This window comes from Sardina pilchardus, chromosome 10, assembly GCF_963854185.1.
Source record: "Sardina pilchardus chromosome 10, fSarPil1.1, whole genome shotgun sequence".
NCBI classification, from domain to species: Eukaryota; Metazoa; Chordata; class Actinopteri; order Clupeiformes; family Clupeidae; genus Sardina; species Sardina pilchardus.
In genome coordinates this window covers 14,164,665-14,235,503 of record NC_085003.1, presented here as the reverse complement: position 1 = coordinate 14,235,503, position 70,839 = coordinate 14,164,665, and the positions used below count along the sequence as shown (strand labels likewise).

The following is a 70,839-nucleotide window of genomic DNA, read 5'->3' as shown; positions in this document are numbered from 1 at the left end:
CTTTAATCTTTCTCTTTTCCCACACTTACACCCACTATAGGTATAAAAATCCACAGATGTTCGTTGAAGGGTACAAAAATAATTGTTATTTATTGAGAGTTCATACAATATTCAGCCATTACATAATGTTATGTGCTACAGAGACAGAGTTTAGCATGTAAACAGTGTTTCACGTTGTGCACAATACAACTATATGGGTTGGGATAATACAAGATACAAAGATAGTCTGTCACACAACAGATCATACATTTAACATTTTATTTACACTTTAAATATCACTGTTGATGTATGTGGAATAACTGAGTAGGAGAGACACTAAAACTGTGGTTTAGGAGAGTTGAGAGCACAGAACAATATTCACACAAATGACTGAAATCAGCATCACATTAAAGATGATGAATCATGTCTAGGTAAGCAAAAGATAAAGATTCAAACCAGAGGAAGAAGCCACAAATACAGTTTTCTCTCTCTAAAGAATCACATTACAAGAATATCATGTAACATAAAAGGCTTCCATATTTAATATGGACACCTTGCATAAATCCACCACCAACAAAACCACCAGTCAAAAAACAAACAACAGATATAGCTAGCAAATGAGTGCTCTCTAAGTTTGAAAAATATCTTGTCTCAGTGTTGAGTATTTGACATAAAATTCTTATATTTGGTATCAGTGGAATGTGAAAGAGGGACACCGCTATTTACTTAATTATGTCTATTTTTTCATATGAAGAAATAACACTGAAGCCGGTTTGTTCTGTTCCAGTAGAGTCAGAATATCTTACAGCTGTGTTCTCTGTCATGTGATAAGAGTGATCGGTGGGATGGATTAAGGGTGCCCTGGCTACAGCTGATCCCGATACAGATATTTGCCTCATCTGGCACAGAAATGCTGCATATATGACTGATCAGGCCAGTGTGGCCTACGTGGAGGATCCTATCCTTATTATACATAGGGTAATCACAGGAAGCTGGAGTAAGGGATGGAGATATCTGGGGCCAAAGGCATCCTGGCGGTCGGTCCAGTCACACGCCCAGCTGCTTGTTGAGTCGGCTGAGCGCGTCGCCCACGATGTCCAGCTCGTGCCGGAGCTCCTCCACCACGCTGTTGATGCTCATGGTGTCCTTCAGCACGTCCACGCTCTGGGTGTAGGGGTTGTAGCGCACCGTGAACGGCCGCTTGATGGTCTTAGCAAACTCCCTGTGGCGGCGCACGCAAAGGCACAGTGTCAATTATGCATCACACAAAGAAGTGAGATAAAGATAATAAGTCTGTTTAGAGGTGACAATGCATTGAAAGAGTGTCTGTTTGTATAGACTTCCTATGGAGTTGCTGTTCACCAGCTGTGGTGTTGCGTCATAATAACCATATCATTAATCATAAACATGCAATATACTATTAAAGTTTAAAAATGTAAAAATGTAAATGTAAAAAGTTCAGGCTGCCCCTCACAGTTATTCCAATATATTTCATTTTTCAAGCCTAATTAAACCTTACCTCATCTTCACCTTGGCCTCCTCAAAGCTGTCAGACACAAAGTAGACGTCCTGGAAGGTGGTGATTAAACACTCCTGGTTGCACGTCACATTGGGGTCAAAGGGTGTGATGCGGGCGTTTCCCGAGAGGGCATGCTGAGAAGGAAGAAACAGGAACTCAGTCAATGAAAGCATCAAACCAGTGATATTAATCTCAGCAAAGGGAACACATTACTGTAGTACATCCTGACTGTTCTAATGATGAATATGTACACATGTGCACAACTGACAAACAACTTGAGAACAACAAAAGCGGTGGATAATGTGATGGCAATACCCCTAATGTAGTTATAAAATTGATCGTCAATGTGACACTGATACACTGACACTGATACAGTGCACACTAACCTTGAGCTCACTGATCGAAGACAGGAGGCCAGCTCCGTAGGCTCTGAGCTTCCCCTCCTGTTTGCAAAGGCCAAACTCCACTGTGAAGAAATAGCACTGAAACGACAACACAGAGTGCACATCAGACGTGAATCTTTTTCCATTGCATTGTTCAGAAACACAACATAAGACTGATGGCTGTTCCGCTTCAAATTGGAATGTTGAAATTCAACTTTTTAATTTTCATTTGACATATTTGTAATTCATTCATTTGCATAAAAGCACTCACGGTGGCAAGCTTCTGCACAGAGTCGTCTGAGGCTCCCAGCGATGCCAGTCCGATCTCCTGAGAGAACTGGGCAAAGCTAGGCTCCGCCAGGAGGGGAACGTGGCCCAGCAGCTCGTGACACGTGTCCCTGGAAACATCCATTACAACTCACATTACTATATAAGACTCACAAGACATAAAAGACTATATATGTTTCAGTTTTCATGCTTATTGATTAACAAAATGTATATGTGTTAATCATGTATATGTGTAAATGTATATGTATGTGAGATATTTTTTCAGAGCCTTTTATGGGGTTTTTTTTCATGTTTTATCAGGAACTCAGTAGTACTGTATTAAATGACCGACCTATTGCTATTATGCCATTACAACTGATAGATGTGATAAGTGAGTTGATGCTGAATGTTCAGCGAAACAGGGTGACCCAGGAGTGAGAGTACTTACGGTTCTGGAGTATACAGCGGGTCGGAGCTGTGCCTGACGTACTGTGTACAGTGGAACACACGGAAGGCCAGGCCTGCCAGGAAGTCTCTGGGGGAGAGGTAGCCAGCCACAGGCCTAATGGTGAAGCCTGTGCGCTCTGTAAAGGGAGAGAGGTATAACAGGCCATTAGTCAAAGGCACACAATTGCAAATTATCATCAGGCAAACAGCCACACTTCTCATTACTAGCTGAGAGGCTGAGACCTTTCAGATTTAGAAGTCAAATACAGTGATTATTGATTATTTTTATTTTCTAGTTACACTTGAGTTTAGTAGATCTATTAACGAATGTTTATTGATCTTCGTAAAATACAAAATAATACAAATGCAAAATAATTGTACTTGTGTGGTTGTGTGGTTTTCTGTGCAGTTGTTTTATAGCCTTGCAGCACCCCCTGTCTCACCTCTTAGGAAGCGCGACACATCCTCCAACTGCGGAATGTTGTCCTCTCTGTATTGACAGTGTTTGGTGAGCAGTGGCAAGTTCTTCAGGTATTCGCGGCAGGCATGGGTGGGGTAGAGTTTATTCAGCTCCCGGAACACAACACTCCAGGTTCGCACCTCTTCCTCCGTGAACTCAATCCGAGGGATCGGATCCCCGCTAAATATTAGAGAGAATAATCAGTACTTTAGGGAGAATTAGCTTATCGTCCTTACATTTCACTAGCCTAGTGAATTTAAACATTTTAAATTGTGTTTTCAATGCCAATTTATGGTCTAATAACTTCAGTTGTATTGAACTGTTGCTATTTTACTTACTGTTTGTAGCCCATGGCCAGATCGGCAAAGTCCTTTCTTCTCTTCCTGTAGACATTGTCTTTGAAACCCTTTTGCATAAAAACAGTGAAAGTTAATCACCAGTTACAGCTGTCTAAAATAATTGAAAGACCAAGCTCGCTTTGAGAAATGGAAAATGTACTGTTGTGACAAGTACATTTCCCATGTGTTGGATTTAATAGTTATCTTATCTTATCTCATCTAGATGTGAAATACTACATACCGGATGGTCTGCATCCAGGTCTGATCCATACATCAGCACGCGATTGGCACACTTGTCCAGGTCAGATATCTTCTTGGGAAACCATGGCACATTTTCCATATCCACATCTGCATTGATATTAAATATGTGTGATCAGACGTCTGTGTTATTATATGTGTATTGCCTCTACAAGATTTTAATATAAGGTCTTTGGAGACTGTTCTTGAAAGTATTTCATTCATGAGTTCATTCACAATGTGCTGCCCGTGCCCGATGATGGCTTTTAATTAGACGGCAAGACGTATTTCAAATCATTTCAGTTATATACTGTATTGCGATTGTAAAAAAAAAAAAAAGCAATATCACACTTGATGCTGATATAATTACCTTCTTCGCGTAAAGTGGAGTTGTCCATGTCTACAACGTTCACGTGGCTCTTGAGAAGCTGAATGATCTCATTCAGCTGCTCGTGGTTGCTATCGCAGTCCACAAAGATCTCGAACTCAGAGTTGCGCCTTTTCGACTTCCGAGACTCGATATGTACAAGGTTGACGTGATTTTCCTGTCATGGTAAGGATACAGCTATTGATTTCACGTTGATATTTTCTTTAAGCAGTTAATCACAGACCTATGTTTACCGTTGGTGAGCGCTAACAAACTAAAATGCTGCGGAAATTAACTGTGAATAATTACCTGAAAAAGTTTTAGTGCTTTGACCAATCCTCCAACTTCATTCTTCAGAGAGAAAACTATCGCCGCTCGGCTTCTCTCTGTTGATGCAGTCTTGTTATCGGTCTTGTTATCGGTCTCGTTGTCGGTCTTGTTGTCTTTGTTCTCATCAATCTTCGGGAAAGCTACCTTGTTCATCTGCAGAAACGGTGAAAAGTTTCGTTATGTAAAGGTCGATTCGGAACACACACGGATAAATCGCTTAACAAATAAAAGCTGAAGCCAGTCAGTCTGGAGCACTTTTGGTTTAAAACAGATTATTTTCATTTTCAACACTTAACCACATAAAACCACAGACCTTATTAACAGTGGCACACATGAGCTAGTCAGACAGATACCCTTAACTTCAAACAGTAAAGAAAGTGTTCATCTTTAAATCACACCCTCCTCCTTTACTCTATCCAAAGTGTGTGTGTGTGTGTGTGTGTGTGTGTGTGTGTGTGTGTGTGTGTGTGTGTGTGTGTGTGTGTGTGTGTTTTATGAAGATTTGCTGCTTTGAAAGGTTTTTTTTTTGTTTTGAAATCTGAATATTTTAAATTAATAACATTTTCTTAATGTATTGCCCTTTTCTCTGCCACGTAGTCGCTGTATTAGTTGACCAAAATCGAAATGCATCAGAGTGAATATCCGATTACAAGACAATGTCCGGCGTGCCGCGCACATGCTCGCTCGAAGAGGAATAAAACCTTTAGCCTTATCATTTGGAACGTGCGTCAATTCAGCACCGAGAACAGTTACCGCGCAGTTCAGCACTGGACAGCTCCCGCAGCAAGCGACCCTGCGAAGGATTATGGTCGCTCTATGTACGCATGTATCTACGCATGTAGACGAGAAACCACACAGTATCATAGGTCCAGCAGCTTCAGAGAGTGAACGGTTTGTTCCAACCATTCACTCAATCATCTGATTCGAATTATCACAATTAGCCAGGTAGATCACAGCTAGTTAGTGTAATCGCCTGTGTTCAGTGCACAGGTAGAACACATAAATGATAGGACTTCTACTTTCTGAAGCCAGACTTCAGAGCTACGCTCTATGCATTGTCTTCAGACAACTAAAAACGTTTCCCCTAAAATATGCAAACCAAAATATCTGTCTAAAAGTTACTGTCAACTGACCATATTTCTTCGCGAGGGAGACACGGCATGGCACACCAGTTGCCGTTGTCCCTGTCTCCCTGCCAGCAGGATTCCTGACAGCATGAGTGCGCGCGCAAAGTGGCCAAGGCCAGCAACAGAGGTCAGGTCTGCGCAGTGCTTCAGCAGTTAACAGAGACCGGCTCGTGTCTGGCTTGAGGAACCGCCGGTGCAATCTCATTTAAGACACGAGCAAGCCTATTATTAGTGCCCTACTGGTTTAATCTCACACGGGATTAGGTTGCAGTTAATCAATCAATGAACAGGTGTAAGCACGTTGTGAGAATACGTGTGAGGGATTAGCTGTCTAGTAAGTGAGTTTCACCTGTTTGTCAAAGGTATTCATTCCAGAAACCTCGTTATACGACAAACTCGATTCACATCATTTAAACTTCACATGCAGTGTATTTTCCACCCACTTCAAATTATGGTCTACTGACATGTATTCAACCAAAGCCTCTATCGGACGCAATACATGTTGAGAGAGGAGACATCCCTTTCATTTGCAGCATGCTACATTGTGCATAGTTTGAACGACAAATACATCAATACACTTAGTCACATGTGTAAAACATGGTCAGCACTCCTGCCCTTCTTACCGCTTAATGTAAAATGATCACGCAGGTGATACGGCTTATAGAGAAGTGCGACATTAGGCTACTAAAGCTCTTTATTTCGAAGCATGTGTCTACAGATATTCATAAACCACATTTTGCAGATCCAATTGCTCATTGACCAACTTTAACGGATTGATTAAGACTACAATTGTTTTGTTCTGTCTGTCCAGTGACTGACAAAGTTGAAAATGAATGGCAAGTCCGCTTAAAACTGGAGTGATCTAGACACATACGTTTCTTACCTCATTATTTAGATGTTTCTCTTCGAAAGACAAGCCAATGTTCATGGAGTCAAAAGATCGCCCCCTTCGCGGTTGCTCACTTTTGTTCGAGTACATACTGAGTCTATTTATTTAGACGGGTTGATGTAGTGAGGCTTTTTTTTCTCTCGGAGTTTAACTTTGCGCTGATGGAGTAATGCAGATCCCAGCGCTCCAAGATATTTATCAACCTGTAGGGGAGGGGAGGGGGGTTTGGGGAGGGAAGGGAGGCGGAAGCCAGATAATCTGCCCCAAGACAGCAAATGGAAAAAGAGCAGTAACGCTCGCGTCATGGGCAAACACAAATGAAGCATACCTTTTCACTTTACTTCCTGCCAATCTGCATACAAAAAGAGTTATACCACGTAAACCGAGATCAAATAAACACGCTGACATTTTAGCATAACCCCTCAGGAAGAAAGGGCTATTTTTGAGACGGGCTATTTTAGGAGTTGTGTTTTCCCACGTAGGCCTAATACATGTGATGTTGATGTGTTCAACAGAGAAAAAACAATCAATATTTGCAAGCATCAGCATGAAAACTGGCAATAACGCCCGAAACTTCGTACGGCTGAAATAATCGTATTTGGTGCTTTATATGAGTAAACGTTCTTTAACTCACTTTAACACTTCATACTGTATTTATTTAAACCTTTGATCATGATAAAGTGATGATCAAGATAAAGTGCATTGCGTAGATATTGATGTTTGCGAAGTGATTTTGGTACTGATAATGTGGTTGTCTTATATGACATGCTGTTTTAAACACACTGCATCAATCCAATGTAGATAATGCAGTATTTGTACTGGCAGCCCTGTTGTGAAGTTTATTTCCATTTACATCCATAGACATGTACAATGTATGTGCAGTAGCTACATACAGAATGACACAAAATTGATCTATAATTGGCTCAAAAGATTCCTCATCAGAATTGAATTAATGTCCATTAAAGATGTGTATATTATGGGTGTGTACAACTGTGTGCCCTGTTTGACTGGCCTCCTTGGCAGTGACCTTGCTGGCCCCAACTCCAGCAGAGGGTCAGTGATTTTCCAAGCTTACTCCTCAGGGGTCTATGAGTGAGCTTTAAGAGGATTCACCCCCAACCCCCCCCATCCCCCCCCCATCTCCACCACCGCTCTGTTTTACTTTACTATTTTGTCAGTCTTTATCGGATACTCTACCAACTCTTGGCCAGCACGTCTTAAAGTGAAGGTCAGGTGGGGAAGAGCTTTTACAAATCAGCCACACCACTTGCGTGTTGCCCCCGTGGACCTGACCTCAGTGGTGTGGTGTCGTGTTGTTGGGGCTGTTGTGATGCTGTTTACAGGCTGAGGGGCTCAGCATGGATCATCTGAAGGCTCATCTGACAGAGTTTAAGATGCTGACAGACTTTCATTACCATTACCACGGATGGAGCTCAGAGGTGAGCCCACTACTTTCAGTTCACCGACACAACACATTGTGTGTGTGTGTGTGTGTGTGTGTGTGTGTGTGTGTGTGTGTGTGTGTGCGCGTGCGTGTGCGTGTGCGTGTGCGTGTGCGTGTGCGTGTGCATGTGTGTGTGTGTGTGTGTGTGTGTGTGTGTGTGTGTGTGTGTGTGTGTGTGTGTGTGTGTGTGTGCATGTGTATGTGTGTGCGTGCGAGTGTTTGAGAGAGAGGGCATGTGAGGTGTTACTACTGTAATCACACCTGACTAAAGAGACCCGTTCATCAAAGGCATATGAAACTCTATGATCTGCGGATCAGTTAAATATAGAGCTACCAGCTGTCACACATGTGATTAAGGTACTCATCCAAATCCACTGACACTACATTTGGAAACTTATGTCAGATTAATAGCAAGCCATGTGCGATAAGGACCGCCATTAGTTGTTTCAGTGGGAGGTAGTTATCTTATGAATCATCCATTGTGACCTGTATAGAGGTTGAACCACAAACAATTTAAATGTCTGCGGCTAGATAGCCACCTTTAAGTACATGGTATGAAATAACATGTTATATACAGTTATCTCATATGTGAATGATTCTGAAGACTGAGGTGGAAAGGAGTGGGCGTTTTGATTGCCTTGACTACCACCCCCCAGCCCCCAGCCCTATGTGAGGCATGTGGACATGTGGACCAAACACATGATCATTGAATCAGGTGGATAGTCTTACACAACAGGAGAAGGAAGAGGAAGAGGGAGAAGGAGCGAGAGAAAGAGAAATGGGGAGAGAAAGAGAGAGAGAAAAAAAAGAGAGAGAGAGAGAGAGAGGAGGAAGAACTGGTGAGGGGCACTTCCTGTGTCAGAGGAGGAGTGAATGGGATTGATTAATGCGATAGAGAATATGAGTAGGGAGTGTGTGTGTGTGTGTGTGTGTGTTTGTCCTGATCTTTCTGTATTGGTGTGATCGCGTTACAGCCATTGACTCAGGACTAAGGATTCTTATATGTCTATGCTCACGACTTTAGACTGATTGGTGCTTCAGCCAGCAAGGCCTCTGGTTGGTTCAGTGACACCATGGCGTTTCACACCGAGTCACCATCAATGCCCATGCCATGGTACTCAAGTAATGAAATTTATCCAATGAAAATACTACTACTATAATCCCAGATCCATGTTTATGTTTATTAAATGATGACTCCATTTTGAACTTTAAAGTGCTAGTCGAATCCTATTTTGTGGCTTTACTGCAGCAAAAAGGACAATTACTTTGGTTTAATACAGAGATAAATGTACTGAAACGCAATGCGCAATATTTGGCTAATTTGGAATACTCAACAGTCAAATTTAACCGGCGAAGCCCCAAACTGTGTCAGAGTGGAGATACTGTACGTATAGTGGCAGAACTGACTGAGCTCAGGGACAGATAATGCATGTGTCTGTAAAATATTGTTTATTTGTGTATATTTTTATTTTTATGGGCCCATCTTTTCTTTTTTCTTTTTCTTTTATTTTTATTCATTTTCATTAAGTGGTGTACAGCTGTTTTCCTTGGTTTTGACTTTTGCTTTTACTGTGGTGACGGTCAATGTTTGTGTGAGTAGTTTTGTTGAGAAACTTTCAATAAAAAGTTCATCACAAAAAAATGAAATGTATCCAATTGACTAAATTGTTAAATGGTTTGTTCTGCATTAATTTCTGTGTGTTAAGTGCTTTGTGTTGCAATTCATGCTTTACAAATGTGCTCTATAAATAATCACTACTCCCTTATATACTATTGGATATGTAATTTTTAATGTTATCATCTGAATGATGGTGTTTACAGTATATTGTGTGTCACAGTGTTGTGTGCAACCCTCTCAGTAATGGTGACTGACTGGCCTCTCCTGTGATGTCTTGGACAGAAGTCTTTGCAGATGGCCCTCTGCCGCTCCCACTTCTTAGAACCCACACCCCTGCTCTCCCAGCTTTCATCTCCCTCCCTACCTCCCTCCCTCTCTCTCCTGGTCTCTCCCTTCTCCTCCCTGCCCATCCCATCCCCCTCTCTTTCCTATCCCTCATTCTATCTCTCCCACTCATCCTCCTGTCTTCCTCTTGTCATCTCTTCATCCATGTCCAACTTGTATCTCTTTCTTTCCCTTAAATGAGGTGGGTGTCTGTTTGTCTTCCACCTGTACAATCATAAGGATGGTCACACATGTCTATGTGTATAAGATCCCAAAGCTATTGCAGTTGAACACTGCTCTCTGTCTGTATGCGTGTTAAAATGGAACTCACTAACGTAAACACATGCACAAACACATGCACTCTCAAGTAGTACATAAGCACATGTCAGGGATTAGGACAAAAATGCTCCCAATGTATAGGTTGTAACTTGTGTCCTTACCATGCTAATTCCCAAGACTTTTATTAACCAAGATGCAAGCATGGTAAATCATCTGTGAGCAACAATGGAAAATAATCCTCTCTATACACTAAACACATTGTTTTGGATGTGTGTTTGAAGGTGTGTGTGTGTGTGTGTGGGGGGGGGGTTCTTGAGCCTGGTCATTATTCCAGCAACGTGCCTGGCTATTGTGTGGGGCTGCTCCTCTGGCCTATGGGGGACCGTTAGTGAAGAGCCCTTAGCTTTACAGTGGAGACAAAAAAAGGGAGAGAAAGCGAGGGCCACACAGTCTGAGAGACATTTTACACACTCATCTCATTAACATGAGAACCACACATATAAATCTCTCTAATAAGACACATTCATGATGGGCTATGGTTCAAAAGAACTGTGGCTATCTAATCTTTCCCCTTGAATATGAGAGGGGTAAATCAATATTTTGCTACATTTTGTGTTGTTACATAATAAGTTCTTTATGTCTGGCCCCATGCACGTGTATGTGTCCTGTTGGTAGCACTCTCTGATCTGCATCTCATGCTGCTGCCTACAGCACAATATTGAGTCATATCAACGTGAGCACACCACCTCTGTGACAAACGCGCACAATGCGAGTAAAGTGAATTTATTGATACAGCACATTTTCTAGCACAAATGGCTCGGCAGGCCAAGGACAGCCCTTATCTTATCTGTGTCTGGGTATTGCAATCAGATAAACAGATCAACACATTAAATGAGTGAGGATGAGAGGAAGACAGACATACAAAAGTAGTTTGGCCCAATCAGAGAAATATCTCACACACACACACACACACACACACACACACACACACACACACAGTGGTCACTGTGCACACTAGTGTGGCGTTGACATCTTCAACTTGTGTGGTTAGGTGAAAACAATCAGGTCTGTTGTTACGTGGGGTTTTTATTTTGGACGCAGAGGTCACAGTAACAGGCAATGGTGCCCATATCTGCATGGCCAGCTCTCTCATCAGGCTTGTGCTGTTTCATGGGCGCTATAGGCCGGGGGCCCTGGAGCTGGTGCAGTGCTCTCCCACCAGCTCCTCAGCTCTGCCGTGGTGTCTGTGTGGACTGGAGAGGTGGTACTGTAGTGTGTCAAGAGCATAGGTGGAAAACTCCGGCTTCAGAAAGTAAAAGTCCAATCATGTATTGCTTCTACCTGTGCACTGAACAGGTGAACTCATCAATAAGCTCTACCTGGCAGCTGATCAGAATCAGCTGATTTAAGTGAGTGGTTGGCACAGATATGTGGTAGGACTTTTACTTTCTGAAGCCAGAGTTTTCCACCTGGTAAAGAGCAGGGTGTGCATGCAGTGGTTTGAAATTGGTGAGTTCGATGCCAAGCTGCCACTGTTGTGCCTTTCTGAGTCGCTCCAGGGAGTGCCATGCAAATAACTGACGTCTGCAAGTCGCTTTGGATAAAAGCGTCAGCCAAGCAAATTAAAAAAAGAGAGAAATAAAGAGATCATTTGTACCCATGTGATGTGAGGAAATACAAAATGTTGGCTTTGCTATTATGAAAGAACGGCGCTTGTATAAACAGTGACGGCTAGTTTAGTCTATGCATGTGCGTCTGTGTGCCACGGATGAATACACACAATGAGAAGAGTTTTATTGAGTTGGGTCAATGCCATTCAACGGAGCAAACAGAAAGCATATGCTAGCCACTGACACCATGCGAGCATGTGAGCATGTACGTGCGCGCACACACACGTACTGTAGACACTCTAATACAATGGTTGTCTACGCTGAATACATTTGGTGAGGCTTATCAACAATTGATGACCTCTCATACAAAGCGCCATGGACACATTTCATCCAGTCAATATGTCATGTACTTTTCTTCTTCCTAACTGCAGCAGAACACATCCACAACCTGTTCATCCATTTCATGTAAATTCCTGGAAAATCTACTGCATACGTGTACGACAACAAAACAAATTATGTGGAAAAATGATCAGCAGGTGCCGGGGAAGCCACAGAGAGATTTCCTGGTCAATGGGATGTGTGTGTGTGTGTGAGGGGGGGGGGGGGTGGGGTGGGGGGGGGGGGGGGTTATCATGGTCCTCAAAGGTGTTGTGGTGGGATATTTTTGTCGGTAGATGACTGGCTGTGTGGGAGTCGTGGCTCTGTGGAGGTGTGGAGAGCGGAGGGGAAAGCTGCTTTGTGCTTCTGTCGACAGGCCCCAGAGATGATGAGCATGCTGCTGAAGACGCCCTGATTACAGGCCAGGCAGGAAGTGGACAGGCAGGAGAAAACAACCCACTCGTACGTACGCTCCCTGTGCTGTACGTGCCAGACGGCACATTTCAGAGCCATACACACACACGCGAGCACACACACACACACACACACACACACACACACACACACACACACTGATGCACAAATAATTACCAGAGTAACATCTTGTACTTTGAGTATGCTTTTGAAACAAGCAGAGGTCAGTGGGTCAAGCCTTAGACACTAATTAATGACACACACAACTGATTATCCAGCTTCTTAAATCATGTTCACACGCACACACACACACACACCAAAGCACTCTCAAATTCCATTCTTCCAGTACAACTTCATTTATCACCACACACACACACACACACACACACACACACACACACACACACACACACACACACACACACACACACACACACACACACACACACACACAGGCACACACACACACACACACACACACACACACACACACACACACACAGACACATTGCCTCTGTATCCCCTCATTAGGTGTAATGAGGGCCACACCACAGCCATGATAATGTGTGCTGTTCAACTCTCTCTCACCGTGTGTGGGTGTGCGATTTCCCTCCCAGCTTATGAGGGCCATTTCCCTTTCTTGCAGACGTCTGCTTCAAACCTTGTCAATGTAATGTCTCTAGCACCAAATGTTACCCTAAATCCACACTGGGCTGCTGGGAATGACGGCAACCAATAATTTTCTATTCACACAGACTGCCATTTCTGTGGCAGTTTATGCAATTTTTGTGCATGTTCTGGAGTTTTGAGTTGTTCCAGAGTCGATGACTGTCTGAAACAAACCTCTTTAGCTGAGAAATGACAGCTTTGAGGCTTGACAGAAAAAACGGGCGCAACATCAGGGTTCAAACAGAAACACATTAGGCACCTTAACTGTGCACGTCGCCCTGCCCACCCTTTGTGTTGTGACAAGAGATTCAGCATGACAGTGTTTTGAAGGCTAGATGACGTGTGCCGGTGAGGATAATGGAGGTTGATTGGGAGGTGCTGCAGGCCAGGGCCTGTTCTGGGGTCAGTGTGTGGCATTTGCCTCGGAGTGTGATGCTCGGTCATCTGTGAAAGCAGGCTAAAGCATCACCCCTGACATGTAACAAAAATAACACCAAACCCTGGCAATGCATAAAAATAGCAGTTGCTTCATCCATCTCATGCCACTGCACTTGAACTCCTTATGCCCGTTGTGTCACCTGACAATGAGGATTACCATCAGCGTACATGTCACACTTCATTCACATAAGCAACCCCGAGTTCTATAGGAGAGTTCTGACTTCTTAAAGAACCTATGAAGGCTTCTTTACAGAACACTCTTTAAGAAGTCTGATAAGGTTATCCATTGGCCAATTAAACATATCAACCATTTAAAAAAAAATGGGGAAATGGAGGCATTGTAAAGTGTGTTGAACATGATGAAGTGTACTGAGAAAGCCAAAGCATATGCACTGTTTCATATGGATGGTGCAATGGCATTCACATGCTGTGTCCCTACCGGGGCGTTCTCAACTTATCTCACCCAACTTTGGTCTTTGTTCCTTTCTGGTCTAAAAAGGGCCAACAGTGACATTAAAAGCAGCACAGGAGCCTTAATGATAAACTTTCATCACTCAGCCCACCTAAGACATGTAGCACACTTCACGTCCCCCTCTCTCTCTCTCTCTCTCTCTCCATGTCATGCTCTCCCTCCCTTCTCTCGTTAGTCTCAACCCTGGTGTGAATTAGCATCAGAAAGGGCTTCTCTGCTCTCCATATCAATCAGGCTTTTAATTAACAGCCTGCTATATTCCAGCTGGCGTCATCGGCCTGTGTGTGTGTGTGTGTTTGTGTGTTGGTGTGTGTGAGAGAGAGAAAGTGAGAGGTGTGTGTAGGTTGCTGTGGCTGCCTCCTCTGCGTATGCTCCATTTGGAAAGCAAATGAGCTGCTTTTTCAGGGCGCACAGCTTTCTCTTTTCATACGTGAGTGAGTGGTCTTCCTTACATGGGGCCGAATGCCGTAAACACTTCAAAAAGAAATGCCGGTCCTGTAAGGATGTAGAGATTCATGAGTGTGAGGAACGTGCAGACATGTGTGTGTGTGTGTGTGTGTGTGTGTGTATGTATAGTGTGCAGCGATGATTCATCCCTCTCATACACGCACATGAACACATGCAGGCAAACTTAAAACAACAACCGAGTCACATTCACACAATACTTGTGCAACTGAAGTAGTTTTCTGACGTCATGTTGACAGGAAGCTACATTGAGAAAAATCACAATGGTATCGATGGTTGAGTTCCTTTAAAATCTGTCCAGTGTTTATAGCATCAAATACATTTCACAGTGAAACTGCTGACAGAAGAGTAAAAAAACATCTACACATTACCACAAAATTACCTTTAACAAGAAAATGAATAATTTCAAATCATTGACATTCTGACATTTATAGAGAGCATTTACAGTATAGGAATTGTGATCTGACCATTTATTCCGGGACAACGGTGACTTCAGCATGAGGTTCAGTGTTTGTTATTTGTTCAGTTCTGTTATTTTACAGACAAATAATTAGAGGGCCGTCTCTTTTAATGCTAGGCTAAGTTCATGACAACCTTTATATATTCATAGAATATATATAAGCATAAGAATATGTTTAAGTAAGTTCAAGTATCAAGAGTAACACTTACATTTCAGTTACTAGAGTTAATTGTAAACTAATTACTTAAGCTGGATTTGGCTGGATTCAAGCACTTTCAACCCTGTTGTGGTAAATGTGCTATAACAATAAATTGACTTGACTCAGCACCATTTAAAACAACACTTTTTTTTTAAGAGTGACTTCTTTAGAGGCTTTCTTTTTATCAACACAATTCTGAATGTCAAGGCTGATGATCAGTAATGAACATTTTGATTAAATGCAAAGGGATTTGATCCCGAGACTTCAACAGCTCTTATCTGTGTCTGAGTCTCCTCATACCACTAACCCATATGAGCACATCACACCCAACAGCTTTAGTCTCGCTTCAATCCACCCAAAATAATGACAAAGGTTAAAGGTCAGTGAAAACGAGCAATATAAAAATGTATTACATTATTGAGGAGATCCCTTATACACACTTCAGCTAGATGACAGTTTGTTTCCGTGATTAGGCCGAGCCAGGACCACACGGACCCGGTCAAGCTCCGAGTACCAAAACATACTTTATTCACACAGAATATTGACACTGTGCATGGTCACCGACTGCACATGACATTATGATAACAAATATACCGCTCTAAAAGGGAATTACTGCAACATCAGATAAACTCTGCCCCCTCATGGCCAACCAGGGAGCTGATGTAGTCACTGTAAACGTGATTACCTGGGGTGTGGGATCTGCGCTGTGTTGTGCTTTATAATGTGGAATACAATGGTCTCTGCAGCAGCTAAATATTAGACCAGTCAGGAACTATGGATGTGACACGGTCCAGGCCACCACCGCTCTCAAATACTGAGGGACATAAAGTAGTAAGAGTATACACACAAGAATTACAAAAAGGAAAATATTTTTATTTAAACAAATATTTTTGTCTTCTACAAAAAATACAAATTCAGATACGATCAGGGCCATGTGTGACATCTAGGTCATAGATGCTGACTTACAGGCCAGTACAACGCAGTGCATGAATGAGTGAGTTCATGAATGAATGGGACAGGACATATGCTGTGTGTGTGTGTATGTGTGTGTGTGTGTGTGTGTGTGTGTGTGTGTGTGTGTGTGTGTGTGTGTGTGTCTGTGTCATCTTGGACGGGCCTGGTGTGGTTTAGACCTCAACTCTGAGCCTTCAAAGAGGGGACCTCCTTTCTCACAGAGTCTGCCATTTTGGGCTCCACGTCCGACAGGACCCCCACAAGGTGCTGCGCCTGATGGATAAACATGGGGTAAACAGGCGCAAGAATGCTGTTAACAAGCAAGTAAGTTTGACCTCAATCTTTGCAAGTAGCCACGTCATGAGTTTAACCCTTAGATGCATAGGCTACCAATACCTACACTCTTCCATGAGTGGGGTCAAAAATGACCCCAATTAGAATGCATGCGTTTTTTGCTGCAAACTCAAATAATGTCTTTCATTTTGGTTAAAGATGATGATTTTTATTATATATTTGTCAAAAAAAAAATTATTTAATGTTGGACATATAGATGTATCACTGTTTATTAAAAAAATATTACAAATCAGCTTTTAGAAAGGCAAAAAAGGTAAACATCCTAAAATTATCTCAACATAGGTGAATAGGGTAACATTTTTAACTTAGAGATATCTTCATGAAACTTTACCAGTTGAATATTCATATAAATAGGAGAAAAAAACGTATTGCAAGTTTTCTGTATTTATGTTTAAATATGCTAATTAGGTCATGTCTAATTAAATATGCGCTGATTTGCATATATGTTTTGATGCGAAGAATCTGACCGTTGGAAAAAGCCAGGTTGAAAATTATTTGTTTGTAGTGTTAATATATCAAATAAAAAAACATTTACAGAGGTGATTATGAATATCTTCTTTTGTTATCCAGTAAATCAGAAAATACTGCCAATTGGCTTAAAAAATGGATTTTCGCCCTATTTTTAGGCATAAAAAGTCATACAAATCAGACCAAGAACGCTATATCAACAAATCCCTCTGTAAATATCGCTTGGTGAATTCTGCTTCACAATGATGGGAAGAGCGGACATCGAAGGAACAAAAAATGACGTCGCTATGAACGCTTGGCCGTCACATTATATGATGATACTTAGATTTATGTTGTTGTGTAAAAATAGCCTTCAGGATGGTGAGACTGCTGACATGAGATGTGATAATCAACAGTAAATGTATACCTGACTGCCAGTTGATAAAAATCAAAAGATCCTAGGGTTAACTTTTGAAATTCCATAGAAAATGCTTGGGGTCATTTTTGACCCCACCTATGCGGATCGGTGGTATTGATACAAAACATGAAATTACTTAAAAAATATAACAATTAGACACAAATCCAAATGGCCTCATGTCAAAGACAACCTATTTGAGGAATACATGGAAGGTTCAATGAAAAAAAAATTAAATTAAGAAGATACTGCGAGAAAACAACCTCTGGGGTCATTTTTGACCCCACTTATGCATCTAAGGGTTAAAAAGGCAGTTAGTTTAAACCAAGCTTCTATGTTCTTCTAACACAGTAGAAGTGATTTTTCCAAAATGTTTGTCAAAATCACAGCCATGCCGCAAGACATAACCATTCCATAATAAAAGCTCAGTGTACAGGGAGTTTACATATAGTAAGTACATGTATGTTTAAGCGAGCGATGGGTGCTTGAATGGATGTGTATGCACTTGAATGTGTGCTTGAGTTAATGAAAGTGTGTCCATGTATGTGTGTACAAGTCTGTGATACTCTAAGTGTTTAAACATTTGAGTTTTGCGAGTGCCAGCAAGTGTGTGTGTGTGTGTGTGTGTGTGTCTCACCGCAGCAGTGTGTTGTGGGAGGAGGGCTTTGGTTGCAGACGAGCAGTTTTTCTCAGTTAGAAATCGTTTCTTTATCAACTCCAATACCTCGTCCTGCAGACATAAATGACACACAGACATGCTTTATGAAAAACATGACAGAACATCATAGAACTAACCTCCTTGTTTTTTTGAGACCACATAAGCATGAATAAAATTACCATCTGACAACGTCGAAGCATGAGCGACATACTGTAGCCTACTCACCACACATTCTACTCACCACACATTCAAACAAACACAAACAACTTCAAGATCCTTCTTTAACGCTATTTTCACTTATCCTGCCCCTACCTTACCCCCCCCCAATATGCACAATAGGTGAAGGAACTGACAATTTCACTGCATTCTTTACATTAGTAATCATATGCATGTGACAAATAAGCATCCCTGTATCCTTGTATCCTTGTATCCTTGTGTCTTCTTACCCTGGACATAACAAGAAGGATGCTGGCAAGTAGTTCACATGTACACTCCACCAAGGCCGTGAGCCGTTCATCCTCCTCCCCATGGCCCTCCTCTTCCTCTTCCTCTCGTCTCTGCGCATGGCCAGAGTCTGAGTGCCCTTCCTGTCCACGGTTCAGCTGGTTCTCGTGGTGGTATTGCAACACTCGCAGGGCACTACCCACCAGATTCAAATCTGTAGGAAAACAGCAAAGGCACCCAAGTTATAGCGACTAAAACAGCATAGGGCACAAGTTATAGCGACTAAAACAGCATAGGCACAAGTTATAGCGACTAGAACAGCATCTCTGGATATCGAGGAGAGTCTTAAATATCAATGTTATTACCGGAAACATTCAATGCTTTTAGTAATAAAACTACCATCGACACTGTGAGAGATGAGCTATGAACTAGGAAAAGCGCTGGTTTGTACAGTTAGTTGTGCACATGTACACATAGACAGTGATGCAGACAGAGAGCTGCACGTGCTCTTACTGGTGTCTGCGGAGACGTGCTGGTCTTGGCACGCGTAGAGGACAGAGAGCACGGCCACGGCGGGGCCCAACAGACCCTTCTGCTCCTGCAGGCTGAGGGCAGGGTCGTCTGGCTGGCACAGGTCTTCACACACTACCGCACACAGGAACGCCCACACGGCACCGCCAGGGCCATCCTCGCACACTAGATACACACACACAAGCACACATTTGATAAAAAAAATTAAAAAAAAACAATAATAAAAAAAAACGCTATTGCATTGCATTAATTACAAAAAAGAAATGTATGCACTCTCTATCCTAACTCTACCCTGCCCAACGGTTTACAGACACATGGCTTGGTGTTAGTGTCCATCAACACTCTAGAATAGAAGAATAGAATATATACTTTTTTGATCCCGTGAGGGAAATTCAGTTCTCTGCATTTAACCCAATTTAACCGAATTAGTGAATACACAGCACACAGTGAACATACAGTGAGGTGAATCACACGACCCAGAGCAGTGAGCTGCCTGCCCAACCAGCGGCGCTCGGGGAGCAGTGAGGGGTTAGGTGCCTTGCTCAAGGGCACTTCAGCCGTGGTGGACTGGTCGGGGATCGAACCGGCAACCCTCCAGTTACAAGCCCGATGTGCTAACCAGTACACCACGGCTGCCCCGGCTCTAGGTGTTGTTTCCCAAACTACGGCCGCGGACCAATGAAGAAATGAGGCCACTGGCACAATTGAATGGCATCATGCAACCCTTGCTAAGTTGCTATTGCTAATTGTGTGGGTCCTATGACCGCATACTCTGGACATGACTGGGCCTCAGGTCAGGCATTTGAGAAAAGCTGCTACTGTAACTAATTACGGCAACTAATTCAAAGACCATTCAACCAACAATCTGCAGCAGTGCCAAACTAAAGGACAATCCCTACTCCCTATATGACCATGCCATTAATTCTCCAAAAGTAAGAACTATATTCCCATGACAAATTAACTACAGTTAATTGTGTGTGATTATGCTCAGTAATCCTTACCCATGGCCTGTATGCCAACATCTACGGTGGTGAGGAGCTGAATGGCATGCAGGTAGACCTCCAGGCCCTCGGGGCTCTCCGACCTACGGGCAGAACACGCGATCATCACAACACGAACCCACTAGCCTTTAACCGATTCACTGGCTACCCTGCTGAAAAAAACAGCCTGACCAGCTTAAGGTAGTTGCTGGTTGACCAGCTTGTTAGACCATCCTATGATGGTTGATCAGCTAGATCAGCAAAACTCTTACGAAAACATACCTTCAGCTGGTTTACAGAGTTGACCATGCTTTGCTTGTCATACCACCTCAAGCTGGTCATTTTAGTAGGTGTTGCTGGTTTAACTGCCCATGCCAGCTTATGTAGGTCATTCTAGCAAACCAGCATGAACATCTTACACCAACAATGTCAAGCTTGGCAGGCTGGTCACCAGCATGACCATCTTACACCAGCTGTAACCCACACGACAGGCTGGTCACACCAGCATGACAAGCTTCCTCAGATGGTCACACCAGCATGTCCACCTGGTGGCCTAACCAGCTACACCAGCAAAGACCAGTAAAAGCTTGAGGAAAAACCATAAGCTGGTTTCTAGATGTTTTTTTTCTGCAGGATAGTGATATATAGATTGTGTACACACACACACACACACACACACACACACACACACACACACACACACACACACACACACACACACACACACACACACACACACACACACACACACACACACACACACACACACACACGAGGTACTACATAATGATTACACTGCAATTATACTGTATTTCTCATGTGATTCTTACACTTACATTTCTCCATGCACATTTATACACACCGATACACTGCACACCATCCAGTCATACACTGACCTTGACTAGGCACTAATCACATTGCTCATACTACTTAAATCTTACACAAATGTCTGTTCACGCTCTCACTCTCCCTCTACCTCACAAACACATGCAGTGACCTTGGACGAGCACCTTGTCTCTTGTCCATTACTTTTATAGACTTACACAAATGCTCTCACTTGCACACACTCACACTCTCACTCAGCTCTCAGAGGGTATTAGACACAAGCATGCACGCACACACACACACGCACATACACACACGTGTGCACACACACACACACACACACACACGGCGGGCAGACCTAAGCTGCTTGGCAGCCTCCAGCAGAGAGGTCGTCACGTCTGGCCGAGGCTCATCCCCGTTACAGTCGCCCTCATTCTGATCGCCAAGACAACCGCCGCCGGACACCCATCTCTTCATCAGCTCCTCGTCCTCATCAAAGAGCTTATCCACCAGCTCCCCCACCTTCACCAGGAGATCCACTGAGGGGAACAGACAGGGAGAGACAAGGAGACAGGAGGGAACACAGAAGGGCAACAGGGAATGGACAGAGAGAGAGAGAGAGAGAGAGAGGGCCAGAAGGTTAAGAAAGAATGATACAGACAGAAGCGTGTGTGTGTGTTAGTGTGTGTCTGTTTATGTGTCTGTTTGTGTGTGTCTCTCTCTCTCTCTCTGTGTGTTTGTGTGTGTGTGTGTGTGTGTGTGTGTGTGTGTGTGTGTGTGTGTGTGTGTTCTATACCATTGGTGGAGCTGCTCATGATGAAGCAGAGGTTGGGGCAGACGGAGGGCTGTTGCCTGATTCTCTCCAGCCACAGGGAGGACACATCAGCATGGGACATGCAGGTCAGCAGCAGCCTGAGGACGTGGGCCACAGCACAGATACATCCCATAAACACATCAACATGGATACATACCATAATCATAGCGACACTGATACATCCCATAAACATATCAACAAAGATACATCCCATAAACATATCAACATAGGTACATCCCATAAACATATCAACAAACATGCATCCCGTAAACATATCAACACAGATAAATCCCATAAACATCAACAAACATGCATCCCATCAACATATCAACATAGATACATCCCATAAACATATCAACAAACATGCATCCCGTAACATATCAACACAGATACATCCCATAAACATATCAACATAGATACGTCCCATAAACATATCAACAAAGATGCATCCTATAAACATATTTGGTAGCCTGGAGACCAGACTTTCTTCGCAGAGAGTCTGGCCTAGATCCATTCGCGAATGTTTATTTCCTGGTTGGTGGACACTTGTCTGAGGTTTGAAATCATCAGAGTTCAATCACTAACGTTTGCTAATGACATAATGTTAACCACGAGGGAAACAATGATAATGATAGGCTTGAAACTTACAAGTAATCGCTCTCGGGAACACCCTCTGTTCACTGATTGGGCGGAGGTGCATACTGTAGAATGGCCTCTTGGGGCTTATTGCTTAATTATAAACTTCTACCAATTTGGTACAGTGTGAAAAGCATGCATTGAGAATACCATTTTGGAGATGTAACATGTGTTGCTTTGTAGAAGATCATATATTGCATACCTTCCTAATGCTATCCTGTAAGAGACATTTTAACAAGTGTATCAGAGCTCATGTGTGAGCTGTGACTCTAATGGCAAAATGCACTACCCACTGACCGGCTGATTGTTGACCTTCATATCAACGTTGCCCAAATTAATGTCAAACACATGCACATACCGGTGCTGCATTAAAAAGAAATGGACTTGCGTCTCTTACCTGCAGGTCTCCAACAGAGTCGGGGGGTCTGTATCGCCAAGGAGAAGCAAAAGTACCGCTCTAAGAGGATAGAAGTAGATATTGAGCAAAGGACATGGATGAAAGACAGAAGTCAGTTGCAAAGGTTAAAAATCTTTTTTATATGTACAATACATACAAACATGTATTTACTCACGCTAGATCTTCATTCTGACTGAGATCCAAACAGGTGTCATGGAAACAGGCCATATTACCCAGAATGCCCACACATATCTCCTGCAAGACAACAACATATGTACTGTATTGTGAGTGTCTGTGTCTGTAATGAAATGTCTTTTTAAAGATTTAAAAATGCTTCACATTGTCAATGTTGAGATGTACCTAAATGTTTGCTATGAGTAAGATTTGGTGCAATTCATCCCATTCATACACCTTACCAGAAGTTAGCTAGATAGTGGAATACAGGTTCTGAGTAGTCTACAAAGTTAGTAGCACATCATCCAGGGCACACTGAAGAGACAAACTTACGGTGAGCCGCGGGCATCGAGATTTTGCAATCACGCCCAACAGGATATCAGGAGCTTTAAATTCCTGGAGGAATCCAGCAACATCCTACAAAAGAGTAAACAAAACAATTCACATACAGGTGAATGTGAATATTCATCTATATTGAGCTGAAGGGGGAGTGAATGCTTGTCTCTGTAGGTGCTTCACCTGATCCATGGCCATGTCCCACACTTTACACAGCTCATCCTCTTGCTCTTCTGACAGCTCACTCAGGCCGTCACCATCTCCTGAGTTCTGCTCTGTTATAGCCTGCAGTGATGCAGTTCATTTTAGTGATATACTTGATAGTACTATATTTGCATATTCTAGTGATATACTTAGTAGTGACATACTTTTGCAAGAGAAGGCTCACTGTAAAGGCATAGGCTACTCATGCACAGATTGCACACTCTAGGCCATGCATAATCTATGAATCAACAACATCCAAGCTGAGTGACATGATCCTTTCAATACATTTACAACGTAAGTAATCTAACGTAGTAGCCTTTGCTTGATGTTGTCACTTTCCAGTGCCTTTTAATGTCTTTTTCAACAATTTCAGTAAAAGCTAAGTTTCTCCGCATTAAGTTACCTGTATGAGTCGGGTCAGCGTGCTGAACAGCCAGTGTTTACTGTACACCGTTGCTCCAATGGCGTCCACTTCATCTGTAGCCTCTGCTTCCTCGTTTTCAGGGGGGGGCGAAGGGTTTCGGTCTATCACCGGCGAGTTGCTGTATTCCTCGGAAGAATCTGACATGTTGGTCTCTTTCTAATAGCGATCATAAGCCGAAAGCGTTGGTCATAACCATAGCACCAGCATAGCAGACGGTTTTGTTCCGCATGGCGCGCTACGCTGAATGTCCACGTGGTAAACATGAAAATGACGTCATCACGTAAAACACGTAGAGCCAGAGGGAAAGTAATCTCATCGCCATCTAGTGGTTGCGTTCCTACAGGCTAGCGGGAGTGGATGGGATTTTCTTTTAGAAAAAATATATCTCGGCCCAGAATGGGAACTTAGTTAAATGCCTTCAATACGCTATGCATTTAGGTCAGCTCTATTGCTTCTAGTGTTCATACTTAATTTTTTAGGATCAGTTTTATTGTTTTGAGTTTGTTTGTAACATGGTGATAACGAACTACAGTAGGCCTATCATTTGACGTCACCAGTTTGGGCGCTTCATCTCCAACTGATCAAAACGGCAATTTGCTAACTGGCTTTACATATTTTTGTAATAACAGAGAGCGATGTAAACCGCGTGGTAATTACCTTTATGTTGGGATAACTTGTGTTGTGCTCCTACTCACACAAGAGCTGGCAGTAGTCTAAGTGTGATTGTCTACTAACTAACCAACTAGCTAACAGGCTAATAAACAAACCATGCTAGGTGAGTAACATACTGTAGTCTATGCGTGGAAGGGTGTCACCTCACTTGTAGTTGTAATCCATTTATGAAATGAAACAAGTAATTACGTTTTTTTAAAAATAAGGCGAAATAGGGTCTGATATTTCCACAGTTAGTAGATTATTACAGTATGTAGACTGAAAAATATTTTTGGTGGATAAGATCGCTGGTATAGCTGCGTAGTATTTATTTGAAAAGTCGGTCTATGGGACTTAACATTGGAGCTGCTCTTCGATAGGAAGGCAACCGCTTGGGGCGCTAGTTTTCACTTTCCCTCCCTCTAATAAGGGAAGAACTGCCACTGTCGTTATACTTCCGGTTTTGAAATGGTTGCAGTTCCACGCTGGTTCCATTAGAGGCGCTCACATTTGGAGTGCAGAATGAATGGAGGTCTATGGAGCGATACCCCTCAAAATCCACTTTTCTCAGAATATAATTTTTTGTCAATTCATTTGAATGTTGTTTCGAACGGAAATTCCTTTCGAAAGGAATCCAACAAAACTGAACACTAATTCCAAGGTTCTTGAGCTGTAGCAGCAGGTGTTTGATTTCAATAACCAGATCTTGAAGAGTGATCTGTATTTAAAGGTATACTACTGTATGCAGGATTGGCGATTTCATCGCCGGTTTCGCTTCCCCTACAGCTTTAGCGTGTATATTTGACAAAACTCCTCAATCGGTCAGTCTGCCGTGCCTTTTCATGAGACTTTACATGACACTTCCTGGAGTAGAGCATGGGTGCGTGCCCGGTGTCTCCTGAAGTTGCAAGTGTGGTTTTATCGCTACAGACCACTAGAGCGGCCAAAAAAGACACCGTTCGACCGGTAATGACTCATTTAATCATATATAACAGTATGGAACGAATTGATTAACTGAAAAACGTTGCATAGTATACCTTTAAGCTACTGTATATAAGGCTGCCAAAGAGTCTGTACAGATCACATTTCTCAATGTCTTGACCTCTTCAATCCACCTAAGGGCTGTTATTAGTCCAGTCATCTCAATAGAGTATATGGCCAAACAATTATTTACTCTATACCCCTGTCTTTTATTAAATTCTGGAATATATATCCCAATACCACCATGTCCATCTTGTGGATCTTTTAACCCATCTGTATACAGTATATTTTAACATATCCATAGATGATGAATCTATATATCCCTGGCAATATGCTGCAAAACTTTGGTCATCTGGATACTCTTTTTTTTCTTATCAGTAGTTCACTGTTAACCTCTGGTGATGGGAGAAACCATGGGGGGACTGAACTAAGAATTAGTGAAGGACTACGTACATTTAAGTTCTTTAATTCCATGTTGTTCTACTATACTATATTCCAGCCAAACCCTTTTGAAACTTACCCAACATGTTAAAGATAACTTTATACCTTAAACTACAGTAAGTGGAGATTCTTCAGCTTCTATTAATAAAGCACTTGTTGGTGTTGTTTTAATAGCTCCTAGAGCAATTCTTATAGCTTTAAATTGAACCCTCTCAAGCTTTCTTAAAGAAGTTTCGCATGCTGAACTACATCCATAGTCTATGGAAGATCTAATTAAAGCTATGTAAATATACATCAAAGACTTTCTATCTGCTCCCCAATGCTGTCCAGTGATCCTCCTCATAAGATTTAAAACCTTTTTACATTTTGTTTCTACATACTCTATATGATGTTTCCATGTAAGCCTTTCATCCATATACCCAAATATTTGATTTTTTTCTCTCTCCCAATTGGTTGATTATACAATAAGACTTTATAACTTCCTGGAATCTTCTTTCTGGTAAAAAAAAAAACATTAGGAATTGAGAATTTAAATCCCCAATCAATACCCCATTGTTCCAGTACTTGAATATCTCTTTGAATAGATTTTGTTTTTTGTTATATGCTATGTTGCATCCCCTTTTCCAAACAACAGCATCATCTGCATATAACAGTCCTTCATTTCTATGCCCTGATTTTTCAAATATATCAACAACCATAATATTGAATAATATGGGACTAATAACACTTCCCTGGGGAATTCCACTTTCAACCATAAATTCTTTACTAAGTTCATTGCCAACTTTAACTCTTATTGAACGTTGTGATAGAAAATCCTTAGAGCCACTGTGAACAAGCAAGGCCTTTTTAAATGAGCTGAACCCGATTGAACCCTATGGGCCTGATTAAGAAAGGAAACTGATAAAATATAGATTGGATGAGGTTCAACTTTATTGTTGTTACAATACTCAGAACAACCAGTACAACGAAATTGGACATACACCTTGAGATGTGAACAGTTAATGAAGCAATGAGATATTACTGTAGGCCAATTCACCTTTGGCTCAGCTGGTGATGCAATTTAAATAGCCCACTGTGGTCTTATTATGGCTATTGCTTTGGAGACTGGTCTAGGCCGATCTATGTCTGGATGGAACAAACAAGCACAACAAACAGCTGGACTGACAAATTATTAGTTGATTGTTTATTCATAATCAATGCCCTTTGATCAGGAAGATTTCCTGAAACAGAAGCAAAATATGGATTGTCTGGTCTGGCCCCTCTCCTCTCTTGCTCTCTTCCCTCCTTTTCTTCTCCTTCAGCTCAGCCTGATGGATCTTCTCCAGCTTCTTCCTGGTCTTCTCCTCCATCTGACTCCTCTTTTTAAGCTCGGCAGCTCGGATTTTCTCCTCCTTTTTAATTGCCTCAGCCCGGAGACGCGCCAGCTTTTCCTCCAACTTTGTGTCGATCTTCGCCTGCAGCTTCTTGTTCTGAACAATGACCTGTTCAAGGCAGCTGAAGCTCAGAGACTAAAAAAACAGAATATTGTCTCCCCATCGCTGTCAGCGTTGTCGCTCTATGTTTGAGTATGCCGTGGTGGTCCAAACGAATGTTCTCCTCTATTTTGCAGAGGTCGGCCTGCACCGCTGCCTCAGTCCTTTTTGTAGCCACTGCTGCCTGATGGTGGCAGCAGTCAGCGCCATTGACAGGGTGCTGTCTACGCTCTCTTGGGTCAATCTGATCCAGTTCTCAGACTCCCTCTTAGCGCGCTCTGGATCATTCAGCAGAATGTTGTCATAGTCATAATCACACTCCTGCCCCAGGAGAGAGACTATCCTCTGGTGTTCTTTTTAGCCAGAGGTAGGGCTAAGAGTTTCTGTCTCTCTATCGCTGTCAACGTTGTCGCTCTACGTTTGAGTATGACGTGGTGGTCCAAACGAATGTTCTCCTCTATTTTGCGGAGGTCGGCCTGTACCGCTGCCTCAGTCCTTGCTCTCTCCATGCCATGCCTCGGCCGATTGCTCCTTCTTGGCAAGGAACTGCACAAGGTTCTCGAGAGTGGCTCTCAATGCGTGCTCTCTGTATAATATAAAAGTATATATTGGTTAGAATTCCTGAAGCAGAAACAACATTTGGGCTGTGTGGTCTTGTCCCTCTCCTCTTTTGCTCGCCTCCACTGTGGTCTTATTATGGCTATTGCTTTGGAGACAGGTCTAGGCCTATCTATATCTGGATGGAACAAACAAGCACAACAAACAGCTGGACTCACTGACGAATTATTAGTTGATTGTTTATTCATCATCAATGCTATGTCCTTTGATCAGGAAGATTTCCTGAAACAGAAACAAAATATGGACTGTCTGGTCTGGCCCCTCTCCTCTTTTTTCTCCTGAGCTTCCCTCCTTTTCTTTTCCTTCAGCTCAGCTTTGTGGATCTTCTCCAGCTTCATCCTGGTCCTCCATCTGACTCTTCTTCCTCAGTTCGGCAGCTCTGATGTTCTCCTTTTTACAGTAATTGCCTCAGCTGGTGTTGGTGTTGACCTCTTGAGCAGGTCCGTCTGAAACAGAGACCTGAGGAAAACAGACAAATTGTTTTCTCAGTTTGCCACCGTGTTGGGTATAAATGTATAGTTGGTGTGTAAAAGTGATATTAGATAGATAAGATGGATGTGGTAAAAGTGATATTTAGCAGCAGTCAGCGCCATTGACAGGGTGCTGTCTACCCTCTCTTGGGTCCATCTGATCCAGTTCTCAGACTCCCTCTTAGCGCGCTCTGGATCATTCAGCAGAATGTTGTCATAGTCATAATCAAATTCCTGCTCCAGGAGAGAGACTATTCTCTGGTGCTCTTTTTAGCCAGAGGTAGGGCTAAGAGTTTCTGTCTCTCCATCGCTGTCAGCGCTGTCGCTCTACGTGTTGAGTATGACGTGGTGGTCCAAACGAATGTTCTCCTCTATTTTGCGGAGGTCGCCCTGCACCGCTGCCTCAGTCCTTTTTGTAGCCACTGCTGCTTGATGGTGGCAGCAGTCAGCGCCATTGACAGGGTGCTGTCTACGCTCTCTTGGGTCCATCTGATCCAGTTCTCAAACTCCCTCTTAGCGCGCTCTGGATCATTCAGCAGAATGTTGTCATAGTCATAATCAAATTCCTGCTCCAGGAGAGAGACTATCCTCTGGTGTTCTTTTTAGCCAGAAGTAGGGCTAAGAGTTTCTGTCTCTCCATCGCTGTCAGCATTGTCGCTCTACGTTTGAGTATGACGTGGTGGTCCAAACGAATGTTCTCCTCTATTTTGCGGAGGTCGGCCTGTACCGCTGCCTCAGTCCTTGCTCTCTCCATGCCATGCCTCGGCCGATTGCTCCTTCTTGGCAAGGAACTGCACAAGGTTCTCGAGAGTGGCTCTCAATGCGTGCTCTCTGTATAATATAAAAGTATATATTGGTTAGAATTCCTGAAGCAGAAACAACATTTGGGCTGTGTGGTCTTGTCCCTCTCCTCTTTTGCTCGCCTCCACTGTGGTCTTATTATGGCTATTGCTTTGGAGACAGGTCTAGGCCTATCTATATCTGGATGGAACAAACAAGCACAACAAACAGCTGGACTCACTGACGAATTATTAGTTGATTGTTTATTCATCATCAATGCTATGTCCTTTGATCAGGAAGATTTCCTGAAACAGAAACAAAATATGGACTGTCTGGTCTGGCCCCTCTCCTCTTTTTTCTCCTGAGCTTCCCTCCTTTTCTTTTCCTTCAGCTCAGCTTTGTGGATCTTCTCCAGCTTCATCCTGGTCCTCCATCTGACTCTTCTTCCTCAGTTCGGCAGCTCTGATGTTCTCCTTTTTACAGTAATTGCCTCAGCTGGTGTTGGTGTTGACCTCTTGAGCAGGTCCGTCTGAAACAGAGACCTGAGGAAAACAGACAAAGTGTTTTCTCAGTTTGCCACCGTGTTGGGTATAAATGTATAGTTGGTGTGTAAAAGTGATATTAGATAGATAGATTAGATAGATGTGGTAAAAGTGATATTTAGCAGCAGTCAGCGCCATTGACAGGGTGCTGTCTACGCTCTCTTGGGTCCATCTGATCCAGTTCTCAAACTCCCTCTTAGCGCGCTCTGGATCATTCAGCAGAATGTTGTCATAGTCATAATCAAACTCCTGCTCCAGGAGAGAGACTATCCTCTGGTGTTCTTTTTAGCCAGAGGTAGGGCTAAGAGTTTCTGTCTCTCCATCGCTGTCAGCGTTGTCGCTCTACGTGTTGAGTATGACGTGGTGGTCCAAACGAATGTTCTCCTCTATTTTGCGGAGGTCGGCCTGCACCGCTGCCTCAGTCCTTTTTGTAGCCACTGCTGCTTGATGGTGGCAGCAGTCAGCGCCATTGACAGGGTGCTGTCTACGCTCTCTTGGGTCCATCTGATCCAGTTCTCAGACTCCCTCTTAGCGCGCTCTGGATCATTCAGCAGAATGTTGTCATAGTCATAATCAAACTCCTGCTCCAGGAGAGAGACTATTCTCTGGTGCTCTTTTTAGCCAGAGGTAGGGCTAAGAGTTTCTGTCTCTCCATCGCTGTCAGCGCTGTCGCTCTACGTGTTGAGTATGACGTGGTGGTCCAAACGAATGTTCTCCTCTATTTTGCGGAGGTCGGCCTGCACCGCTGCCTCAGTCCTTTTTGTAGCCACTGCTGCTTGATGGTGGCAGCAGTCAGCGCCATTGACAGGGTGCTGTCTACGCTCTCTTGGGTCCATCTGATCCAGTTCTCAAACTCCCTCTTAGCGCGCTCTGGATCATTCAGCAGAATGTTGTCATAGTCATAATCAAATTCCTGCTCCAGGAGAGAGACTATCCTCTGGTGTTCTTTTTAGCCAGAGGTAGGGCTAAGAGTTTCTGTCTCTCCATCGCTGTCAGCATTGTCGCTCTACGTTTGAGTATGACGTGGTGGTCCAAACGAATGTTCTCCTCTATTTTGCGGAGGTCGGCCTGTACCGCTGCCTCAGTCCTTGCTCTCTCCATGCCATGCCTCGGCCGATTGCTCCTTCTTGGCAAGGAACTGCACAAGGTTCTCGAGAGTGGCTCTCAATGCGTGCTCTCTGTATAATATAAAAGTATATATTGGTTAGAATTCCTGAAGCAGAAACAACATTTGGGCTGTGTGGTCTTGTCCCTCTCCTCTTTTGCTCGCCTCCACTGTGGTCTTATTATGGCTATTGCTTTGGAGACAGGTCTAGGCCTATCTATATCTGGATGGAACAAACAAGCACAACAAACAGCTGGACTCACTGACGAATTATTAGTTGATTGTTTATTCATCATCAATGCTATGTCCTTTGATCAGGAAGATTTCCTGAAACAGAAACAAAATATGGACTGTCTGGTCTGGCCCCTCTCCTCTTTTTTCTCCTGAGCTTCCCTCCTTTTCTTTTCCTTCAGCTCAGCTTTGTGGATCTTCTCCAGCTTCATCCTGGTCCTCCATCTGACTCTTCTTCCTCAGTTCGGCAGCTCTGATGTTCTCCTTTTTACAGTAATTGCCTCAGCTGGTGTTGGTGTTGACCTCTTGAGCAGGTCCGTCTGAAACAGAGACCTGAGGAAAACAGACAAAGTGTTTTCTCAGTTTGCCACCGTGTTGGGTATAAATGTATAGTTGGTGTGTTAAAGTGATATTTAGCAGCAGTCAGCGCCATTGACAGGGTGCTGTCTACGCTCTCTTGGGTCCATCTGATCCAGTTCTCAAACTCCCTCTTAGCGCGCTCTGGATCATTCAGCAGAATGTTGTCATAGTCATAATCAAACTCCTGCTCCAGGAGAGAGACTATCCTCTGGTGTTCTTTTTAGCCAGAGGTAGGGCTAAGAGTTTCTGTCTCCATCGCTGTCAGCATTGTCGCTCTACGTTTGAGTATGACGTGGTGGTCCAAACGAATGTTCTCCTCTATTTTGCGGAGGTCGTTCTGCACCGCTGCCTCAGTCCTTGCTCTCTCCATGCCATGCCTCGGCCGATTGCTCCATCTTGGCAAGGAACTCCACAAGGTTCTCGAGAGTGGCTCTCATGGCGTGCTCTCTGTATAATATAAAAGTATATATTGGTTAGAATTCCTGAAGCAGAAACAACATTTGGGCTGTGTGGTCTTGTCCCTCTCCTCTTTTGCTCGCCTCCACTGTGGTCTTATTATGGCTATTGCTTTGGAGACAGGTCTAGGCCTATCTATATCTGGATGGAACAAACAAGCACAACAAACAGCTGGACTCACTGACGAATTATTAGTTGATTGTTTATTCATCATCAATGCTATGTCCTTTGATCAGGAAGATTTCCTGAAACAGAAACAAAATATGGACTGTCTGGTCTGGCCCCTCTCCTCTTTTGTTTTCCTCTCCAGTTTTTCAGCCTCTTTTTCTCTCTTTCTCCTTTTCTTTTCCTTCAACTCAGCTTTGTGGATCTTCTCCAGGTTCCTCCTGGTCCTCCATCTGACTCCTCTTCCTCAGTTCGGCATCTCTGATGTTCTCCTTTTTAATTGCCTCAGCCCAGACCCGCCATCTTTTCCTCAAACTTTGCATCAATCTTTGCCTGCAGGGTCCGGTTTTGAACAATGACCTGTTCAGCTTTCTGGCTGCTGAAGCTCAGAGATAAAAAAAAAAGCTCAGAGGTTAAATTGAACAGTAAACAATTTAAAAGTTGGTTACACTACATAAGGAGAATACTATTAAATAATTATAGGCCTAAACGCAAGAAACACTTCATAAACTAAATGCGTGTTGAAAAAAAATGTGCTTTAGACCCCTTTTGAAATAACCAAATCTATCACAGGAACGGACAGCACTGGGTAGCCTAACTCATTTCATCAACATGGAACCACTGCGGAAAGTTGAGAGTGGGAGAGGAGTTACAGTTATCTTTGGCTGATAGATGACCAAAGATCTTTGGCATAATGACTTCAGTTCGTAGACTTAGCGCAGTGACAGGGGGTATCCGCCGTTCATTCCGACATACCAGCACTCCGACATGGACGTCCAATTGTCGTAGTGGAGGCATGTCTCTTTATGGGAAAAAGTCCCACCACTCCGACATTTTTTTTTTTCATGGTCGCAGTGGCGGTATTTAACTTTTTTTTCAAACAACGTGCCATTCCGACATGAGGTCATTAATAGGCTATTAATATCATAACTATATCCAATTGTGTAAAATAATAAAGATTCACATTTAAAATGTCATTGTGAAGACTTCTTGATATGGTTATTTGTCTGTTGCGTGCGCGACTCGGGGAGGTGAAAGCAGTTCTGTACATGGCAAGTTCTCATTATTCGCGGACTAAGTGGAGCTAAATTAAGTTATTATGTTGCTGTCACTTCGTCTGTTTTATGGCCTAGAAGGTTGTATTTGGTATCTGTGGATAGCTCTAGCTCTCCTCTTTTATCTGACATGCAAGCCATACATTTTTGACCACAGTGTCACGAGTAAAGCAAACGAAAGTAGCGGTAGCCGAAGTTATGACATTCTTATTTGTTTGTCACTTCGTCTGTTTTTATAACACAAAAGGATCGATGTGTTTGGTATCAATGGAAAGCTCTGTTTCTCCTCTTTCATTTGATATGCGTGTCATGTCTGTGCGATGCCTGGTCCCGGAGTAATTCAAGCGAGAGCCGTGGCTGCGTGGGTGAACGCAGAGCAATATAGACTGTAAATATGATATACTTTGATTTAAATTCATGATTTTATTTTATTTTCATACTTGATCGTACAGACACGTGTCTAGTCTCGTTGGAAAGCCCCGGTTCTGTTCTTTCATGCAATATAGGTCTCATCTCGTTGTGACTAATAATCGCGGAGCAATGTAACAGAGAAGAATGGGTGTGTTTTTTGACGCACTTTGCGTCCGTCGGGCTCATAGGGTCCGTTAAATTGACTTGGAAAAAAATAGGATTTGTAAACTGTCGGAATGGGGGTACTAAAATGTGTCGGATTGGCAGCATGTCTAAATAGCAGCATGTCGAAATAGAGGCATGTCTAAATGGAAGCATGTCGTAGTGGTGGCATGTCTGAGTGGCAGCATGTAACCGTGACAGGGCTATCTAGCCTATCGAAAACCTTTATAGCTATATGCTAGTGATCGTGCTTTAAAAAGCAATATTAATAGTATTTTTTGACTATTATGGTATTATTTATTTTCTCTGTTTATTTTCATCGTGCTATTGATTGCATTGACATTTTAGTTTATTGTTGTTGCTATCTGTCATTTGGACAAAATCCTCTGCCTAATCTCTCACCATATTTGGAATACCATTGTCCCGTTTTGATAAGCAGAACTCATTGTTGTGCACTGTTCAAGTTTCAAATTGGCTTTACTACTGGATAAACAACATAATCTCCAATAGCTTAATTAACTAGCCTACAGTCTCAGTCTATAATTAAAATAATTAATAAGCTATTCCTTCTCCATATAGTCTGTCACAGTTCATATTGACAGCTGGTCGCTGTGGTCGTTTTGGTCGCTGTAGTTGCTCGTCCCCATTCAAAGTCGATTGCTTCAGGCAATTTTGCAGTTTTGGTCGCTCTTGGTCTGAACGCACAGTTACTACTATAATATAAGCCTTTGAAAAGACTTTTAAAAATAACGTGAGTTGCTAGCAACTGTAAATTAGTCTAGCCTTTAGAAAGGCTGGCTGTGACTTGCTAGCAACTGTAAATTAGACTAGCCTTTAGAAAGGCTGTGACTTGCTAACAAATTTTTTTTGGTCGCATGGTCGCCCAAGTTTTGACACTGGTTGCTGTGGTCGTTTTGGTCGCTGTAGTCGCTCCTCCCCATTCAAAGTCAATTGCTTCAAGCGATTTCGCAGCTTTGGTCGCTCTTGGTCTGAACGCAGTTACTACTAATATAATAAAATACAAAATAACGTGAGTTGCTAGCAACTGTAAATAAGTCTAGCCTTTAGAGAGGCTGTGACTTGCTAGCAACTGTAGATTAGCAGCCTTTCGAAAGGTGAACCTTTCATAGAATAAATATAGGCTATTATAAAATAATATAATGCAATATAAATGGCAATGAGCCTTTTAAAAGGCTGTTGGTTGTTCATGTTATGATGATAGCTTAAGCCCAAGGATACAAAAGACTGTATGAACACAGAGCAAGTTCTCAAGTTGAACTGTCTGAATGAGAGGAGAGTTGATACTGCAGGGGGTTTATATCATATTGGATTTTTCACTTGGATTTTAAAAAGTTCTCGTATCACCTGATTGGCTCATTCATGTTATGTTGATTCATCGACTAATCAGAGTGAGATGAGGATTCATCTGGGCGAGGCAAAAAAAACAAAACAGCTACACAGAGAGGCAGCGGGCGTGGTGATGGTATTTTTTTTAAAAATGTATGACGTCAACAGAGTAGTCGTTCAGATAGATAGCCGCTCATTCCCGCGAAAGCTTCACGGTGGACGGCAGACCTTGAGCAATTTCGCTGGAAATCCTCAACAAGGTAAATTTAAACTACCGTTGATGGCTTAGGCCTAAATTTATAGTTTATAGACAGGAACATTAACCAAATGCTTTTTTAACTTCTTGCAGTTTGGTAGAACCGGCTTACTAGTCCAAGAAAACATGGTGAAGAACTGAAGCTAATCCAGCTAAACCATTTCTGGTTAGAAGAACGTTTTTTTCTTGGTTAGGGGAACGTTACGAATGTTGCCCCATGGTCCCCCAGGAAAGTTTTCCTAACGGAAATAGAAAGTTTTTTTTTTTCCTGGTTATTTATTTTGGTTTAGCAGAACGTTCTCCTACCCTTTAGGGAACGTTACAATATTTGGTTGCATTAACGTTCCCTTAACCTCACAGCAACAACGTTGAAAGGGGGGGACGTAGATTTATCTTGACATCCAGATTAGCTCCGCTGATTTACATTCGCCGTCTGCGACGATTCATGTGGACATGGTGGGAGAGAGCGAACGATTAGATGATTAAGGCAATGATCTATGCACTACACATATATTTTTCACTTACCGTTAGTGTTTGCTAAACTGCGACGATGGCCAGTTACTTTCTGCAGCTAAGCTAAGCTTTTAAATGTGGATTAGGTCTAACACTTTCTTGTCTATGGTGTCCTTTTCCCCCATAATAAACGATTAAGTCAGATCGGTGGGGTATCCTACGAAGCAAGTTAGACAAATCTAGGTTATCTAGACATATCGAGGCTGCACAAAGCCTTAAAGGAATAGTTCGGAATTTTGGACATAGGACCTAATTTCCAACTTTACCGAGGTGATATAGGTCGGTGGAGACCGTTTTTATCGCGTTTAGCCCCTTCCTTCAGTTGCAGCGTCCCCCTTTGCTAACGCTGGTTTTGAGCTAACACATTTCTACGGTAACATCAGTCTGACATCAACAACAGTCTTACTCACTCCACCGCACACCCGAGACAAGTCAATTAAATCGTCGGACTATCGATATTATACATGTCCGTGTTGATAGAATAATTTTAGAAATAAAACTAACCTTGCAACTCAATGATTTATTACATTTTGAGGGACTAGTTTCTCAATATCAATCCGCCACTGCCATACAGGGAACAAAGTAGGCTATTGCAATGCGATGCAAGGTTCGTTTTATTTCTAACATGGTTCTATCAACACTAGGCATGTGCATCGATAGTCTGACGTTAAAATGTATTTGTTTCGGGTCTTCTGTGGAGTGTTTTCAGTGGCAGGCTGGATGTTACCGTTGACTTGCGTTATCTTGGCACCAGATTAGCACGAGATGAACGCTGCAACTCATAGGAAGGGCAGAAATTCACTGGAAATGGTCTTCACCGACCTATATCACCCAGACTGAGTTGAAAATGAGGTCCTGTCCAAAATTCCGAACTATTGCTTTAACTTGGGTATTAAGTTAAGTGATCCTACGACAGCAGGTATGTGATAAATTTGTCAAACTAGGCTTTCAGCTCAGACAGATGCATTTTGCCTGGTTTTGGCCTGTTTAGGCTGACAAAATACGGACGTAGCCTAGTCCCACATCGATTCGTCAAGGCTGGAATGCGCACGGAGCCATGGAATGTGGGTTTAGTGCCCACATAATTTGTTCATAGTTGGGCTAAAGTGTGGCGATTAATAGGCTTATTTTTTCTCCTCCGTGTAATGTTCTATTTAATTCATGACAATTGATTGATTGACTTAATGTTTTAAATAACATAGCCTACTGGATAAGATTTCAGATTCAGATTTCCACAAAAGTAGCCTAGACTATTTCATGATATATTTCAACATTATTTGCATTTTATTAAAATGTACTTTACATTTCCAAAGTGTTTCGGCACTTAGAGTGCATTTAGCCACAAGAGTATCCCGTCAAAATCCTGAAATGCGTTAAGACTGTTGAATTACGACTGCATCTGCTGGGGTAAAACTCAAAACAGCGTACTTCCGGCTTCCAGGCAGTTTAACCCCAGTTTAACTAGGAACCAGCTGATCCTGTCTCATTTCTGACACAGCAATCACGTTAAGCTTTGTGCGCAGCGGCGTGTTAAACTCCAAAACCTCCGTTTTAAGGAGCACGGTTTTAAATCGTAGCACAGCTAGCGCAATGCTAACTGACAGAGCAATTGGCCCAGTAAGTTTTCCACTGTATACTTATTGATGATGTTTAAGACGTTCCTTTCTGTGACTGAGAGCCTGCAAACATTTTTGCAGAGTGAAACAGTAGACCTTGCCAGAGCTGTGGAATATAAAGGAGCTGTGTGACACTCTCAAAAACATGCGCTCAGATTAAATGGCTGCAATGCTTTATGACAGTGTAAAGAAATGCTGTGCAGACAATCAGATTCCAGAGCCATGTGCAAGACAGAGACAGAAGCAGAAAAGGATGGATGATTATGTGGTGGAAGCTAGTGCATCAGCTGATCTTAGTGATGCAGATAAGCTTAAAAGGGCCCTCTATCTGCCTTGCCTTGACAGAATGGTAGCTGAAGTGGATAAGCGTTTTTCATCTGTCAATGGTCAAATTCTTCAAGGTGTTCAGGCATGTAGCCCTGAATCAGAAAATGTTCTCTGTGAGGAAGACCTCAGATGTCTGGCAGATCATTACAGTGTTGAACTTAAATGGGAGGAGGTTTTGGTTGCTAAAAATTACATAGCCTGCAAAAAGGAAACCCTTTCCATCGAGAATATACTGAGTGTCTTCAACTTGCTAGACAGTGTCATGTTCCCGAGTATGACAAAGCTCCTTCAAATTGCCCTAACCATCCCAGTCAATAGTCGCACTTGTGAAAGGTCTTTCAGTGTGTTGAGACGACTCCACACATTGCTTACATACACTAATGGGTCAGGATAGGCTTCACCACCTTGCCATACTGGCAGTTGAGTGGGACCAAGTTTGTACCTTTAATCAAAGTCAAGTGATAGACCGCTTTTCACAATTGAAAACCAGGTGTTACAGTCTCCTGCTTAAGAAATGAGTAGCCTAAGTAATGAGTTAAGCTTCAGTTTAATTCAATTTCATTTGTACAGTGCAATAGTCAGAGGTGGGCACAAATACATCAAAAACTATTTTGTTACAAAATACAAATACTGGCTTAGAAAATGTAACAAAATAAAATACAAAATACTGATGTGAAAAATTTATTTAATTAAAATACAAGTAATTAGTAATTAGAAAATACAAAAATACCCCCACAATAATCATGGTGTACCAACTTTTTAAATAAACTACAAGAAATCCTATTTTTTTATTGGCTGACAGAGGCCTAAATTCTTTACTTTGGGCTGAAGTAGCCTGGTCCTACCATACTCTCGTACATTCATAATGTACAAAGAGTCTGGCCACTTTCCATTGCCAAGCATGAATTTCCTTGAATGCGTATACTTTATTGTTTAAAACAATTGGATCTGCCCAGAGCCACTCAGATCTGCCATAACCAATCGCTATACGTTTGGTCGTGAGGAGACATGCTCAAACTAGCGACCTCAATATCATCGTTCTCAGCTACTCCTCTGTTCGCTGATTGGACCTGCACATTTTTGTTTTGAGAAAACCTGTAAATATACCGCAGGCCCAGACTACGTAGTGAAGTGAAATGAAAACTGAACGGAAGTACGTAGGAAGGCGGAGCCAGGCTACCTATGAAGTAGATCTAGTAAAAAAATTTAATCAGCATCCCATATCAATATAAACGATGATTGAACTGACAACAAGCAGGCTTTGCAACAGTGGAATCAACTGTGATAAAGCACCTCATGATTTTCCGTGTTCAATGAAAGTAGTACGACAGATTAAACAGGTTTTTGAATTGAACAGCATTTCCCTTTTTGTTCTATAAATGCATGTCTTTGCCTTCATACATGACTGACAACATCCTGTAAGGTGTCTCAATTAACAGAATTAATTAACTGGGTGGTGAAAACTCGAGACTGTTTCGCATCGGGGAGGTTTTTGCCTCAGTCTCCTCCATTATTTCTGCAGATCAGGATGCCTTGGTTGATCCCTTACATAAATCCTCATGTCAAAGGTTATGGTCATGGGGTTCATGTCATGTTCTCTCTCAGTGTCTTATCTGTATCGTTTTCAAATTTTAGTCTTGTTGCACTTGACACACCTGACAATTCAAGCTCCTGAAGTCAACTTTCAGACATGATCTTAGGAGATGATGATGACAACAGAAAAGACACATTTAATGCTTTTAAGTTGTCTACATGGTGACATAAAATCAAGGCTGGTTCTAGCCTGCTACATCTGGGTGGGCTGGAATAAAATAGCAAAGCAGTCAAATTGGATCAAAATGGACATAAACACATACGCATGTTGAGATGGGTGTTCAGGCCTACTGTATGTGTTTCAGAGCTAGACAACAATGAGGTTGAATTTACAGAATGTTTAAAGTACAGAGTGTGCTTAAAGATTGTAGTAGCGGTGTGGTCTTCATCAATTTAAAGCTTTTTAAAGTAATACACAGTTATGTACCAGACAGCTATCATTCCACTCAATGCCATCTCATCTACATCCAAGCTGGGCTTGAGCCCAAGAGACATCACCGGTCACCCTCCCTATTCTTACTGAGTTCTCCTAGGCAACAGGAAACCACAAAGAAAAAAAAAATAACGTACAAAACCACCAAGATTCTGACCTTTGGCTCCCAGACTATGATAAGCATAGTATATTGTCATGATTATAGGTAAGAGGCTATATTTAACTGAGTGATGAATTTTTGGCTAATTTGAGGGGGGAAATGAGAGATGTTTGTTAAGTATTTAAAGGGATAGTTCGGATTTTAAGACACGAAGTTGTATGGGTTCCCTGTCAGCAACGTAGTGCATCAGCACTGACTTACCCCCGACAGCGTCCTGTGAGCCGAGATCCAGCCGGTTTTTGATCGTTTTTGATGCCGGACTATTTTCTTCAGCAAGTTTCTGGGGTCACGAAAGTAAAGTGTTTTTCTTCTCAAAACCATATGCGTTCAACAGAGTGATATATTTGCACCACAAAAACGTTGTCCAGCTGTCAGTAGCGCGCAGTGATAGGAATCGCGAAAAATAAGTAAGTGATAACGAGGTTTGAATTTTTCCTGGACAACGTTTTTGTGGTGCAAATATATCACTCTGTTGAACGCATATGGTTTTGAGAAGAAAAACACTTTACTTTCGTGACCCCAGAAACTTGCCGGACTACTTTCTTCAGCATCAAAAACGATCTAAAACCGGCTGGATCTCGGCTCACAGGACGCTGTCGGGGGTAAGTCAGTGCTGATGCACTACGTTGCTGACAGGGAACCCATACAACTTCGTGTCTTAAAATCCGAACTATCCCTTTAAGTATTTGAAATACTCTAAATACAATCCCTGAAAATATTTTGTTACAAATTACATTTGATTTTTTCCAATCCTGCAAAATACAAATTACAAAATACACTAAAGTAATTAAATACGTATTTAAAATACATATAATTGAAATACTGCCCATGTCTGGCAATAGTAATGCCTCTTGGTAAGCAAGGAACACCCAAGAGCAACTGGTGCAAGTCAACACTCCCTTACTGTATGTACTGTAAACTTTGGGTAGATCCTTGACTCAGGGGACTTAACAAGGGGTCATGCAGGGGTCACACTCACTATCACACATTCACACACACACACACACACACACGTGTCACGGGGTGACTATGGCTGTGTCCAGAAGTCAAGCGTGCACGCTGGATAGTACCTTCTTTCCAGTAGCGTCTTAGTTAGCTTGCTCCTCACCCCGCGTACACACTGTCTCCGTCCGTCAACGGATCACGGAGGTTGGATCTGCTGTATGTGTATTTGCATACACGTGATCTGATTGGCTGACGGATCCGTCGCTGCCTGAAAAGTTGAACATTTCTCAACTTTCTTGACGGAGGCAACGGAGCTGAAGGGACGGACGGACCCACAATGCATTCCGAGTCTGCCCCATGCAAAGTGAATGAGATCCGTTGACGGACGTAGACAATGTGAACGCGGGGTCAGTATGCGTCCCTACCTACATTTGGACAGCACTAACTAGATGGCATCACCTGACTCGAGGAGGGGGGTGTGTTGACGATTTGCATGACGTGTGGAGCTTGACCTGCGCTGCGCAATGGATTATGGGATATCTGAGGGCAAAAAAGATGCATCGATGTATGCTTGGAAATCACGCCAAACGAAGTACCCAACTAGTGAGAGCGCTTGACTTTCGGACAGTCTATTCTGACGTAACTTCCGGGAAAATGCACACTGCCCAGCGTGCGTACTGATGTTTCAGACACAGCCTATGTGTGGTGGGGGGAGGAACTAAAGTTGGGCTAGCAGTAGCAGGAGGGACCGAATTGAGTAACGCAACTTCCGTGCCGGTTTGTAAACAGACCGGGATGACACATTAGAGCATGATTACCAGCAGCTGAATACACGAATTCTATCAGGACCGTGATTGGTAACTGTGCTAGATGGACTGCTTTATAACAAACACAGTAACCAGCAGAAGGACAGACGGGCACGGGGTGAAGAATCGGCGAGCTATTGGAGACAACCGGGAGCGGCGGAATAAGGAGGATATAGAATTAGAATTAGAATATATACTTTTTTGATCCCGTGAGGGAAATTCAGTTCTCTGCATTTAACCCAATTTAACCGAATTAGTGAACACACAGCACACAGTTAAAGGGATAATCCGGAGTGAAATGCACTTTAGATCAATTTTTCGGACTATTGGGAGTACATACGTTGAGTTGACACCAAAATCATGTCATTCGGATGTATTTTGAGAAAGTTCGAGCTCACCGTTTTTAGCCAAAACTCGTTAGCCTGGAGGTGACTCGGGCATGTCATTTCGCCGCTACAAAACGCTATTTTTATACCTCTTCTACTGTTCCAAACAACACTACACTTACGTGGTAGTGAGTAGAGGGTCCCTAAAGCCAAACCGAAGTATCCCCACGTCTTTATGTGGTCGGATAGAGAGTCCAGAATGAATTTAATCGAGTCAGTACCTTTCCGGAAATGTCGCTGTTGCAGCTAGCAACGTTTTCACAACACTTTACTAACATTTCCGGAAAGGTACGGACTCGATTAAATTCATTCTGGACTCTCTATCCGACCACATAAAGACGTGCTGATACTTCGGTTTGGCTTTAGGGAACCTCTACTCACTACCACGTAAGTGTAGTGTTGTTTGGAACAGTAGAAGAGGTATAAAAATAGCGTTTTGTAGCGGCGAAAGGACACGCCCCGGTCACTTCCAGGCTAACGAGTTTTGGCTAAAAACGGTGAGCGCGAACTTTCTCAAAATACATCCGAATGACATGATTTTGGTGTCAACTCAACGTATGTACTCCCAATAGTCCGAAAAATTGATCTAAAGTGCATTTCACTCCGGATTATCCCTTTAACACACAGTGAGGTGAATCACACAACCCAGAGCAGTGAGCTGCCTGCCCAACCAGCGGCGCTCGGGGAGCAGTGAGGGGTTAGGTGCCTTGCTCAAGGGCACTTCAGCCGTGGTGGACTGGTCGGGGATCGAACCGGCAACCCTCCAGTTACAAGCCCGATGCGCTAACCAGTACACCACGGCTGCCCCCAATTACTGCGGATATTACTGCGAGTGCGAGCTCTCTGACGATCAAGCTAAGTGTGTTGTGTTTGATTGTGAAACCGAAGATATTGCCGACGAATGACAACGTTGTGCGCTGTGAATACTGTGCTTGTTATCCTCCGCTACTCATTCTGCCCTGTCAGCTAAGGGACCTACAGCTGTGCTCTGGCTTGCCGACGTCTCGACGGTAGCCTACTGGTGGGGAAGCCTTGCTTGCTACAGCGCCGGAGGACTGTAGTTTGTTGCGGGTCACCGTGAGTCACTTTCTATTTGGCTAATAGCCTTGTTCGTGTTGCCGTGCCTTACATGTGCAGTGAGTCTCATCCACGTTTGTTTGCTGTGGTCCATGGCCGCTCCTTGAGTGTGAGATGTGTCCGAGTGTGCCCCTGTAGCCCTGTGTGTTGCACTCCAGCCCTAAATGTGACTCGGCGTCCGAAGACAAGCCCAGCCCTCACCGCATCAGTCAACCTGCGCTGCTGTCGTCAGACCCACGCTACAGTGTGAAGGACACCGGGAAGCTCGCCGCGTTGGATTGGTCATCGTGAGTCCTAGCTTGTGTGACCCTATGCTTGGTGGTGTTCAAGAGTGCAGTGTGTATTGTATTGAAGTGCCATGGTTGATGTGCTTTGTGCCAGAGCTGTGTGTGTGTGTGTGTGTGTGTGTGTGTGTGTGTGTGTGTGTACGAGTGGGCACACTCTTCCTTTTAACTTGTGACCTGTGTCCAGCCGACCAGTCTACTGCTGCCCTGCTTCCAGCGGAGACCTGTACGCCGTTCCTCTAAAAACAGAATCTATTGCACACAACAGTACTCTTGAAAACATGATCAGGGTGTGAAGTTCTTTTATTTTCTTCATTCACACCACACACACACCACAGTCACTGTGCGCATTAGCAACAAGTGTCTTCAATTTTGAGTCGTTGTGTGTAATAAATGATGCCAGGTGTGTTCATTGTGTTCAGTTATTGATGGCTGTGGCAATTGAGAATATGTCTTGCAACATGTGCAGCAAGGAAAATGTGCTTAGATTTATGAGAACAGAGGATTGTGTTTTGTGAATTGTGTCTTCATGTGAAATGTGTTTATGGTATTGAAAAATTATGGCTAGATTTAGTAAATGTGTTTAGACAACTGATCATTTGGTTTAAAGGATTGGCTTTTGTGTTTTAGCATTTGAGAAAAACTGTAATACAAAGCCTACAAAGAACAGTGCAGTGCATTTTCATGCACTGTAACAATAAGAAGCCTAGGAAGAAGATTTGGAAGAACAGTACAGTGCATTCTCATGTTGATGCACCTGGAGGAAACAGTCCCTGCACATGTGTGTGTTGCATGTGGCACAGCCAAACACCGTCTCATGCCGACGCTCCCGTTTGTAGCAGCTTTTGCACCTGCGGGCCTTGCCTGGAAGTCGCATGAATGTGTGGGTGAGCTTGTGCTTTTTGAGGTCGATGTCCATTGTAAGCCCACTCTCTCGGATCGCTTCCTGCTGGTGAAGCCATCGACCAATCCCTTGCCAAGCTCCAAGATAAACTCCTTCTATTGTGCGTTCATGCACATCGGACCTTCGGAAATTTCTGACCTCCGATAGCGGGAAAATGACATGAACGCTAGGTCGGGTTGGATTTTTTGCTCGGAGACTCGTGCGGAAGTTTTGTGCCCCGAGGTGTCCGACTTGACGTCACTATCATATTCTCCAACCACAACGGCCTCCCTTGCAACAACACAAGAGGTGAATTTCACTGTCCTTACGAATAGTCAAGGCAATTTGTCACTAAATTAACAACACAGATAGAAACACTCGTCCAAGACATTTTCCTTCTTGCTCAACCATACTAAGCAGTTGTATATAAGTATTTATGCGTTTCCTGTATTTATTTTCCGAACTGATCTCATGAACACACTTTTTTCGGAGGTCGGGACTTTTTAAAGGCGGGTCCTCCGAGGTTCCGAGCTGCATGAACGCACTATGTGTGTAACGGCGCAGTCACACGCTTGCGTCCGCCAACGTTCGTCCGTTGTTTTCCCATTCACTTTACATTGGCTGGACTTCATTTCATGCCGCACTGAATTGTGGGTCCGATGCGTTGCCTGAGATATGTTGTCTCCGCTAAAAAGTTGAGAAATGTTCAACGTTTGACGGATCGCGCAAGCGCCAGCCAATGAAATTCCGTGTATGCAAATTTTCGAACACTAACAAACCAATCAGTTCGCGTTTATGGAAATGTGACAAAATGAGGCACACGTTGGCGGACGCAAGCGTCTGACTGCACGGTAACGCTTCTTCCTCCCGACTTGTCATGTAGAGGACATCCTATACAAAATCCATGCATTGACCCGGCACACGTCCACAAACCATAAAATATATTTCCAGTACTTCTTGCTGGGACGAGAGGCTGCATATTTCTTTCGGAGCTGATCATGCACATCTACACCGTTCATGTGCTGGTTGTAGCAATGAATAGCCTCTGGTTGTGGCACGACTAACTTGTCTGTATCCACCTGACGTTCACAGGTCACCATCTGACGAGGATGTGGAAGACAGGTGTGAGCACTGATAACCACATTGTTGTCATTCCATGCTGTGACGGTGACACCGGCCCTCTGGAAAAAAATGCTGTCACCGTGGTTCCGCACCAGCAATTTCAACTCTACAACTCTTTTTTGCTTGATTTCCGTGGGGGCACCTTTTCTGTTTGACATTAGTGTTCCACAGGCATATATGTTCTCCGACAACAAACTCTCCATGAGGGGAATGCTTGTGAAAAAGCGGTCGAAGTAGACACAGTGATTAATGCCAATCAAATCTCTGGTCATATCATGCACGACCCTATATCCACACAACGGGCCCAGAACTTGATGCCAAACTTTTCTGGTTTAGCGGGCATGTACATCCTTAGCTCGGTTCTGCCTTTGAATCCCTTCATGGCCTCATCAATAGATATGTCACGGCCGTGTTGGTAACGAAGTTTAAAATTCTGGCGTGCCATATCGAAGACAGGAGCAACTTTAGCTACAGGATGATAATTAACATCAGCCCTCGTCAAACGCGCTGCAGCATTATTGCAGTGAAAGTACTGACACAACTTTTCGTACCTGTTCACTGTCATGGTCTGTAGAAAACCGCTGACGCCCAGGAAAGGATCAGTGGACCAGTAATCAACATACTCATGCTTCGCATTCACTCCCATCAAAACATTCAACCCAAAAAAGGCTCTCATCTCGGCCGCGTCAGTCGGAGACCAGAGGTTGTCAACTCGGTGTTCTTGAGTGCAGCGCTCCGCATTCAAGTTTGTTTCAGTAGCGATCTTCTGAAACATCGTTTCCTCGAAAAAGAGAGAAAAATAATCCAAAGGCGTAGCGGTTTCAACATTGAATGTCCCCTGCAACTTCGGTGCCGAATTCAGAGTAAACTCCGCGATTGTTTGGTCCCTTATAACGCGACTCATCATCATCCTCTGTTTCTGTCAGCTCGTAAGAAACATCTTCACTTTGCCTGTCTTCCTCCGAGGGCATAAAGTCATCCCCACTAGCAAACCCAGAAAAATGTGACTCATCAGAGTCACTGTCACCAAAGTTTTGAATAAAAAAGTCTGCTTCTTCCTGATTCCTAAATACACGCGCCGCCATTGTTTACTAACTTTCGCTGAGCCTCTATTTGCTCTGACGCTCTGAAGTAACTAGGGAGGTAACTCGTCTTTTTCTCCCCTCATAGTTCGACAAACTTCGGAAAACCCCGCGAAAATGTATCCCTTAGGTCAGTGGTTCTCAAACTTTTTCTTTCATTCCCCACTTTGATCAAGGGGGCTTTCTCGAGCCCCACCTGTCCATCATCGCTCTAAAAAAGTAGTAGGTCAAGCTCAAAATTTAAAATGTATTGACATAATGTCAGTTGCTAAATATAGGCTACATCAGTAGGCCTAACAAATAACATTTGACGACAGATTATCACTTCAAAAATAGAGAAAATAAAATTCTAAATCAATGACCAATAATGTCAGTTATTGACAAGGTGTCCATCCTTGCTTCAAAAAAAGCTGATTTCCAAAAATAAAGAAAAAGGGCCAACTATATGCTACCATTGTGTTATAAATGAAGGTTCACCAATCTCACAACTTCGTTCAAAATCTAATGTTACTGTCAGTGGCCTTGTCCACTTGCAAGACAAAACATGAGTGTTTCCTTTTGTCAAGCAGTTGTTCTTCGAGATCGCAAAACAGCAATTGTGTCGTTGAACAGATAGCCAAGATATCCTTCAATTTCACTGCGCTCGTCTCGAACATGAACGTTTTTTTTTGTTTCCGTTGCAATTAAAATGCCGACGTCAATCTTTTTTTTTTTTTCAAACTATGGTTCCAGGACCGCCGAGGGCGCTCAGCACTGTGAGCGCTGAGCTACATAGACTTTACATTGAAAATTGTCGCCGTCGGCGCAAAAAACGCGTTTGGTGGACACAGCACCTTACTCCTATTTGTTAGTATACTGTTGCTAGGCTTCAGATCTGCCAATCAGATTCAGATTATCTGTTACAAAGGCAAACACGGAACTTTCTCATATGGCCGTCAAAACCCGTCTTTATTGAAACAAAGGGATCGTCAAAACCCGTCATTAAGGATGGGGGGGGGGGGGGTCATCAAAAGACGTCTTTATGGGGAAAAGAGTTAAAAACAAGTAGACGAAAAAACTCTCTTCGTGGTCCTCCTAGGTCCTCTGCATCCTCTTCACCGTCCATCTCCTCACTCGCAAAGGTGACATACAGTGTCCTGAAGTTCTCTGCAAATCTGTGTCTATTAAATTGCAGAAAAACGGTCATCCAAATGTTTGAGCGGCTAATGTGGACTCCATTTGGCGTTGGACTGAGTACTTTATCTGCATGACCCTTCAGGATTCCACTGATCTCCTCCCTGGTCAACATGTCTGCAGCCCCATACCAAATGCAATTTTATAATAGGATTATAAAGTTTGAAAATAAATAAAGCAAGCACACGGCGGGTTTCCTTTTACTTTTTTAATCGCCTCACAGACGTTTCGGGCTTTACCCTTCTACAGTGAGATCTGGCGATTTCACCTTTGAACCCAGGTAGGTGTGCCTAAATAACCTCGATCATCCCCTTTGACCCTGCTAGTGCCCAGCACTCTCCAACAGGGGGAGAACCAGTGTCAATATTCCCATATCCATGTAACAACAGTTTGCAAAAAAACAACATTTGAAGCCCAAAGAGTACAAAAACGTATACATAAAAACAATATATGTGACCCTGTAAAGCGGAACCAGTCGTTTTGGAAAAAAATACTAAATTAAGTTATGGTGCTCACGTGAACGGCCATAAACTAAGCTTTCCAATGATATGTATATCAAGGGTATTACACAAACTATCGCTAAGATAACCGCATCCAAAGTTGACATGGTTCTCCTGTCACGATATGCCAGAAGAGGAGAAATCACCTTTTTAAGCGGCGCGTGCACAACGGGAATGACAGCAAATGTGTTGAATCCTGCTGGGTTTAACAGTCAAAACGTATGTTTTTCCGTGAAATGCGTTCACAATATGAAACTGTAGACTGTATACAGTCAAATTATGCGAAAACGTGAAATTCAACATTTTAACCCGGAAGTTTGTTATTGTTGATTTTCTCAAAATAACGTTGTGCGCAAAACGACTGATTTCGCTTTGAATGGTCACATATGTGGTACACATTCCCCTCATTTCCTTATAACCCATGGTTATTTCAAAACATTTTATTACAAGAAACAAGACAATATGTTCTCTTCATTCATCCCTTTCGGAATGATAGTGTCCATGGTGTGTATCCAATAAGCCTCCCTCTGAAGTAATAACTTATCTATATCCCCACCCCTACGCGGCATTTCCACTACCTCAATACCCATATATTTCAAGTCATTGGTACAGTGATTAGCCAGGTTAAAATGTCTAGCTACCGATGATTTCTCATCATGGTTGCGTATAGAGCACTTATGTTCGCAAATCCTAGTTTTCAATGATCGTTTTGTTTTTCCAACATAGAACAGGTTGCAGGGACACTTCAGTAGATAAACTACATGTTATAATAGGATTATAATAAACATGATTTTAGTGCATTTCAAGATACCCAGCTACACTTTACAATTACAAAGATTTAGTCCATAACAGACATACAACATGAAGGACATAGCGCATTCAAAGAGGTAGAAGGTATTGGTGAACCTGGTTTTGTACGTTGTTTTTTTTTTTGGGGGGGGGGGGGGGGGGGGGGGTTCTTGTTGCCTAGGGGTTACTCGGTAAGAATAGGGAGGGTGACCGGTGATGTCCCTTAGGCTCAAGCCCAGCTTGGATGTAGCTGAGTTGGCATTGAGTGGAATGATAGCTGGCTGGTACATGTGTCATACTTTAAAAAGCTTTAAATTGATGATAAGGCCACACTGCTACTACAAGCTTTAAACACACTCTGTACTTTGAAACATTCTGTAAATCCAACCTCATTGTTGTCTAACTCTGAAACACATAGGCCTGAAAACCCATCTCAACATGCTGTTTGTGTTTATGTCCATTTTATTCCAGACCACCCAAATGTAGCAGGCTAGAACCAGCCTTGAAAATTATGGGGGTAGCTTAATCACACGTGATTCCACTGTTGCAAAGCTTCTTGTCAGTTAAATCCTCGTTTAAATTGATATGGGATGCTGATTACATTTTTTTGACAAGATCTACTTCATAGGTAGACTGGCTCCGCCTTCCTACGTATTTCCGTTCAGTTTTCATTTCCCTTCACTACGTAGTCTGGGTCTGTGGGATATTTACAGGTTCTCTCAAGACAAAAAATGTGTAGGTCCAATCAGCGAACAGAGGGAGTAGCTGAGAATGATGACGATGAAGTCGCTAGTTCTAGCATGTCACCTCACGACCAAACGTATAGCGATTGGTTATAGCAGATCCAATTGTTTTAAACATCAACAGAGTATCCGCATTCAAGGAAATTCATGCTTGGCAATGGAAAGTGGCCAGACTCTCTGTACATTATGTACTTCAGCCCAATAAAAAATAGTATTTTTTGTAGTTTATTTTAAAAGTTTGTATACCATGATTATTGTGGGGGTATTTTTGTATTTTCTAATTACTAATTACTTGTATTTTAATTAAATACATTTTTCACATCAGTATTTTGTATTTTATTTTGTTACATTTTCTAAGCCAGTATTTGTATTTTGTAACAAAATAGTTCTTGATGTATTTGTGCCCACCTCTGAAGGTACACAACATATTAAAACAGAGCAAGAGAATGCCAAAAAAAGAGAAGAGTGCTACAAAAAGATAATTAAAAGTAATTGCATGAAGCACAAGTAATGCTACCAAGAGCTGTCCAAATGCAATGTTCAGATTTTACCTTAAATCTTGGGAGAAATTGTCTGGTTCCACCTGGAGACTCTGTCTGATGGTCTCTTCCACTGCATCCTCTTCATCATAATCCACGGAACTGAAAAAAGTGAGGTATCAAACAAATTAAGTAATTAACTTCTGATGGAATGATTGATTTGTGAGTACATGATGTAAGGTTCATCATAATAGACCACTGGATTCCAGTTAAAGTAGCCTAACGGCAGTTTGTCCAGCATGTTTAGAAATTAGTTGATCTCTGGCAGAAAGAAGTAGTTCTACAAACCAGACTGTTTTAGCGATTTAAACGTTTACATTATAATAAGAAATTAACACAAAACAAATGGTAGAATTTTTGTATAAAAGCAATACCCAGACAGCAAAATGTATTTGGGCCAGATTTGCGCCAAATATTCACTTGCATTTCACCCAAATCCGATATACGGATCTGCGCCAGCTATATGGCGTTTTTAATGCAATAGTAGACCATTTTCAAGACCCAAAATGACTGCTTAATGACTTCTGAAAATTGTCAAACAAAGATTTCCTGATTCGTCAGGTTCTAAGGATTCCAAAAATATATAGATTTCATAATCCCCCCAATTTATTACACAAGGAAACGATAGGCCTACCTTTTCATTCTGCAGCAGTTCAAGCTAGACCACCGTATGATAAACTTGATGTTTGATGGTGCGGTCGTGCGTTCAGCGACGAGGCAAACTAAGGCTGGGATTATACTTGCCGTTAGACCAAGCGTAAGCGTATGCGTCCGTGTGCGACCTGCTGTGTCCTGTGTACAGACTCGCTGCAGCATTACGCACCTTACTGGAGGTCTTCACCAGGGGGAGACTAGTAGCCTAATATCAGATGTGGATGTGGCCATGTGCCATTGTTTACTCTCATGATTGCCCCCAGCTTTGATGTCGATAATGCATCTTGCTGTCACTTTCTTTTGGCAATGATCGCCCCCTACTTTCTTGTCAGTATTGCATCTCGCGGACGCGTCGTGTTCGCTTGCGACGACGTGCACGACCGACGCACCAAACGACCGCAAAATACGCGAGGCAACCATGATGCGTACACGAACGCGTTGTCTACAGCAAGTCTAAACGTGCCTTAATAAAGCTCGCTTAGTAAGCGTAGCCTAACGTTACACATTAGAGGGTGTATCCCAATATCCTCAATAGGCTACTTTAGAACTTCAAATTCTGCAAAACTCTCTTAGGGCGCTTACATACTCAACGCGAGCAACGCAAGCAAGTAACGTTAGCTACGCGAGTGACGGGCTCCCTTTCATAGTGTAGGCCTACACAGCGAACGCAAGCAACGCGGGCAATAGCAAAACGCAATACACCGCTCACGCAACAGGGGGTAGCACTGTATTATCCACATTCACATCATATATAGGCGATAATCATCAACACCCTGAACAATTTAACACCACTGGTATTGTTAAAAACATTGGACAATAATCTCTCTCTCCCATTTCAGCCTCTCGAGGAGGTCACACAGCATATTAACTTCATACACACACGTACACACAACGTTGATTATTTATTGCCTACCGAAAATGTTCACTCGGTAATCCTGTGCTTCACGAACTCACTCAACCATCTTAACTGCCAGTATTTATCGGTAGCTGGGTACAAATGTGGACATTTTCGTACTTTCACATAGTTTTTACTCTTTGCCCGCAACAGTATTCAAAGCTTCTTCTGTAAATATGACATATAGTTGAAATACTGAACAATTATTGGAGTATCGCCCCCACCGATAACGCATGGTATTGCATGCTTTGGTGCGTCGCGTATCAAAAACTGGGATGACACATTTTGCTACGCATCGACGCATAATGGCGGCCGAAGCGTAGCGATGCGTAGCCTTGCGGCCGCGTATGCATAGCAATGCGTTGAGTATGTAAGCGCCTAGGGCGCTTTGAGTATGTAAGCGCCCTTAGTTTACTGAAACGCTAACGGTAGCGTAACCCGCTCGCAGGGCAAACTAACTATGGAACTGTAGTTACCAAGTTGTAAAGCGGATTTAATTACTTCTGAAATATGGTTCTTGGATACAAATTGATATATCGCCAATATCAATATACTTGCATTCGCCTTCGGAGTAGTGCAAGTTAGCCGAAGTTAGCAGCACTGTGTACTGTGTACATTAGCTATCATAAACGCTGCTATTTCCTCCAGCACATGCTATCATGATGATGCCAGACCTCTTGTTTTCGATCGTGTTTGAAACACAGCTACGCTGAAAAGAACAACCCTTTACACTTTACCCTTTCGGCTCAGGAGCAGCCTTCATGATGAAATGTGAAAAGTGACTTCTGTTCGTTTATTTTCTCACATATGTTGTACAATAAATCAAACCACCAGTGAGAATCAATGCATGTGTCTTATTTGATATGAGAGGGCGCCAGCGAGCCTTTTACACAGACGGACAGTAGCCTAAATAATAAAAAAAATAAGAGGCCTTTTATTGTCAGAGTAAAATAGGCTACGCATACTATTTTCTAAATGTCATCATATGGGCATTTATTTCTCCTAAATGTTTTATTTCCTCAGTGTAAGCCAACGCATGGCTATTCAAAGCAGGTTGAATGGCTACATTATTCATATTTGTTTTAAATGGAAAAACTGTAGCAGGTTTGTGAAAAAAGGAACACGGGAAAGTTGACAGAGTCAGAGAATGTAGACGGGCTCTGACAGAGTTCACGATGCGTCTGACGTAGCCTGGGCCTGGCCTGCTCGACTGTGATGTCACAATGAAATAAATTATCCAAAGTTCTCCTCAGCAATATTTCATTCAGTTGATCGCACATTGATTACAGGGAAGCCCATTTCTGAAAATGCTCTGGTCGAATTGAGACATATCTGATCTATAAAGAATTGTATTCTTTATAGATCAGTGAGATGAGGTAGGTAAATCTCAGCTAGCCATATCCATTACTGGGAATTATTTATTATAGATAATAATAATAATAGTTCACAACATGTCATTTAGAAAGTGCCTTTCAGTGATAAAAAAGCTTGCTATTTAATATCTAGAAAATGGTGAATTCCAGTGAAAGACTGGTTGCTGAGGAGCAAAGTGCCACACATGATGACGGTAAGGCTTTATACCCCCTTCATTCTGTTTTGTAACACGAAATGTAGCCTACGTGTTGCGATATCAAAATGAATTTGTAACCTGGAACCTAAATTTGTATTGTTCTGTCTGTATAGCAGCTCCGCTAACACCTCCCTCACCCTCTGCGGAGCAAAAGATGGTGAAAGTCCACACCGTGAGGCTGCCAGAGGGTTTGTCAGTCTGTACCTACTTAAAGGACATGGAGAAAGAGTATGTGCTCATTTTGTCCTACCTGAAATAGTATTTTATAATTTAATCTGCAAAAGCACTCAAATTACATATTGTACCTCTTCTGTAGGCAATGGACAGCTATTTCTCAAGGAACCATTGGCCCTGTGAGTGACTAATCTTTTTAAAATATGTTACCAAAAATAATTTTACATACCTAGAAATATGATTACAAGGAATTACCAGTGAAATGAAAACGCATAAAATGCAATGTAAATATGTCAAACATGTGTTGATAGGGTAGACATAGTGGTTGCTAAGTTAAATAAAGTGGTTGCTATGAAGGTTGCCATGGTGATTATGTTAGTTGCTTGGGCAGTTGCTAAGTTGACATGACAGTGGTTGTTTGGTTGTTGCTAGGGTGATTGATATGGTTGCTAGGGTGCTGCTAAGGTAGACATGGTGGTTGCTATGCTGGGTGCTATGTTGGTTGCTATGTTTACAGTATGGTAGTGGTTGCTAAGGTAATTAAGATTGTTGCTAGGGTGTTGCTAGGGCTATCACAGTGTTTACTATGCTATTTACAGTTTTTTTCAATCGCTAACAAGCGTTTGTCCATTCATTTGACACATTTTCAAAACTCTAAACACAGACTCTCACCTACAAAACACAATTGGCCAAATGGATCATTTTCTTCTCAAAAGCACATTCCATGTTGTTACACCACATTTTGTTACATATACACTAACTCGTCATTTCTCTGCACACACTAAATTTACCAAAACACTGGAAACCTGACTCAAAATGAAGTTATTTTGTCAAAGAATGAAGCTTGTTTTCACTTCACAAGATACATGCAGTCAATCAGAGTACACTAGGTTTCAAAATACTGGCTACTGTTGACATTACAAAAACTGCATAGACTTTTATGTTTCAGTTTTACAGGTATTTGCATGCAAAACATGCAATTCAGCATTTTTACACTAAATTTCTTGGTTGGGAACTGTATGTCCAGATGTAATGTTCGCATTCAAATGCATTCCAGTAAAAAGCAAATCTTTTTTTTTTTTTTTTACTGTTCACTAGGCCTACAGGAGGTGCAGTATACGTAAATACTGATTACAGTAGACTATGATAGAACAGAAAAAGTTTTACAGCATTGCAGTGAACAAAATATCCATGAAGCACAAGAGCATTCTGAACAAAAAACAACAGCAAAAAGCCCAGGTAAAAAGGGGAGAAAAAAAACACAAAATGACTGTGTCATCAACATTGCATCTGATATTTACATGTATTTTCACCAGCCTTTCTTAGTGAAAGGCCTAGGTTGATTACATGGGCAATGATAGTGGCACAGATTTCAACACTGACAACTGTTCTTGCAGCCCTTGGAATGACACCACCACACATTCTTACACCTCTACCTTGCCCTCTCCTTGGGCCTACTCTTCTCCCTGGCCCTGCTCCTCTCTCTGCTCCTGCACCTCTCACTGCTCCTTTCACTGGCCTGCCCTTCTTCCTGGGCACCTTGCTCATACTCTTCCTCATACAGACATCACAGTGTTTGTCTTTTTCTGTTTTTGTTTCCAAAAACATCACTCCTCAAAGTCCTCCTTTTACTGTGTCAATGTCATATGAAAAAAATAACCCCTGCCACTGAGTCTAAGCCAAACTGGAAATGGCTGTGGTTGGCCCAATTTACCCAAAATCATGTGTGTCATTTATTCAATTGTTTGTTTACAGTATTATCAGCTGAGATACTGTATATTGCTTTTGAACTGATATCATTGCTGAAGCAGAGGTTTTTATACTGTATCTAAGGTTTGGAATATTGTGTTTGCTATTGTGGGATGTTGTGTGTTAACATTCGTAAATAATAGAAAAACGATCCATCATTTTGTTAAGAGGTATAGCTTGTCTGTTAAGAAAATGTAAGCATTGTGGAAATGTATTCACTGACTGCATACTGTGTGAAAACTACATGAAATGTGTGAATGGTATGGCCACAAAAGACCGATGTTGTGCTAACTGTGTTTAGAGTTTTGAAAATGTGTCAAATGAATGGACAAACGCTTGTTAGCGATTGAAAAAAACTGTAAAGTGATTGCCTTTGTGGTTGCTATGTTGACATTACCCAGTAAGCACAAGAACGTCTGCAAGGCGTCTTGAAGATGTGTTCGAAATGTCTGCTGGACGGCTGTAAGATGTAACCTAGAGAGCGTTTGCTCATCTGTCAGACGTATCTGATACGTCTTGCTAAGATCTTCAAACAGCGTTTAGCAGCCGTATCCCAGATGCTCATCAATACGTGATAATAGAACATCCATCTCCCTAACGTCTTACAAAGATTTTTATAAAGGTATTAAATATGATAAAGATCTAGAACTACGACACGCATTCTCAGTGAGATGCCGCCGCTGTTTGTAAGATCAAAATAAGACGTTCTAAATCATACATGGGCAACATACGGCCCGCGGGCTTTCCCTGACCGGCCCGCGTAAGGTCCGTGGAAAAACAGCAGTCTAGCGCCTAGCATAGAAATAATGCACGCAAATCACCATCGTTGCTTTTATTTTGAAAGTGACTGCTATTTTTACACCCATACGTCTGTGCGTGCGTGGATGCATACAACGTAAACACCCTCACCGATGTGCTGGTGGTGAATAAAGTTTTGCGTCAACAAATTAAGTTGCCTTTACATCGGCGCAATAACCCTCCGAGTTGTGTCTCCGGTGTCGGCGTCGCCGACCACCGCAACAGTAGTCAGAATGCTGCGGCTGATTGATGGCAATAGGAGGTGTTGATTTCAAAACGGTACTGACAGACAGACAGTTTACAATCGGATAACAACGTCATTGTAACCAAAATATGTTTGAGTTTATCTGCAAAGCTAGTATACAGCCTACTACCCACAGGTTGCTTGAAGCAGCCGGCTGAACATACAGGGCGAGTTTGACCAATTTTGTATAAAGTTAAAGCAAACACATAGCCTTAATTCTCAAAATTCGTTCGTGAATGTTGATTAACTAGCCGACTATTTTCTGCTCCACATGTTCATAGTCTAATTTAAATTATGTTGTCAGAGTTAATTTAAATTATGGTCTTTGAAATATTGCTTGAAATAATGGTGGCATAGGGATAAGTTTGTAGGCTACTGACTCCATCACATTTTCATGGCCTAGCATTAGAAGTTTTTTTTTTTTACATTTGTATACTGAAAAACAACATGTCAATGTCAAACAATTACTTTATTTTAAATACTGGACATATAGGCTATGATTGCCGTTTTTACTTGGTCTCCCTCACATTTTCATCTCTACTCTTACTAGTAGGCCTAGTAACCAAAACCATACGATTTACTTAATGTTGTACAAGAACAGAATAGAATTGAACAGAACTGAGTTCAGGCTTGAGTTTGGCGTTTTGAGTTTGGCGTTTTGGGTCCGGCCCTCCGCAACAGTTCCAGTGTCTCATGTGGCCCCTTGGCTAAATTAGTTGCCCACCCCTGTTTTAAATGGAACGCGATGTAATTAAGCTGTTAAGATCTTGCAGGCGTCTTGGAGACGTATTTGTCTCTATTTGTGCTGACTGGGTATGATAATGGCTGCTAGGTTGACATTATAATGGTGGTTGTCAAGTTGTTGCTTGGGTAATTATGTTAGTTGCTAAAGCAGTTGCTAGGTTGACATGATAGTGGTTGTTTGGTTGTTGCTAGGGTGATTGATATGGTTGCTAAGGTGTTGCTAGGGTAGACATGGTGGTTGCTATGCTGGTTGCTATGTTTACAGTATGGTAGTGGTCGCTAAGGTAATTAAGATTGTTGCTAGGGTGTTGCTAGGGCTATCACAGTGTTTACTATGCTATTTAAAGTGATTGCCTTTGTGGTTGCTATGTTGACATTATGATACAGTAATGGCTGCTAGGTTGACATTATAATGGTGGTTGTCAGGTTGTTGCTTGGCTAAATGAGACGGTTGCCAGGGTGTTGCTAGAGTGATCAGTAATTTCAATACAATACTGTATAACAAATGTTACAAAAATGACAAAAGAATAGCAGCCATGTCCTTTAGAAGACCTATTTTAACATTTTTTAATGAAGTTTGTACATAAAGTGTTGAGAACAGTGGTGCTAATCTGAGAATGGTTGTCATTGTCATTGTTCTCAACACAATATTTCAATACAATATTTTCAATATTTCCATGCACTGCAATTAGTTTCAGAGGTCAACAGGTCATGCAGAACAGAACCTGATTTATTGTCCTTGTTCAAAATAGGTTACAAGGGTCGCGGTCCTCAAAGTATGCAAAAGCATAGTAAAGGTGGTGTCCTTGAGTGCCATCAAGGTTGTTATTCCAGCTGTTATGAGACTGGCGATACGAGACCCAGAGACTCCACTGGCGTCAGGTGCAGTGGACGAACCTGAAGAGCCTAGCAGTGAGACACCAGTCAGATGTGCGTCATCATCATCATCGTCAATCATGTACATCGAGGATGAAAAAGATGTGATGATTCTTAAGCATGGTAACCTGGTGGATATTGTTCCAAAGAATGACACTAGCAGGCTGCCTTCATGGTGTGTAATTGCCCTCAAAGAGACGCCTGTTGTTGAGTTGTCACCAAAGAGGTAGGTTTATGAAAGAATGTAATAATGTCAGTATATATGATACAAAATATGATACTATGACTTTAATATAGTGTATACAGTGTGATTAAGTGTTTTCCTCTGTCTGGAAGGTCTTGCTCATCTGTTGGAGCTGCTTCATTCAGTGGACTCCTGAAAGCTAATTATGGGATATCCGTGGCGAGCATCCGGAACTCTGTTCAGAAGAATCTGAGCAAATTAGATGGAGTCGGCCCTGCAGCCAACTCGAACCACTTGAACCATGCCATCGTTAGAGAGGTTGTTGACATGGTCAATTTCAACATTGCCAAGGCCTGCAAGATGCCGAATGGCGCCAAGGAGACCAAGAGCCATGAGTTGGTTCACATTGTGACTTCTCTGATTGATGCTCATGCCATTTCTGAGACAGGCACCATTTTGGCTGTGGAGGAAAATGAAGAGCTGGACACAGCCTTAGAGTGCACTACTGGAGAAGCTATGACTGCTGTTATCACTGCCGCAGAAACATGTTTTGATGGAAACAAGAAGGCAAAGTCACTGCTGGCATCGATGAAAAGTGCTCTTAGAATCTTGACTGACAAAAGCACTTCTGTTGAAGATACTCAGCTATGTCTAATAGAGGAAAAGACTTCAGTAAGCGATAAAGAGATTGCCAGCCAAAAGACTAACCAGGCTCACAGAGAGATAGTGCAGAAACTTAGCTGTGAAGACTTCCATAGCCAGGCAACAAAGGCCGTCAGCGACGTTCTCAGTGCTGAGATCCGGCCACAAAGCAGTGCGGTACCAAACAATGGTCTGCCTTCTCCCACCCCATCTGTCCAAAGCACTGCCTCTCTGATTGTTGATGCTTTTGTGGCTGACATTATGTCAGCAGTTAGGGCCACTCAAAGCTCGCCCATGTGTGAGAAAGAGGGGGGATCGGCTGCTCAGGGCGGAGACCGTCTTCACTTCCTAAAGAACCAGAGAGTCGTAGTCACCGGAGGGCTTTATCACAAAGTGCGCGCCATGCTTTGCCACTTTTTCAAGAAGCTGAGTGGAACCTCTTCTGTTCACCAGAGTGAGAATGTGATGGAGAAGTCGGGAGTGATGGAGGATGCTCACAGCTCCCATGACTCTGTGATAACAGTGCCCTCCGTTGTTAGTGAGTCCGAGCTGAGGCTCCTTGCTCAAAGTGACCAAGCCCTTGCCGCTGTGAGGGTGTGCCATATGACCCAGAACGAGCTGGACTCTTGCACCATAGATGTTTTGAATAATGTGGCTTTTTCATACCTGCCCAAGTATTCACGAGAACAGGTTTTGAATACACCTGTTCAAGAGTTTGTGGACGGCATCCTATTCGAAATCGACAACTGGTCATCATCCGGCTCATCACCAACTGACAACACCAAATGTGATGAGCAATTGTCTGGCAGGCCAGCAAGCGCATCTCTTCCATGCCTCTCAAACCTAGGCAGTGAAAAGTGTAAGAGAAGAGCTCTCAAGGCAGCGAGTGATGTGATGCTTACGGCAGTTAGTGGCTGCATTTCTTTGCGCCCATGCTCGCCTGATGGCCCAATGCTCAACAAAGATTTGTCCGAAAATCTGCCAGTGGGCTCCAGATGGCAGCTGGAACATGAACAGACCACTCCAGATGTGAATTCTGCAGCCAAACGCATCGTTGATCAGTTCGTAAATGGCATGAGGACTTGTCTTGAGACCCTGCAGTGTGACAATGGGACTCCAAAAGGAGGTTGTTTCACAGGTGTTTCAACAATTTTCCAAAGTGTGGAAGACACCGTGAGAGAGTTTTTCGCCCATGTATCATGCAAGGGCAAAGGCCAAGTTGAACAGCTTGAGGCCCAATCCCTGTGTTCCGAGGTCTCTGCGCACTGTAAGCGTCAAAGTGAGGGCTGCAATGGCTGTGCAAAAGCAGTGACGCGAAAGATGTTGATGCTCTTCACGGCAAAGTCAGTTCCAGCTGACTCTTCCAGCTCTGCTGTAGCGTCCGTCGCAGATAGCATTATTCTTGAGCTAGAAACCCAACTGGCTTGTTCTGGAACACGTGATTCTGGTGAGTCCAGCCTTGTGAAATCTGAAATGGCAGACAAACTCTCCAGCGATGAGTTCCACGCTACCGTGACTAGGGAAGTGAGCCAGGTGCTGCTTAAATTAGCGCAAAGTTTTACTGGACCTGTGATGTTGGACAACCCTCTAGGCTTCTCTCCTGCCTCTGATTCCGCTTCCATCGCATCCAGCCTCGTGGGAACCGTTCTAGATGGAGTCCGATGCCTGATGAACTCCCCAGCCCAAGATGCTCTGACTCAAGATTTGAAAGTGTGGTCCACCACACGTGATATGTACGGTCGCTTGCAGTTGAATCTCAGAGATTTCTTTACGAAGCTGTCAAGCCGCCAAAGGAAGGCTGTGCATTCTGCTTCAGCTAAGGAAGCTATCGGCCAAGTCTTGCTTTGCATTCAGGAGGAGCTCGCAAACTCAAGCAAGTTCCAAAGTTCTGACGACAACGTCAAGGAGATAACGGTCGTCATTGATTCACTGATTGAAGATGTTGGGATGGTGGACCGTCACACTGACCTGGACCAGGATAGGGCCCTCTCCTCCTTATCTGGTACCTCAGAACGAAGCTGGTCAAACTGGAGTGAGGAGAGCCTTCCTGAAGAGTCTGTGGTCATACCAGAGGTCTCCACTGCAGCCCCCATGGCAGCAGACACATTGGTGGCTGTGAACATTGACCTGAGCGATTTGCCTCAAGATGAGGATTCTGCGTGTGTACCGCACGAAACCGTAGTGAGCGCTGTGAACAGCATCACCTCGACGCTCGGCTTGCAAAATGAGGAGAGCTCCAGCAGGCCGCCCTCTCAGGGTCATCTGACCTCAGTGTGGAAGAGATTAGAAAAGGCTCTCTCCCAGGGACATATTCAGTCCTCTCAGGACCTGATTGAGGACGTTTACCAGATTCTCCTGAAGGGTAGACAAACTGTTGCTGCTGCAAAGTCTGCCTCCGACTCTGCTCTTGTTGCCATGAAACAGGCCCAGGATGTACCTCAAGGAGCCATGGTTAGCCAGATCATAGGCATGTTCGCACAGGAGTGTGTGAGGGATTTATTTCTGCCTTGCTTCAAATTGCCCTCGTCATGGAAGTCAGGTGCAAGGGCCCCCCTGAGGTCGGCCGCTGCCTCAGTGTCCTGTCCAGGTGGCCTAAGCTCCATGGCCAGAAACGGAGAGGACCGCGCCGCGGAATCACCGTCTCAGATTCTGGCAGAGGTACTGCAGGTTGCCATGAATGCGATGGTCGCTGACGTCATGAATATACTCTCCCTGGCAACGCGTTCGCCCATGGATATGGAAGCTTTTCTGAGGGAGTCTGGTTTACCCGGTTACGATGTTGCCTTCAACACACCAGATTTAGGACTCCTGGACGACAAGAGACGTGCAGACAGTCAGGAAGGTTCTACGGACTACTCCAGCCTTGTGTCTGTACTCATGATCCGCCTGCTGTCAAAGCTACAAAATGAGGATTCACTCTCTGACGATATGCTGGATCAATGCAGAGAACTTATCAACAAGGTGCTCTCTGAGCTCACAGCAGCACTTGGTGTCTCCAAAACTGACTTTTGCCCTGCTGGTGTGAACATTTGCAAAGTATTCAAAGTTATCTACAATAACCTCCTGAGTGAATATGGATCAAAGAACAGTGTCCTGTTGGCCTTGGAGATAAAGGACCCCTCAGTAGAGAAGATTGTTGTGAGATCTTTGATCAGCGAGATTACAACTGATGTGACAAATAATAATGACGCTACACCTAAGAAAGACAAGAGAGGGAGTGGATGCTTTCAGTTCCTTCCAAATATGAAGAAGATTAAGTCTTGCCTGAAGGTAAAATTTTACCTTTTTACATTATGTTAAAACACTGTTATGATATGCCACACGCTCAAGATTTGTATAAATAATGATTGACTGCTCTGCCTCTCCGATGATCAGAGAAACAAGTCAGGCAGCCAAAGAAAGGCCAACGCAGATGGAGCCACAGCAATCAGCATCACTGACAATATTGCCGGTAAGTGTACATTACACACACAGGCTAGTGTCCAAGTGGGAGCACCACATGTCCAAAATGTGAATCTATTCTAATTCATAAATTAATATTTTGTATTGTGTGATCGAAGTAGTAATCTTTTTTTAAATCAGAAATTCATAAATTCATCAAGTCACCTTTTCCAACCTGCCTCTTGTTCAGTTTCCCCAGAGTCCTTTGCCTGTTCGGTCTCATTGGATGAGGAGCCATGCATCCCCATTGGCTCACCTGAGAAGAGATGCTCTCTCTTCACCCGCATCAGATCTTTCTTTAAGAGGAGGTCTTCTGCGGTCTCGCCAGTGTAGCTCAAGTAACAACTTGAATGGCCTCAGCTGTGGCGCAACTGGCTGGGGCACCTGCACTGTACGCCGGTGACCTGGGTTCGATTCCCGCCCTGCGGTCCTTTCCGGATATCACCCCTGCTCTCTCTCCAATTCACTTCCTGTCACCATTCACTTCAAAAGGCCCCAAAATCTTTAATCTAAATTTAACTTTTTGAACCTCTGTTATTTTTTGCTCCTGTGCGTCCCCATTGGCTCACCTGAGAAGAGATGTTCTCTCTTCACCCACATCAGATCTTTCTTTAAGAGGAGGTCCTCTGCGGTCTCGCCAGTGCAGCACAAGTGACAACTTGAACCAACCAAATGGAAAAACTTGAATTTGAATATATTCTTTTAGAACCTCTGTTATTTTTTGCTCCTGTGCGGCCCCATTGGATGAGGAGCCATGCTCCGCCTCTGGTTCACCTGAGAGGAGATGCTCTCTCTTCACCCGCATCTTTAAGAGGAGGTCCCATGTGGTCTTGCCAGTGCAGCTCAAATAGACAAACAAAAAACTTGAATTTAATTTTATTCTTTTACTTTTTGAACCTCTGTTATTTTTTGCTCCTGTGCGACCCCATTGGCTCACCTGAGAAGAGATGCTCTCTCTTCACCTGAATCAGATCTTTCTTTAAGAGGAGGTCCTCTGCGGTCTCGCCAGTGCAGCACAAGTAACAACTTGAACCAACCAAACGGAAAAACTTGAATCTAAATTTATTCTTTTACTTTTTGAACCTCTGTTATTTTTTGCTCCTGTGCGGCCCCATTGGATGAGGAGCCATGCTCCGCCTCTGGCTCTCCTGAGAGGAGATGCTCTCTCTTCACCCGCATCTTTAAGAGGAGGTCCTCTGCGGTCTCGCCAGTGCAGCTCAAGTAGCAACTTGAACCAACCAAATGGAAAAACTTGAATTTAAATGTATTCTTTTACTTACTTTGATAGTAGATATTGACAGGAAGTTAATGGAAGGGAGAGCAGGGGTAGGAACCAGAAAGGAACATGGGCCAGGAATTGAACCCGGGTCACCGGCGTACGGTGCAGGTGCCCCAGCCAGTTGCGCCACAGCTGGGGCCCTGCATCTGATCTTTCTTTCTTTAAGACGAGTTTCCATGTGGTCTCGCCAGTCCAACTAGACAAAAAAAAACTTGAATTTAAATGTATTCTTTTACTTTTTGAACCTTCTCAAGAGGACAAATAAGTCAATAAAACTCAATAAACTATTCATGCATTCAACTGTGTCTCATTGTCTTTTTTCTGAAGTTCAAGTAGAAGTTTAAGCAAGTCAAGTCAAGTCAAGTCAAGTTTATTTATATAGCGCATTTCATACACAGAGGTCATTTAATGTGCTTTACATAAACAAAAACCAAACAGTAATAGCAGATGTGCAGTGTCATGTTTAGTAAGTAAGTAAGTAATGTAATATAATATTTATTCATAAAGCACATTTACAACAGTTCACACTGACCAAAGTGCTGTACATAGTATAATAAAAAAGGTAAAGAAATAAAATGAAATAATATACAATAAAATTAAATAAAATAATAAGTAAAGTAAATAAATAACAATACTGAATAAAAATTACACATAAAACACAAAAACATCAAATTAAGGGGGAGAGAAAGCAAGGGTGTAAAGGTGGGTTTTGAGCCTTGATTTAAAAGTGGAAATGAAGGGGGCATCATCACGTATTTGTGGTGGCCGCAACAGCAAAGGCCCAGACAGCTTTTTGTTATAATCGGGACTGGTGGATATGTAGAAGACCCTAAGGGAACAGGAACACTGGTACTGAAAAAACAATTCAACACAAAGAAAATTCATCATTTGAGATTATACTGAACAATAATAGATTTGCATAACTAATATATTTCAATTGTTTGTGAACGTTTACCTGCTGTGAGCATCCATTTAGAAATAAATGTAGAATTCTAGAAATCCTGGATCTTATCATTAGTAGGCTAGCAGCTAGGCTAGTTAACCGTTACCGTACCCACTAGACAGCATAGCCTACCCAACTTGTCTGACACGTCCCAGGTTGTCAGAATGCCTGTGTAAACTAAGTTTGTGAACTTTTCGGTTACATATAATATTTATCAGACTAACATGACATCAACACCAATTTAGTTTTACATTTCTACTAGATAATGCACTTACCATGATCACAAAGACAGCAGTCTTGCCCTCTCTGCTTGTCCGATAGAGAGATGTTCCATTTAGAGAGTGTTCTGTTCGGTTACTTTAGGCGCGTCTGATCTGCGCAGGCTCAGCTCCCGCGGATCCGGCCCACACCCACCGGGCGGACCATGGAGCGGACTCAGTTAATTTGTGGCGCTTCTGGTCTGCGCAGCTACCCGGATCGGCGCCGCACCCACCGGACGGACTGTCACAGTCAGAAGCTACACACAAGTCTGGCGCAAAGTTGGTGCAGATCCGCATACCGAGTGCGACTCCTACGCGGATCTGCTGATTCGAAAACGGATCCGGCCCAAATGTAAATGCTGTCTTGGTATAGTGAGAGTGAGAGTGGGGTTGGTAATGGATATTCCTTCGGGTGTTGTTCGGCCGTAGCCATATTTAACTATAGAAATAGAAAATGTGGAGAAAATATGCAAATTCATGATTAATCTTACACAAAATCTGCAAAGTGGACTGTACTGGGGACCACAAGACACCCTTCCTGTGTTTGCCTGGGCCCCTGTCTCTGTCCGTTGGGTTTCTCTTGTGACCATAAGCGATGCCTCTGTCTGAGCCACTGTATGGATTTTTTTTTCCATTACTATGTAACTCATGATAGTATTTATTCAACTAGCGAAAATGCTTAAAGGTTGGGTACGGAATTCGCAAAACGGCCGGCAGATTTTGAATACATACAACCTCAAGTCCCGCCCTCCATGCACCAACGAAAATTATGCGCGAGAGCGAGCCAGGCTAAATGAAATGCCAGCCTGGCGTCTACAGCACTATGAGCTCTAGTCTCCATACAATCGCCCACATCAACTTCCCCAATTACATTCTTTATTCACCTCCAAAGGGTTGTAGGTAATAGTTCCACAAATCAGACAAGGTAGATGATTTTATAGCCTACATTATGGTAAAAGCACCTTAGTCTACCAGCCCTTTCGTTCGGAAATTCTAAAACAACGATGCATTTTAATACACCAAAATAACATTTGATATAGGCTACCTTACATCTTTCAGTAGCCATAGGTGTGTATATTTGAACAGAATCGGGTTTGGTTCTTACCAGGGCGTTTATCTTCTGAAATATCCGAGTTTAGTGCTGGCCCGCTGGTTCGCCTATTCCACTGTAGCTCCAAGCGGTTAAGTTTCGATTTCATGTTTACAACACTCTTCGAGTCACGGTAAAATGTAATTTTTACTACATAGCTTATTTATTGCGTGGGTGATTGAGTTTCCGTAGGTATCCGCTGCCTTAGTATGTATAGAAATAAAGTGACACATACAACTTGAGGGGAACATTATGGGACGTGTAGCAGGCCTAGTTGGGCGCGTGTGCGGGGGGGAGGGGGAGGAGGAAGAGGAAGACCGTTAGATTGACAAATGAGCTGTGAAATGATGGTATGGGGTTTAGAATACTATTGGCTGGAGTTTTTCAAGCCCTGCCCGTTCCGCAGATGATTGACATGTTTCATTTCCATTTCAGTGCTTCCAACTCAGTGGCTGTAAGTGGGTTAGGAATAGGATTTCAAGTGATTTTGCAAAAATGACCAAAAAAGCTAATTCCATACCCTACCTTTAATAAAGTATATTGTTGTTTTATTGCCCAAACTATTGAACCCATCACACTTTATTTCAAGTTAGGTTATGCTAATGTAGCTTTGACATCATACACAGTAAAATGTACTAGCCTACTAGCTTCCGGTAAGTTTATTTATCCAATCCTCATACATTTCTGTTTGCACTGGGTCCTCAACATGGTCTACATAATGCACAGTATAGTTTTTTAAGGTTTGCCTAAAATGGCACAGCGCCTGCTTTAGAGGCCACTGTTCCCACCTAGTTTGACCTGTAATCAAAAGCTTGACCTCTCTGGAAAGCTGAGACACAGCAGGTTGAGGAGAGACCATCAAAATAACTGTGTGATGTACTGACACAGGGCCACAGAGGCTAGAATATATATTTTTTCCAGGCGGATTGCAAGCATCTCTAAACTGACCACATATCAGCCCTCTAAGTCATATAACCTAGAAACACAACTGAGCCCTAGCACCAGGTCCTGTTGACCATTATTTACCAAGATAGGGAGGAGGGCATTTTTGATTAAATTTGATTAAGACATAGTATGATTAATCTGACAATGTAAAGCACTAAACAGATAGTACAAAAAATGGTCAATTTTGGATTCCCAAGAATCCAATCTTTCAGAAAATGTATGACATTATGGGTTGTAACATTGTTATAACCCTCACAATTGACTTTGAATGGTGGGGGGAGGTGGTGGAGGGGGGAAACCGACCCCCTCCACCAACTTAATTAAAGAGACCCTATATGCAACCTTTTCATAGACATAAAATCGCATAGAAATCGTTGTTTTTGATGCCGTCGAGAAGGGCAAACAGATCACATCTTTAGTAAAAGTCTTAGGCCCTCTACAATGACTTTGTCTTCTGCCCCAGTTGCGTTGTGGGAAAGACGGAAGAGGGAAATATGGAAGATGTACCTATATTGGAGTAAAAGATATGAAGATAGTAGTGTTTTATTTGTCATGTATCAAGAAATGCAAAATATGTTGACTTTAAATGAGACTTTGTGGTGTATGATAGAAGTTTTGCTGAGAGGGCATCATTGTAAACCAATTCATATGCAGCTGGTGGCAGTGCACACATCATGCTAACAAATTGGAGCCCTTGATGTGCCAAGGCAGTCACAACATAGGATTTAAGAGGGTGCCCGGTGATATCCCTTGGGCAATTTTGTATATTAAGCCTTTCTTGTCCAATGTGTTGAATATAAGGCGGATATGGATGGCGGAGTTTCCTCTCTCACTCTGAGAACAAAATCTCCACTTCACAAGCATCTACATACACCAAACGTTTCAGTTTGTTGATATTATTCTTAGCCTGATTTACATGAAATTTTATTCCAAAAAACATGGCGAAAAAAAGATTTTTTAAAGGCTGGTATAGTATTTTCTGATTTACTGAATAACTAAATGAGATATCCATAATTCCCTCCCTAAAATACTTTTAATCTCTTATGTCAACAAAATGAAAAGAAAAAATAAATAAACTGGCTTTATCCAATGTTCAGAGTTGATCTTTTTAAGTTTACGCAAATCAGCACATATTTAATTACATCATACCTAATTTGCATATTCAAACATTACATTTCAGAAAACTTGTAATACTGTACATTTTTTTTTCATAGTGATCTAACTAATCAACTGGTGAAGTTTCATAGTGATATCTGCTTGTTAATTTTTTTACCCTATTCACCTGTAGTATATCCACCTTAAAGTCAACACATTGAACAAGAAAGGCTTAATATACGAAATTGCCCAAGGGATACCACCGGGCACCCTCTTAAATCTTAAAGAGGTACCCCTAGTCTACTAGATTCTGCAAAAAAAAAAAACTTTAACCGACAAAACCAGGTCTGACCCCATGGCTGCCTGACTAGTAGTTTGCTGTCTGCTTCACACAAGGATCTGGAATTTCTTGATAGGAGATGTATTTATGATGGCGGGTCCTTGTAAAACATCCTTGCATGTGATTTGATAAACCACTTGCCTGTTATCTTGAATGACTTGCCAGGCTTCTTCAAGCTCTTGCCAAACCCGGTCGGAAGGAGAGTAAAAACATCCTTGCCACCAATAAATGTCTTCAAAACTATTCTCTGTTAATCTTTTAAAGAATGAATACTCGATAGATTCGACAAAACGGTTGAAATAGCAGAATCAATGTCAGCACAAGACTCCTCGCTGCGTGCCGCCATTATTTTTTTAATCAAACACTCGCTTCGGCGCTCCTGATTGGTTCATAATTTTTTGCTCCCTGGAAGGAGTTTGGATTGCCCTCGAGTCCAGACCCTTGTGGGGAGCTCAGCAAAACGCCTCTGGTGGAGCATGGCGGAACTACAAGGGTCTGGCGAGAGTCAGACACTGCCACTACCCATAATACCAACTTAATTAATGAATGCTGAACTGATACGTCTATAGACGCCATTTCTTCTTGTGTCCGAAAGATTAGTCATCATTTTGAATTCTGTGCGGGGTATAGGAGATTTTGGCCTTCCAAGAATGTTGAAATTGTACAGAGCTTCTTATAATACAGGTATTCCAGAGATTCCTCTTTTTAGAAGTGTGCAACGGTACACAATGAGAGAGCAAGAAATATTTATTCGATACCACAAAATACTGTTCCAAAACTGCTTACAAAAGAAGGTACAAAGTTTTAGCAGGGTTACCAAGACTTGCAGAGCAATTGCATCATTCACTATAAACTAGTAAGAAAAAAATCTTGTGTTGTTTTCTGTTTTCTGTTTGATTCATTTTTGTTTTCTGACTCAAAACAATGACAGATTTCACTGAGAGCAAATATCAAAATGTCAGAAGTCCCTCCATCATCATTAAGACCTCTCATAGTTTTCCTGTAATGTTCTCACAAATGTGTCGTATCAACAGCAGTGAAAGACATCTGAGCACTTGAAATCTAAACAGATCAAAGTCCAAACACCATAAGCCAAAATCTGTCCACCCTGTTACATGGCGACCACTGTTTGTTTAACAAGCGTCTTCTGGCACATGCCCTTTGACGCTGCAGCAGCCGAAGCAGCAGATGCGTCTCCTGCACCACCGCTTGAGCCAGTTCCGCCCGTCCCTGCCACGTCTGGGGCAGGGAAGCCATGGGCAGCCACGTACTTGCGGTAGGCTTCCCTGATGATGCGGAAGGCTCGGGCGTTGGCGTAGGGGATGTCTGTGACGGGGTCGCGGTACAGCGCTGGCTTGTGCGTCACTGGACACACCTCCTGCACCGGGAGCTGGGGGGCGGGGCCCCTCGTTGTCGCTGGAAATGCTGTCGCCATGGCGTCATCGTCGCTGAAGGTGATGTAGGTCCGCGAGCACAGTCCTGTTGCCCCCGACGGACCCTGGGAGGCTGAGGAGGAGGAAGCAGGAGCTGAGGAGGAAGAAGCTTGAGGAGCGTCCTGATCCAACCTGTGGGAGGAAGCACAGATGAGCTAGGTTAAGTGTCATGTCAGTGTCCAACTCCAGTACAAATTAAGGAAAACATTTTCTCTAATACTTTAAATGTTGCTTACCAGCCAAAATTACAACTTAAACAGGCAGGTGGATGAGAGTGTAATAGGGGTTTTAGTAACCAGTGTGTGGGGGTAAAAGGCTGTACCTCAGAGCAAACTTGTCACTGAGCTTTTTTACTTAATCCACGTGGTTATGAGAAATGTACATACCCTTCTACGTCTACATTCTCTTCCTTGAGCAGTGAGTCGGAGAGAAGGGGCATGAGGACTGAATGGTAGCGGATGGTGGGCCCATCAAAGCGTCGCTTCTTGTGAACTTGCTTCTTTTTATCAGCCTCAAGACGTTCATAGTTCTCTGTGAAACCAGGAAAACAGACTGAGCAAACTCTACAGAGATAGTCGCATCACAACCCCTATGCCCTTTCCTGTGCAAGTCTTCATTTGGACCTCTCAAATGTTATAGTCAGTCCTAATCCTTGATAAGGTAAATGATTAACTGTACTGTAGGCTTATGCTACATATGCCTCCAGTTTAGTCTAGTACAGAGCATCAAGTTGTCTGAACTTGTACTATGGCCTACGTCCTCTGTCTCCTCGGTAGAAGAAGCCTGAGAGAGGAGAAAGATATATGCCCAATCCCAATGTCCGGACTCACGGACTTTGGTGCGCGTTCTCGCAAAATTCGTAAGGGCTTAGGGCCATCCCAATGTCGAATTACAACGCTTAAGTACACACTTACCGAGCCCTATCCGTGAGTCTGCATCGGTGCAGACTTAACCTAAGGGAATTACCCACAGTTCAAAGTGTTGTGACATTTACCGCGGAGATCATAGAAAAATCCGGAAATGACAAAGGTAAACAACAGCACGACATACACGTGCATGGTGCAAATTTTAGCAACGTCTTTGTTAGTAAACATGGCCAAGGTACATGTGATCTCGTGAAGTGCTGTCCCAATCCCAAAATACCTATCTGAGTCCATGTGGCCTCACACACTCATTCACTTAGTGCCTGAGATCAATTAAGTCTTTGAGTCCTCAGTCCTTAGTCTTTAGGGCTGACATTGGGATTGGGCCATACTGTAGGCCTACAGAGTTGACTTATTTTGGTGGATCATTTCAGTCGCCT

The 70,839-nt window shown here is 42.9% G+C and overlaps 4 protein-coding genes and 2 long non-coding RNA genes across 8 annotated transcripts in view; 1 reads left to right on the top strand and 5 right to left on the bottom strand.

Moving 5' to 3' along the window:
- Positions 1-63: 63 nt before the first annotated feature.
- On the bottom strand, positions 64-6,481 carry tph1a (tryptophan hydroxylase 1 (tryptophan 5-monooxygenase) a). Its single transcript, XM_062546923.1, has 11 exons — positions 6,338-6,481; positions 4,307-4,480; positions 4,001-4,175; positions 3,635-3,741; positions 3,394-3,461; positions 3,039-3,235; positions 2,597-2,732; positions 2,153-2,279; positions 1,885-1,980; positions 1,499-1,632; positions 64-1,201 (listed from the first exon to the last, which is right to left on the bottom strand). Exons 1-11 carry the CDS (start codon positions 6,431-6,433, stop codon positions 1,027-1,029), a joined length of 1,485 nt encoding a protein of 494 aa, XP_062402907.1. The 5' UTR covers positions 6,434-6,481; the 3' UTR covers positions 64-1,026.
- A 9,484-nt stretch (positions 6,482-15,965) lies between these two features.
- Positions 15,966-25,021, bottom strand: saal1 (serum amyloid A-like 1). 2 transcript variants are annotated; one of them, XR_009940464.1, is made up of 13 exons: positions 23,686-25,021; positions 23,262-23,363; positions 23,076-23,159; positions 22,744-22,823; positions 22,569-22,628; positions 21,518-21,633; positions 21,080-21,260; positions 19,918-20,000; positions 18,899-19,081; positions 18,388-18,599; positions 17,921-18,013; positions 16,189-16,340; positions 15,966-16,154 (listed from the first exon to the last, which is right to left on the bottom strand). XR_009940464.1 is itself a non-coding variant. In XM_062548212.1 (12 exons), exons 1-12 carry the CDS (start codon positions 23,848-23,850, stop codon positions 16,248-16,250), a joined length of 1,452 nt encoding a protein of 483 aa, XP_062404196.1. In that variant the 5' UTR covers positions 23,851-25,021; the 3' UTR covers positions 15,966-16,247. The 2 variants fall into 2 exon arrangements, 1 of the variants encoding a protein (XP_062404196.1); XM_062548212.1 differs by having other exon boundaries at positions 15,966-16,340.
- Positions 25,022-26,691: 1,670 nt separating this feature from the next.
- LOC134094570 (uncharacterized) lies at positions 26,692-28,920 on the bottom strand. The gene is made up of 2 exons (XR_009940460.1): positions 28,481-28,920; positions 26,692-28,328 (listed from the first exon to the last, which is right to left on the bottom strand). It is a non-coding gene; the product is annotated as an uncharacterized LOC134094570 (long non-coding RNA).
- Positions 28,921-28,962: 42 nt separating this feature from the next.
- On the bottom strand, positions 28,963-31,352 carry LOC134094569 (uncharacterized). Of its 2 annotated transcripts, none has more exons than XR_009940459.1 (3): positions 30,150-31,352; positions 29,361-29,661; positions 28,963-29,170 (listed from the first exon to the last, which is right to left on the bottom strand). It is a non-coding gene; the product is annotated as an uncharacterized LOC134094569 (long non-coding RNA). The 2 variants fall into 2 exon arrangements; XR_009940458.1 differs by having other exon boundaries at positions 28,963-29,661; positions 30,150-30,839; positions 31,030-31,352.
- Positions 31,353-57,886: 26,534 nt separating this feature from the next.
- Positions 57,887-62,592, top strand: LOC134094442 (uncharacterized). Its single transcript, XM_062547953.1, has 6 exons — positions 57,887-58,110; positions 58,221-58,565; positions 59,250-59,304; positions 60,460-61,980; positions 62,086-62,161; positions 62,342-62,592. Exons 1-6 carry the CDS (start codon positions 57,965-57,967, stop codon positions 62,482-62,484), a joined length of 2,286 nt encoding a protein of 761 aa, XP_062403937.1. The 5' UTR covers positions 57,887-57,964; the 3' UTR covers positions 62,485-62,592.
- A 6,242-nt stretch (positions 62,593-68,834) lies between these two features.
- LOC134094602 (vacuolar protein sorting-associated protein 72 homolog) overlaps positions 68,835-70,839 on the bottom strand; it is a 3,935-nt gene continuing 1,930 nt past the window's right edge. Inside the window, exons 5-6 of the mRNA XM_062548193.1 lie at positions 69,923-70,067; positions 68,835-69,668 (exon numbers count right to left, since the gene is read on the bottom strand). Of these exons, the coding sequence (XP_062404177.1) occupies positions 69,215-69,668; positions 69,923-70,067 (599 nt within the window). The 3' untranslated portion in view covers positions 68,835-69,214. The remainder of the gene's footprint in view (positions 69,669-69,922; positions 70,068-70,839) is intronic.

Excerpts from the sequence above, each read along its gene's own strand:
- tph1a (XM_062546923.1), bottom strand. The coding sequence starts at position 6,433 with ATGTACTCGAACAAAAGTGAGCAACCGCGAAGGGGGCGATCTTTTGAC. Across the intron at positions 2,733-3,038 it reads TGTGTCGCGCTTCCTAAGAG|AGCGCACAGGCTTCACCATT; the intron begins GTGAGACAGGGG and ends CTCCCTTTACAG. Across the intron at positions 1,202-1,498 it reads GAGGCCAAGGTGAAGATGAG|GGAGTTTGCTAAGACCATCA; the intron begins GTAAGGTTTAAT and ends GCGCCGCCACAG.
- saal1 (XM_062548212.1), bottom strand. The coding sequence starts at position 23,850 with ATGTCAGATTCTTCCGAGGAATACAGCAACTCGCCGGTGATAGACCGA. Across the intron at positions 21,634-22,568 it reads ACTCTGTTGGAGACCTGCAG|GCTGCTGCTGACCTGCATGT; the intron begins GTAAGAGACGCA and ends CCACGTCCTCAG. Across the intron at positions 19,082-19,917 it reads TGTTGGCATACAGGCCATGG|TGTGCGAGGATGGCCCTGGC; the intron begins GTAAGGATTACT and ends GTGTGTATCTAG.
- LOC134094442 (XM_062547953.1), top strand. The coding sequence starts at position 57,965 with ATGTACATCGAGGATGAAAAAGATGTGATGATTCTTAAGCATGGTAAC. Across the intron at positions 58,566-59,249 it reads GAGCTGGACACAGCCTTAGA|TGAGTCCGAGCTGAGGCTCC; the intron begins GTGCACTACTGG and ends CTCCGTTGTTAG. Across the intron at positions 61,981-62,085 it reads AGATTAAGTCTTGCCTGAAG|AGAAACAAGTCAGGCAGCCA; the intron begins GTAAAATTTTAC and ends TCCGATGATCAG.